Source organism: Micromesistius poutassou (assembly GCF_964030765.1).
Source record: "Micromesistius poutassou genome assembly, chromosome: 1".
In the NCBI taxonomy this organism is placed as follows: Eukaryota; Metazoa; Chordata; class Actinopteri; order Gadiformes; family Gadidae; genus Micromesistius; species Micromesistius poutassou.
This window is the reverse complement of record NC_140271.1, coordinates 7,948,567-8,018,579: the sequence shown is the minus strand read 5'-3', so window position 1 is coordinate 8,018,579 and position 70,013 is coordinate 7,948,567. Positions and strand designations below refer to the sequence as shown.

The 70,013-nt window shown below is 42.3% G+C and overlaps 8 protein-coding genes across 10 annotated transcripts; 4 read left to right on the top strand and 4 right to left on the bottom strand.

Moving 5' to 3' along the window:
* Positions 1-14,416: 14,416 nt before the first annotated feature.
* On the top strand, positions 14,417-27,516 carry LOC311373726 (modulator of smoothened protein). Its single transcript, XM_084488135.1, has 3 exons — positions 14,417-15,345; positions 21,044-21,256; positions 24,273-27,516. The coding sequence occupies exons 1-3, from the start codon at positions 15,240-15,242 to the stop codon at positions 24,455-24,457; spliced, it is 504 nt and encodes a 167-aa protein (XP_084344261.1). The 5' UTR covers positions 14,417-15,239; the 3' UTR covers positions 24,458-27,516.
* A 2,650-nt stretch (positions 27,517-30,166) lies between these two features.
* Positions 30,167-39,178, bottom strand: LOC311383814 (kelch-like protein 24). 3 transcript variants are annotated; one of them, XM_084488613.1, is made up of 12 exons: positions 39,128-39,178; positions 38,407-38,689; positions 37,914-38,048; positions 37,361-37,552; positions 36,916-37,059; positions 34,495-34,681; positions 33,805-33,951; positions 33,125-33,253; positions 32,512-32,688; positions 31,921-32,067; positions 31,415-31,580; positions 30,167-31,130 (listed from the first exon to the last, which is right to left on the bottom strand). In XM_084488613.1, exons 2-12 carry the CDS (start codon positions 38,668-38,670, stop codon positions 30,947-30,949), a joined length of 1,872 nt encoding a protein of 623 aa, XP_084344739.1. In that variant the 5' UTR covers positions 38,671-38,689; positions 39,128-39,178; the 3' UTR covers positions 30,167-30,946. The 3 variants fall into 3 exon arrangements, with proteins under 3 accessions (XP_084344739.1, XP_084344740.1, XP_084344741.1); XM_084488614.1 differs by having other exon boundaries at positions 30,168-31,115; XM_084488615.1 differs by lacking the exon at positions 39,128-39,178 and adding an exon at positions 38,175-38,276 and having other exon boundaries at positions 30,168-31,130; positions 38,407-38,422.
* Positions 39,179-40,947: 1,769 nt separating this feature from the next.
* On the bottom strand, positions 40,948-43,373 carry anks4b (ankyrin repeat and sterile alpha motif domain containing 4B; the record flags this gene model as incomplete). The annotated part of the gene is made up of 2 exons (XM_084488934.1): positions 40,948-42,046; positions 43,213-43,373. 2 exons carry the CDS (start codon positions 43,371-43,373, stop codon positions 40,948-40,950), a joined length of 1,260 nt encoding a protein of 419 aa, XP_084345060.1.
* Positions 43,374-44,063: 690 nt separating this feature from the next.
* Positions 44,064-47,635, top strand: slc25a17l (solute carrier family 25 member 17-like). The gene is made up of 9 exons (XM_084488719.1): positions 44,064-44,212; positions 44,376-44,436; positions 44,629-44,695; positions 45,122-45,276; positions 45,985-46,101; positions 46,366-46,511; positions 46,717-46,812; positions 46,912-46,994; positions 47,481-47,635. Exons 1-9 carry the CDS (start codon positions 44,141-44,143, stop codon positions 47,626-47,628), a joined length of 945 nt encoding a protein of 314 aa, XP_084344845.1. The 5' UTR covers positions 44,064-44,140; the 3' UTR covers positions 47,629-47,635.
* Positions 47,636-48,455: 820 nt separating this feature from the next.
* On the bottom strand, positions 48,456-52,277 carry dxo (decapping exoribonuclease). The gene is made up of 6 exons (XM_084488360.1): positions 51,706-52,277; positions 51,059-51,285; positions 50,671-50,890; positions 49,877-50,012; positions 49,382-49,476; positions 48,456-49,046 (listed from the first exon to the last, which is right to left on the bottom strand). Exons 1-6 carry the CDS (start codon positions 52,164-52,166, stop codon positions 48,929-48,931), a joined length of 1,257 nt encoding a protein of 418 aa, XP_084344486.1. The 5' UTR covers positions 52,167-52,277; the 3' UTR covers positions 48,456-48,928.
* A 125-nt stretch (positions 52,278-52,402) lies between these two features.
* LOC311378872 (inactive serine/threonine-protein kinase 19-like) lies at positions 52,403-56,122 on the top strand. The gene is made up of 6 exons (XM_084488274.1): positions 52,403-52,758; positions 52,834-52,979; positions 53,116-53,351; positions 53,849-53,946; positions 54,510-54,657; positions 54,827-56,122. The coding sequence occupies exons 1-6, from the start codon at positions 52,668-52,670 to the stop codon at positions 54,867-54,869; spliced, it is 762 nt and encodes a 253-aa protein (XP_084344400.1). The 5' UTR covers positions 52,403-52,667; the 3' UTR covers positions 54,870-56,122.
* A 136-nt stretch (positions 56,123-56,258) lies between these two features.
* On the bottom strand, positions 56,259-60,414 carry rac1b (Rac family small GTPase 1b). The gene is made up of 6 exons (XM_084488275.1): positions 60,086-60,414; positions 58,837-58,908; positions 58,018-58,135; positions 57,669-57,731; positions 57,170-57,329; positions 56,259-56,774 (listed from the first exon to the last, which is right to left on the bottom strand). The coding sequence occupies exons 1-6, from the start codon at positions 60,118-60,120 to the stop codon at positions 56,647-56,649; spliced, it is 576 nt and encodes a 191-aa protein (XP_084344401.1). The 5' UTR covers positions 60,121-60,414; the 3' UTR covers positions 56,259-56,646.
* A 544-nt stretch (positions 60,415-60,958) lies between these two features.
* Positions 60,959-62,591, top strand: smim10l3 (small integral membrane protein 10 like 3). Its single transcript, XM_084488672.1, has 2 exons — positions 60,959-61,296; positions 61,650-62,591. The coding sequence occupies exons 1-2, from the start codon at positions 61,117-61,119 to the stop codon at positions 61,668-61,670; spliced, it is 201 nt and encodes a 66-aa protein (XP_084344798.1). The 5' UTR covers positions 60,959-61,116; the 3' UTR covers positions 61,671-62,591.
* Positions 62,592-70,013: the final 7,422 nt, after the last annotated feature.

Genomic DNA, 70,013 nt, shown 5'->3' with positions numbered 1-70,013 from the left:
AAGAGGGGGCGGTGCTGTAGGCGGGGACGGGAAGTGGGGCCGCCCACCTGGAGAGGTTACTAGCACTTCACAGGTGGGGGGAGGGGGCTGGAGGCGGGGATAGGGTCGACGGCGGGGGGGAGCTGTGGGTAGGGGAGGTCGTACCCCTAGCCAAGGGTCGCAGTTCCCAGGTGTCCTTCTTGGCCGACCTGGTCCAGCTGGTCAGGGAAATCCATCAGGGGCATGAGGGGCACCGCTTCGGAGTAGGGAGGGGGTCGGTGTATCTCGATTTGTTTTCGAGGGCCTGTAACCCTGCCAGCGCTCTGGACACCGACCCCTCTGGAGTTTGGTTTCATCCTTCCTCTGGATTCATCCTTGGGCCAGTGGGATCTGCCTCAAATTCTCAAATTCTCGTGCGTACATTTTATCTAGTACATTTCTTTAACCTTCAACTTCTCTACTTGTCTCTGCTCCTTCAAACAACTTTTCCTAATAACTTTCAAACCTTTCAGATATACTTTACGAAACTTCCACACAATCTATACACAGTCCTAGTTACACATTAGATCTCAACTCTTGTGATATGCATGGATTCTGTGTCTAGTGTGATATTTTCCGTAGACTGCTCTTCTCTCTATCCGGGGCTGTGTTATCTGCCAAAACCCATAGAGGATCAGGAGGAGGCTCGCCAGCCTCAGCCTCATCATGTGGCTGTTGTTCCTGTTGGGGACCACAATGGAAATAAGACTGGGACTTTTGTGTTTCAATCCTCAATTGTATTCTTTTGTCTTTTCATGTGTGTGTAAGTGTGTGTGATACAACGAATCAAATCTAAATCAAATCCTGGCTCGGCTGGTCGGCTCCGGGCGTCTCTGCATCTGGCTCCTCCTCACGCTCTGGAACTTGTGTTTCTATTGTTGGAATATAAACTTATGTACAGCAGTTAGTGGTCAAACATATTTTCTTAATTCTATTTCTTATTGCTCTAATGGAGGTCCCTTATGGGGCCTTGAATAACAGGTGAAGGCATGGGTCGACCCGTAAGCATTTCATGCGGGGTTAGATCATTCTATTAGCATGCATGTGATAACTCATTAGTGCTAGTGGTAGTGCATCTACACAAGTCAATTAAGTCAAAAGTTTGATTACAGTATCCACACTTTTCTCTAATTTCTCACTAATTCCCTCCTTGCTTATTACATGATAAGCAAACCCAAAAATGCCATTGGTGCAACCAACTTTGAAGTCCCTAACCTTAACAACCTTTAAATGAAACCAATCTGGTGGGAAGGGAAATCAAAGCCAGTATATCCAAAACCAAAGGTCGATATTAGTGGGGTTTACCATCAGCCGCCCGAAACCAAACTGTTCCCGAAATTAATTAAGTTATGCACTAAACCGAAAACGTAACTTGAGTTAGTATATACCATTTTATAAACGAAAACGTGACATGTCTCATTCTGAGACCACCACTTCCGCTGCCTGAGCCAACATATCTGACTCCTGTTCCTCCTCCACCTTTCACCCCACCCGGCTCTTCCTGTGATGATTGCAGCTCGTCACTTCACGATCAAGTGAGTCAATGCTCACAGTGACTCTGCCAAGTAATCGTGACTGTGCCTGCCTTAGGTTGTCCCTGGTTTCAAGGTGGGATCTTACCCGTCGTTGGCTAACCAGCCTTCCATACTGGCTTACTGCAGGATGCCGTGCCTGGGATACAATCAATTTCCACCCAGTAGGTGGTATAGATTGCAAAGTGGAGGGATGGAGACAGAGTCCTCAGCCCCAGCTACTCATGCAGCCAAGTGTGTGTGTAATGGAGACACATCAGGGTGGTTACCCTGTGTGTGTGTAAGTGGGCGGATGATGGGGTCAATCAGAAAGTAACTTTCTGTTGGAGTGAGAAGTAAAATGTTATCAAATGTTAACATGTTATGAAGGCGTAACAGCAGTAGTAGTGGCATTTGAAAGGTAAACCCATTACTTCCGAATGTAAATTGAGAACCTAGCTTGTACATTAGATCCCTTCCCAGCAGATGTAGCGCTAATCCATCCAATCCATAATCAATCTAATTGTACAGGTTTTTAAGATTAAGTTTTATTTTATGTATTTTTATTCATTCTTATTCTTATAATATCCATATTTTTTCAATTATCCTTTCCAGTGTAAATAATAACATTAACTTTCAAGTTGCATGACACCTATTGTTTATCCGTATTCTTTTAGGTTGGTTAATAACAACACTCTTAACTTCAATTGCAGTAACATTATTATTTTGTATGACTGATATGTGAATATCAGAACATCTTTTACAATTTAGTTGACACAAATGTAATTGTAATTAGTTATAGTGAAGACCATTTCCTTCTAAACTCTATTGTTTCATCTGAAATATGCTTTCAGAACCACCTTGTGTGTTCCAACACTCTGCGCAGGAGAGTAACCTCCCTTATCTCAGTGGCCCTGATGAGGCCTACTACCCGGCCTTTCTCTGTCTACATTATATGATAAATTTTAATATAATGTCTATTATTACCGTAATCCCTCAGGAATTTTTTTAAATTTTTCTATTTGTGCTGTCTTTTTGGTACTTAAACCTTATCAGGTCTTGTTGAACTGTGCATTAACTCCGCCGTCCCCGAGTCCTTTTAGGGCGGGTCCTTCTGCTCAGATTGGTGAGAGAGGATTTTCCCTGAACTCTTGAAAAGAGTCCCCAGCGCTGGTTGACCCCTGCACTTCTGTGGACACGCGGTGTGCATGCTATGGACAACTTTAAATGCTAATTGTTCATGTTATGGAGTATAGATAATAAACTCTGAATCTCTCTGTCTGTCTCCCTGTGACTCCCTCACAGGCTGCATTCCCCTCTTATCTCTACTGTCCTCGCTACCTTCTACAAATGGGGGAACTACAAATATGGCGGACGGGGAATGGCGGGGGAACTACAAATATGGCAGGCGGGGAATGGCGGGGGGACTACAAATATGGCGGGCGGGGAACTACAAATCTATGGCATGGGGGATCTAAGCGAGCAAGCGTTGCGCGCAGAGCAGGGTTATTCGCACAAGAAAGTTTCCTTTGCAAACCATGTAGCACAATATGATTAACAGTGTTGACACGTAGGACTCAAAGCAACGTCTTATCCCGACTGATAGAATCTTTTCTGGTACCGCCATTTCTTATGCACCACCCAGACGATATCAAACGTTCAATTGTGTCTCGGGTCCCTGACCCCCAGTCCGACACACACACACACACACACACACACACACACACACACACACACACACACACACACACACACACACACACACACACACACACACACACACACACACACACACACACTCGCTCTCAGTCTCTCCTATACACGCTCACACATTCTCACGTCTCTCGGTCTCTTTCGCTCTCATGCACAGACACACACTCGCACACTCACACAAACGCACATTCTCGCTCCTACACTGACACGCACGTACACGTTTTTTTAGTTTTTTTTTAAACAAATAAAAATAGACCCATTGTAGATTTAAGATTTAGCAGAAGGCTAAATCAAACCTAAAAGTCTTCAGTTGGTGCTTTATAGTGCAGTAGGCCTACGCCGTGTTTGAAAAATAGGGTCCTGCTGGATTCTCATGCGAAAACCAGTAAAAACTAGCCTGGCTCCGCCCGCCCACCTACTTCAGCCCAAATTTCATTTTCCCTTCAGTAGTCAGTCTGGGGCTGGGGCTTGTTAGTGGGATTTTGCCCGAACAAATTTCTGTGTGACCAATCAGCGAACAGAGGAAGTGGCTGAGAACGATGACGTCGAAGTAGCGACGTATTGTCAATGACAAGACCCAGCCTCGACAGTTGACTGCAAACATTATCTCTGTCCTTACTATCGAATATTAATGTAGAATTTGTAATTGTTCCTTGAACTCTAAAATTAGATGAACAAAACCTGCAGCTATCGTTGACAGACATCTTCACGCTTCATCTTGTTTTGTTTGTGTACACAGCCTGCGCATGTGCGCAACGTAGTTTCCGGCCGGTCCCGGCGCATGACATACGTCACGACCAAACGCTATTGCGATTGGTTATGGCAGATCCAGAGTGGCACTGGGCAGATCCAATAGTTTCCAATAACTTCAACAGACACCCGCCTCCAAGTGAGTGAACGTTTGCCAATTACAGCAGTTCCAGACCTTCTGTACAAATGAAATGAAGTACGATGGTCTGGTAGCACCAGGCTAGGTAAAAACCAACCCCCACAAGAAAATCCAGCAGGACAACACAAGACACCGCACCTTTAAGAGTTGTCAGAGTCGGGGCCCCTCTTAAATCCTCAGGGAGTTTATTCCAGCTATTTGTTGCCTGGCAGCTAAATCCTGCTTTCCCTTGTTTCGTATGGACTCTTGGAATAATTAACCGATTGATTTTAGTAGTGATTTGTCGCATGTGTGCCGGTAAAGCATTTTTTTTTTTTTTTTTTTTTCAATTTGGGGTGATCGTCCCGTGTGTAAAGGTGAGGGACGGTGGGCCTCGGCTATCCCTAATCTGCGTCAGTCCATGTGTTTGTCAGTCAGTCCCCGCATATGCAATGAATATATGGCCCAAATAAAGATTATTTATCGTGCTTTTTCAGGCACCTCAAATCCACTTATTCTCCATGCAGCGAGCCTTATTTACCTTGGCCATCGGGGGTCTTGTATCACCCCGCCCGATCGTTATAGGCCCTGCTGAAGCAATAAATATAGGGACGTTCGTCCGCGTTCGCATGTGTCCCCCCTTCCCGCGTCTAGGGTCCGCTGTGCGCTGCTGTGCGTGAACCCGTTCGGGGGAGTCTTAGGGGCGGTCACGGGCGTCCCAGGTGACGCCCCCCCCCCCCCCTCCCGTTACTAAAGTTTGCTATGCGTTGCGGTGCGTGAACCCGCGACCGCGGAGGTAGGGACACCCCTCCTCGTTCGTCTGTGTCCCCCTTCCCGGGTCTGGGGTTTGCTGTGCGTGAACCCGTTCGGGGGAGTCTTAGGGGCGGTCACGGGCGTCCCAGGTGACGCCCCCCCCTCCCGTTACTAAGGTTTGCTATGCGTTGCTGTGCGTGAACCCGCCCCCGAGAATGGGGACACCCATCATCGTTGTCATATACATCTCCTCCGGGTCCCATATAACGCCCGGGTATTCCCTCTAGGTCTCTCTCATATATAGCCTAGGTATCTTTTCCTCTCATCTTATGGCCATCGAGAGTATTGTATCACTATGCTCGATTCTTATAGGCCCTACTCCGACCATCGAGAGTATTGTATCACTATGCTCGATTTTTATAGGCCCTACTGAGGCATCTTCTCCGGGTCTCATCCAAAGCCCGGGTATTCCTCTAGGTCTCTCATAGCCTAGGTATCTTTTCCTCTGGGTCTCTCTCATAGCCCAGGTATCCTTTTCTTCTCATCTTATGGCCATCGAGAGTATTGTATCACTATGCTCGAGGGTAGGTCTCGAGGGTATTATTTCACCATGCAGCGAGCCAGTATTCGTGCGTCACGCGTTTAGGGTCAATCGGGTTTTTACAGGTTAACTCTACGTTGCACTCAGCTTCATCCCCGCGGGATGCCCCGTAGAAAACCGTCCCTACAGTCTCATCTCCTAATTTGGTTCCTATATAACTATGCAGAATTCGGATTTTATCAACGGGTTCTGCCTACCTTTTGTTTGGGCGCCCGAGGTGAGACTGCCGGAATCGGTGGTGCTCCGGGGTCCTGGGGCGTGCCCCTCTCCGTCCTCAGTCGTTTTCCCAGTAGTAGTCCAATCAGAAAGAAAATCACGTCGGGGTCACCAATTTGTTGGGAAAAACAGTCTGCCTAGTTACTTGACCAGATAAAATGAGACGGAGAGGTAATAAAGTATCAGCACGAGGGCCTCAGATTTATTGAGTAAAGTGGAAAAGGTAATACTGATTCATAAAGCGTGAGAGATCGAATATTCTATGTCCCCTAACAGCGCTGAGGTCGTCCGGAGCTTCGCCTCCGAGGAGGTTCTGCTTCGGAAGAGCACCCGTGATTTGGTGCATGAGAAACTTATACTATATTTCCTAGCCAGGTGTGTGTGTTAGACTTTGTGTGGGTTATCGAGGGTTCTCTTGTCCCTGGCCTGAGCCTCCGGGTTGTGTTGTCTTTCTGTGTAATATGCGTGTCCTCGCCATCTAGCTGTGGCAGAGTGTTCTCCGCAGACTGATAGGGAGGGGGATCGAGGGTCATCTTGACCCTCTTGAATGTGTGGTGTGTTGTGTTTATTAGATTTGGGCCCAGAGTTGACTATATTCATAATGTAATGTCTGTTAGGTTATTTTTGCCCATCAATCTGCCCTCAGTTCACTACAAACAATTTGCATAGCTTTCAGTTTTTTGCGATGGGTAGCTTTTTGTACAGTGTAGGAGATGCTGAGCACATAGGCAAAGCTACCGTCTGCCACTCAGTGCGTAAAGTCTGTCTTGCGCTGAAGCGGTTGTTGCGTAACTTCATCGTTTTTCCAGGCCATAAACCCACGAGACGCATTAAAATGGAGTTTCACCAACTTGCAGGTCAGCATTATCTACTTGAAAATACATTCGGGATATTGAAGTCCAGATTCCAATGCCTACGTGGACTAAGAGTTTGTCCGGAACGGGCATGCAATGTAATTGTTGCATGCGCCGTCCTCCACAATATAGCCACTCTGCGCAAAGAGATGCCTCCCCCCTTTGACCCCGTTCCTCGAGGAGGAACACATTCCGCAAATGGTTGTTAAGGGCTGGACAAAGTATGCAAGACCACATTTGCAGAAATCATTTCAATTAAAAAAAACAAAAAAAAAACAGTTTTCTTCCATCATTTTTATTCTTTAGTTGCTGAGGGAGGAAAAAGAATATGATTAGTACCTTGAATAGCAATATCATGTCCACTTTGAATTTCTGCTCGAGATCGGTAAAATATGCGGCCCTTTTCGCCGTTTTGATCAGGATTTCCATGATCCATACATCACGTCTTTATAGGTTTGCCATGAACGCGCACAACCCTGTGTTAACCAACCCCGTGTTGATTGAACTAGGCCTAATTCATAACCGGTGCTGTGGAACCGACAGCTCTGGGTTAGTCGGCACAGGGTCAATCAACCTAGAGTTCAGCGTTAACTCTGTGTTTGTTAAACCTCCGTTCTTGGAATACCCCACTGGACTGGTTTACTGAAACATGGGACAAACACACAACCAGTGTGCACATATAAATAGCCGTAGTCTGTTCCCGCTTAAACACAGCGTAAGATGATGCTTCTGAGCAATTAACATAGTGCCCAGCATAACGTGATCGTATAGTGGTATTTTAACTAAAACAAAAAAGGACGTAACACAAAACAATATTGCATTTTCAAGAGCACAAAATAAAACATACCTGAAACATGGGACAAACACACAACCAGTGTGCACATAAATAGCCGTAGTCTGTTTCCGCTCAAACTATAAAAGATAGTAGGCCTATTAGTATATATTGTGTATATATATATATATATATATATATATATATATATATATATATATATATATATATATATATACACACACAACACCGAACTCTAGGTTGATTAAGTGCTATATATATATATATATATATATATATATATATATCGTGCTTAAGGACTCCACACATTACGCAATTACTTCTTCACAAACCAATAAAACGAAGGGTTTTACAAGCATTAAGTTTAGCAAGTATGTAACAAATTAAATACTGATCGATTTTAAACATTTTATTATGCGTGGTTTGCATTTATAACTGAATTTATATCCAAGCGGACAGAACGGCAACTTACCACAGCGTAAGATCGATGCTTCTGAGCAATTTACATATTGCCCAATGCCTAGCATTAACTTAATCACAAACTTCCACTGTGGACTTTCAAAATAAAATATAAAAAGTTGGTTGCTCACATGTGAGAAACATGAACACAAAATACAATCACTCCGTCATCTGTTCCAGGTGAGTAGGAAGGACCAAATATGGGCGTCTTCAGGTTACTTCCTCTTGGTCCGCCTGGAAGTGCTCTGTCGCCCTCTGCTGGTCAGAGGGCCTCGTGACACATCCTCACCCAGCTGTTCGTACTGGCCATGGTGCTGGTGGGATATGTTCAGAAGTCATGTGAGGAATACGATCTCTATGCTGTATAACGTTTCTGATGGTGGATTTTTTTATTATTTGTTTGCGTTGTTTATGTGCTCCATTTAATGTATTTACAAATATTTATCTCTCTGTTCAAGTAGGCACTGTGAAGCTAGAGCTCTTGCGGTTCTGTATTTCGTGCTCATAACTAAATACCATATCATCATTTACTACATTACATAATTTCTTCACTGGATATTTGGTTGGTTCGCCAAATAATCAATACTATGTTGAACCCCTCCGTCCAGGTAGCCATCAACTGAAAGTCTACTACAAAGTATTATGTAGTTGGGAAAATGTTTCCTACTGACATGATGCTGCAAAGGTTGTTTGACTCTGAAAACTTTAAGTCCTAACTGTCTGCAATTTACCTGTACTATAGGCTTTCTTGAGCGAGATCCCAAGCCACTACCCCAATGACATGTAACTGAATGGACTGTGTTTCTCTGATATGTGAATTTAAAGCATCTTTCTTTAATTATGTATTGTTAAAGGTATCAAAGCTTCAAAGGGTTTAGTGGTCACCTCAGTAGACGACTGCTTCACCCTGAACAAGGTTTGGAGTAGCTATGAGTAGAGTGGTGAATCACCACCATGGCCCCTGGAGTCCAGAAATAACAATATTTTGGGGGTATTTGTTGAATGTGATTGATAATGTTATATTCCTGATTGGCAATTTCACTGCATATTTCAATACTCTTATAAAATGCAGATGGAACCATATTAATCCTCATTTGATTTGTATCCTTTCTGCAAAATAAGTATTATTGTTAAATATCAGACCTTTGATCAATCAACACTATGCCTTGAACTTCATCGTGTCAAGATTTGATTCTTCATAGTTTAATAAATAATTAATCTCTGGAAATTCATTCATCCAACATTGATCAGAATAGTTAGTTACACTACCACACATGATGAATGGAAATTAGTTATGTTATTTGCCGACCACCAAGGGAGCCTCTGCCTTTTCATATTTGCAGTTCTCTGGCGGCAATGGGTGGCAGTTTAAGGTCTATCAAACCTTCCAAGTTTAAATATCCTTTATTTTAACTGACCATTGCATATTGCCAAATTTTATTTCCACCCTTTATCTTTGCCATTTTTTATATTTGCTCATGTTCATTCCTTTAGCTATTCTTTTATATACCCATTTAACTATTTATCCCTGCAGTGTGATAACAACAAGGGAGAACACAGTGGAATGTTTGAGAGATCAACTGTAAGTACACATCTAGCTTCTTTCCTTCTTGAGAACCATTTTGCCAGTGGCAGAATGGCCCTGTTAGGATAAGGTGAGTTTTTCTTTTCATACATAACGTCCATAACAGGCTCTCGTCGTTTTCCCTGTCGTTGGCATAGCTGCACTCTGTTCTGTTATTTGTTGGTATTGGCTTCGCTGTAAGCTCACTTTTCTCCTGTGTTTTCTAAAAAAGATTAAAGCTATAAAAGACTAAACAATAGAATAAATTGGCTAGAGTGACTCTACTATTTATTTTGTTTTTATTAGCCTTTACGTAAAGTGCTTGCAGTGAATTCATTCACATGCATGTAAATCAGGAGCATGTAGGACGCATCTAGCTTTAGGTGCTCTCGCTCTAGGATGCCTACACGTAGACTGCGGACATTCAGGATTGACATGCAGTTGGACGAAACAGATTAAACTAAAGAAACAAATGGTGTGTGTGTGTGTGTGTGTGTGTGTGTGTGTGTGTGTGTGTGTGTGTGTGTGTGTGTGTGTGTGTGTGTGTGTGTGTGTGTGTGTGTGTGCGCCTGTATCTGTTGTTGTGTCTGTGTGTATGTGTGTGTCCGCTGGTGTGAGTCACTCAAGCTCTGAAGCCTGCAGGAGGCACTGTTTAGTGTCACAATGGAGCTGGTGCAGCAGGCCCAGGCCACATATGTGGTATGCTGTAATTGTTTCAACTTTTTCACATTTGAAAATATTTGGTTATATTACAGGAATTTAAGATCTGGGCCCCGTTTCCCGAAAGCATCGTTAGCCTAAGTAGGTCGTAAAGTTCATCGTACGAGCATTGTAGAGTTTTCAGACCGTTTCCCGAAAGCACCATTGCGTAACGAACGTCGTTAAAACCCTCGTAGCTAACGACGACTCCAGGGGCACTCGTAGAGCGCTAAGAGCATTGTTACTATGGCTTCAGTGGAGTCACCAGCTGGACATTCCGTGGTATTGGATGTGTTTTATTAAAACGCATACCACAATACCACGGAATGTCCAGCTGGTGCAATTTCGCAATATACCCCAAAAACCGCCGGTTACCACTGGTTACCGCCGATATATTACTCATAGACTACTGTTAGATTTAAGTTAGAAGTCAACAACTAGGCTACCGATCAAACGCCACGTCACAAGGCATATAATAAAATCTAATTTCATTGCTGTTGTGTGGGAGGTCGCTTTCGAGCTGCACTCCCTCTGATTTTAATTCAACCATTGTGGTTAAAATGTCCTCGTATTGATCAATGACAGAAGACATACTGTACATGAATCATGCTGAGACCAGCAGGTGTCAGAGAATTTCTGCAGCCGTTTTTTGTTGCGATTGTTTTCCATAAAGCACTGTAGGCACGTCGGTGAGGCTGTGATGACGTTCACTATTTATTGGACCGTGTCTAGTTAAGAACATCCCTGACCTTAGTGGAGTGCACAATCGCCAAGTTGAGAGCGTGGTTTCTGCAGTGAACATAGACTGCTGTGGGAAACTGTGCTGCAATGCATGCCTTTCCCGCTTACATTGCCCGCACCATCATACCCCTGCCCAACAATATGGGCAGGAATCGATCTACACCAGCAACAGCAATAGCCGTGTCAATGCCTCTGCATTTGATTGATAATGAATGAATGGAACATTGCATGTTTAATGTTGACACCAAAGTTCCTAGACTAGAGAATGCGCGGCGCGCCAATCACTGAATGAATGAATGAAACCTTCTGCGGAATCAGAGAAAGTCTGCCCTCTTTGCGGCGCAAAGCATGTTTCACAACTATAGCATTTAGATAAATGCTATAGTTGTCACTATTATTTTTGTAATATGGAATTATTTCAGGGGAGAAAAGGCAGTGAAAAAATGTATGCACGGTGCGTTTAGGATTAGGACTGATATAGCATATGTCCGCCTAGACCTAATCAATTGTGTTTTAATATTTCTAGCATTCATATTTGTCTATTATTTTCGTAGGCTACTCTGGTGTTGGTCTTGATGGGGAGATATTTTTTGCTGCCACAAAATATAGTTTAATCCAACAACATTCCTGCATCTCCCCCTCCTACCGAGCCCATTTCAGCACCGTGTCAGTGGACAGCTACAAGCCTACGACGTCGTAAGAGCAGTGCACGCGCATTCATGTTAAGAGGAGTTTCGGGAAACGCTCATTAAAAAGCATCGAAAGATCCTTCGTAAGAATGATCGTACGAGCATGGATCCATCGTTATCGGGAAACGGGGCCCAGGTCTAAAAGCCATTTCACACATTTTGTGTGTGTGTGTGTGTGTGTGTGTGACTCCCTTTCACCATACTTGTTTTTGTGGGGGGTTTATTTATGAAAAAACAGCTTGCCCTCAATACTATTTCTTGCTGATCATGTGATTGTGTACAAGGGCCGGTGGACACAGTGTACCTGCCCTGGAGAACATTTAGGGCCTGAAGATGGTTGGAGCACAGGCCCCCACCAAAGCCTACCAGGTCCCATATAATGATCTTATTGACCTATAGGTCTCTGTCCTCCACCAGCTATACCTCCATGTTATGGCTTAAGGCAGGGGTTTTCAAACTTTGAGTGTGTGTGGACCACTTTTTATAATCAAGAATTTTCGCAGACCACCTTATAATACACATAATAAAATATGTCTACACACAGTCCTACCTGAATTACCCCCACCTCTTAATAGGCATATATTAGCACTAAAAGTAACATAGCATCAGTACAACAGGCTTGTTAAAAGAACGTTTACTGCACACAACGGCAGCCACATATTTAATGTATTTATTTAAAGCGCCCAAGGGCGTAATCAGGTTCATTTGAACACCAGGCTTATATCCATAGCAATGATAATGGAGTATTAAATATGTACAGTAATCACAAACGAACTGAACTGAACTGAACTGGATAAAGTCAAATATCAAATCTTCTCAAAGTCCTCAACAAACAGGCTGGGAGTTTGTCCAAGTAACATATGCAAAACATTTCAGAAACGGGAGATCAAGAAACTTACTGGGAATTAAAATAATAATAGGCCATATTTCTTCCATTTATAATTTAAAATCGTTTCAGATATACACTGCCTATATATAAAGGCTATGATGTGATCACAACGTTTTTTGTTTTTGTTTTTTTGCTTTTTATTTTTATTTTTTAGTTTGCTTTTCCACGGACCACCTGCAGTACCGTCCAGTAACTGTGGTCCGTGGACCACCAGTGTTCCGCGGACCACAGTTTGAAAATCACTGGCAGATCACCACAGTTTGAAAATCACTGGCTTAAGGTATTATTGTTTCATATTTTCACCAGTGAAATAAAGCAATGCTTTTCTCATGCTCACTATTATCGTGGTAGTATTGAGATGGGTAAATAAAGGCTTACCATGGCATCTTAAATGAAAATGTTCTATGCATTAAAACTAAATAAGTAAGTATCCTCAGAAATAATCAGCAAATCACGCTTTGACGCTTTGAAATAATCAGCAAATCAGCAGTGACACGTGTGTCTTAAAAGACTGATAGTATTGTAGAAACTGCTTGTCTTTTTGGCAGCTTACTTGCTCTGCCTTAACAAACCGGGTTTAAGGGAAAAGTTTGATTAGCCAATAAATCGTGACAAGGATTTTAAGAGCTCAAAGGTAACAGAAGGGTCTGTCAGTCAGGTTAATGTGTTTTTGGACGACGAGGGAAATCTCACTAAAGGTGTCCTAGATCACTGGACGACGAGCAGGACAAAAACATTCATCCTTTCATTGCAATGAAAATGATGGCTAGACATTAACATTTATATTGACATTGAACTGTAACTTTCCTTCACCATAGTGTCCTCAGGCTGCGAGAAATAAGTATAGGCCTATGGCAGCGAATAGGAATCTTAATCATTAACACGTCTTCATAGATGAAGAGAAGAATGAAAACCAAGGAAGTATAGTTAAAAAGTATACTGTGTCTGGGTTTCAACTGTATCTCAAGGCCAGCTCAAATAGGTTACATGGTCTCCCCTTTTGAAAGTCTTACATAATAGTTCCAATACAATCAGGGGATATTCAATCAACTTTATTCAAGACACAGGAAGGTCCAAAAAAGAAAAAAAGAAAATATATATATATAAAACAATACAAAACATTTAAGAAGGATGCAAATGAGGCATCAACAATTATAATACAAACACATTTAAAACACATACAAGCTTCGGGTCCAATGTTTCCAAAAGCAAGATGAGGCATCAACAATTATAATACAAACACATTTAAAACATACAAGCTTCGGGTCCAACATTTCCAGAAGCAAGATGAGTACCTAGTGTCACTCTGAGAAACATCAGTTAGAGACACAATAATCGTGTTCAAAGACACAGTCAATCTGCACATGAATCTATACATAATATACATACAGTACATTTCTCAGAACAGCATTAAAAGTGGGCACATTGTTTGTCACGAACTTGTCACGATTTCACTGGCACTACCCCCCCTGGGAGTTTTAAGCAAAATTCTCAGAGCATCATTATATGCCACTTGAAGTTTTTTCATTTTCGCTTTACTATAATTAAATTGATATTGATATAAATTTAAATTGATATTGTGTTGTGCTTTACAAAGTATCTCGAATGTTCTGTGCAATAAACAAGTCTGGAATGTAACTTCAACTTGTCCTTTGTATTTGGTAGGATCTAATAACTAGTGTGATTTTGAACACACACACACACACACACACACACACACACACACACACACACACACACACACACAGGCCTATATATATATATATATATATATATATATAAAATATATATTATATATATATATATATATATATATATATATATATATATATATATATATATATATATAAACTGTGATATAAACTGTGATTTAAATGTGCAATACATATGACTTGCTTATGTCGCCCCAATTTCTTCCAAATTTTTTAGTGCACAGTCATGCATATTTGCGTTAATGTCCGAGCGACCCACGCAGCTCGTTTAATATCGCGATACGAGACCGAAATCCACCCGAACGTGAAAACACAAGCGCTGTTGTGTCTGTGGAAGGCACTCTGCGTGGGGGTGAACGCTTGATGCTACTGGTGGTCTTGATCATGTCCGATTTTTAATTATCAATGGTTTGACGTACAACGGACATTGAGGGGAACACTTTGCGAACACTGTTCGCACCGTTTGCACTTAAAGCTTCTGGACTTGCGGACCTTGTACAGATGCTGCCCCAGAGGAGAAGGTGGCATGCATAAGAAGGAGGGGAGGATGTGTTCTCGTTTTCCGTACGGATAACGTTTGTCTTGCGGGAAAAACGTGGATACCGTGAGGCGAAACCGTTACTTTTCTTCCCCCCTTTCGCTATGGGACAGTGTGCGTATATTGCTTTGCCGAATGGATTTTTGGGCGTCAAAGTGCCTCTGGGCCGCAGTTCGGCTTACGGAGTCCGAATTCGGGGACTAGATAGCTAGCCGTGCTAGCCGCAGTTACCCGATGCTGCTGCTATCGCGCGGATCCACACGGGAACACAAGCGGCTGGAGTCTTGGGCCCTGGCGTTGCGAGAGCTATTGCTTTATCGGAGGAAGATCCCCAGAGAAATGATTTGTTATGTGATGCTTTGCATGTTGTCTTTCAGACTCTTTTAGACAGATCAAACGTTGCTATATAGTGGGGAAATGGGGTTTGCTGCAATGTGTGGACAAAATAGTGCAAGGGAGACCACCAACAACAGCAGTCCGAAGGGGCGAGTTAAATGAGAACAATCAGCTGGTATCTAAAAGTCGCTCGTTCAACCTTTCTACGTCTATGATACACTGATACCGCCACGCGTTTCCCCCTCATAATATACATAACGTAGAACCAAGAATTGAAGGGGAAATATGGATAAACTGACTATAATATCAGGGTGCCTCTTTTTGGCTGCAGATATCTTTGCAATAGCCAGTATTGCAAATCCGGATTGGATCAACACTGGTGAATCGGCAGGTAATTATGCTGCTAACTGCTCTTTCTGACTAGGTATTGCATTTGTATAATGTGTAACATTACTTGCCGCTGTTTCAATAACTGTTTTTTTTTCAGAATCTTTGTGTGTGGTAATCTAATGAACAAAGCCACATCCTCAAGGTTTCGTCTGCGGCAGCATCTACTGTTTTGCCTGCATAATGATAGAGTAGGACTCATGTTGTGTACCAGGAACCGTTAATCGTGATCAGCCAGAAGTTTAACATGTTTTGCTGTTTTTTGAATGCACAGTCGCTACTTAAGTCGTTTACTTTTAAATGAGAACCAATTATGTATTGTAATCTAGGCATGACCTTGTGTTTGTGTGTCAATTTAAGGGGATAACATGAGAAGGTATTCGCCACCAGAGATGTTGTCGTCGGTTCATGTTCCGAAGCCAACCGGTGATTGGCGATCGGCTATTTTTGTGTCGATCCGCAAAACATCCAGTGTATTTATAGCCTTGGCTCTCTTTGTACTCATCTGCAGGATAACATTTTTGTACGACAGGGTTCCATTTGTAGGTTCACCCGGTTAATCGTTATATACCATTAGTCACTAGATCAAACTATAAGGACAACTACTAGCCTAGTTATCAAAGTGCTGGTTGTGATTAGTCCGGGCCTGCTGAATCTTTTAGTCATTTATTTTTGGCGAAAATGAATAGAGATTCTCTTCCGTATATAGCCTACATAACCAATCGTAACATTATACATATTGCAATTACGAACCACTAGACCTCTACGTTTGGTCCTATTTGGCTATATGGTAGCATCAATCGATTTCAGCACCACATAGCTGAAGGCAAGATTGGTACAGCGACTAATAACATATGATGGCGCTTTTCCACTTCATGAAACCATCATAAGACAACCCCATACACAACAATACATTATGTACCAAACCTATTGAAAATAGTGAGGTAGTGTTACTCTGTTTTCCCCTGGGTGAAACAAAAGTTTAAATCCACAAAACGCCTCGGTCAATGTTTTGCTCAAAATGTGATTTCAAGTTACCTGTGCTGCTAGTGGAACATCAGGCATGATGCCATTGCCGTTACTGACCATTGTTTAAATTCTTCTTCACACTCATGGTCCCATGGTCTTCCCTGGCCAACACAGGTTCAAAAGTAGTAAATGAACATGCTTTGCCTTACTTTCCACAGTGCAAATACCTTTTATGTTTAACACGTCTTTAGTTTGTGAATTACACTTGGCCCTAGTTTGTTTTGACAGTTCTCTGTGTCGTGTTGTTTTCGGTGGGGTAGAGTTTCATTATTCCCTCAATACTTTTCAACATGTCACACCGCAGCCCTGTTTTGCTTTGTCAGCAGAAACTATTGTGGTTGTTTAAAAGATTATTCGTTTAGGAAGCAATACAAATTGGATGTATTCCCCTGACCGAAGCCCACATCACTGTTCTTTGGCTTTTAATGTCCTTTTGGGACAACAGCGATGTGAACTTTGTTGATTTGCTCATACACATGAATAGACTGCAGGAAAAAGATCCCCTCTCTTAACGGCGTGTTGGATTTGATCACTGGCTGAGGGACTCACTTGTCTTTTTCTTGAGAGCTTGCCAATGGCTGCTCAATTGTTAAAAAGTTGTCTTGAGGCATCAAATAATGAATGACGAATGAAGTTAAAGTGGACTGAGGTCACTGTTTACGATTATTTTACAATATATATATTTGTTTCTATTTAGATATGTAGTAGGTAGTTGCCAATTTATACAAAATGAAAACCATGAATGCTCATAGTATAAATGTACTACTGACCCCTTAATTGAGACGAGAAAATAAACAAACAAGGACTTACTGTATATGGGTGTGGGAAACCAGTAAAATAAATCCAGTCAGAGAAAGCATGGCCTTTTTTGTTAGTTTAGATTGATTTTACTGATTAATTTATTTCCTCATTTAGTAATATTAATCAAAGAACATTTTGCATCAACCTATAAATACAAAAATATAATCGGATACAGCTATTGCTGCTTTATTCATCAAGTACAAGCTCAACCATATCACATAACGCTTTCTGTCTCAAGAACAAAAATGTAAATGGCAATATCTGCCTTCTTTGCCAACTACTTTATTACGCTTCTGTGATAATTGGGATTGCCTTTCAGCTTGTGATGTGATGCATTGGTAAGTAACACATGCTATAGTATACATAAATGCCATTGGGAGAAGTAAGAAGGAAATTACATGTTGAGTGAAGCCATCTCCACACGAACAGATGCTGCATTATAAAAGATAGGCCTGTTAAGAAAGAAAAATTTGTCCCTACTCTGGCTCCTTGCTTTTCAGTTAAACCAACACTACAGGAATTACATTGTGTACGCCAGGCCGAAAAAGTTACGTTTGTAAAGTTTGTGTAAAATGTGTTTGTTTAATTTTGCTAACCAGATCGTTGTAGTGCTGACATGACATTGGTGTATTAATTAAACATACCATATGGCTCTTCAGTGCACAGTATGCAGCATAGGGGGAACGACAGTACAATGGTACCCCACTGTTTCCCCTGTGACACACTTCATAGCAGTGACCAGGGCAAGGACAGTGGAGGCTGTCTGTGATTATGTACCCCAGCAGAACATAGGCCTTAGACTAATGCCATATTGTGTGTTGATTTGTTTGTACTTTTGTTTAAATGATTCTTGTTGGAAATAGGTGGTGAGCTGTGTTTGCTCAATTTCTTGGGTTTTAAAGTGGTGATTATCACAGACAGATTGGTCTTCCCATGTGTATTCTTCTCGTAAATTTCCTTGAAGCTTCAGGAAATGGTCTGGTCCGTTTCAATCCTAGAGAGAATGTGTTTGCTCAAGCAGTCAGTCTTAAAGTGTACCATTCTTCTTCTACCCCCTGACACCTTATTGGCCATTTTCCATTTAAAGAAGAATATAAGTCTTGGTGACAAAAAAACTAAGCACATTCTGATAATGTAACTGGAGTTATGTCTTCAGAGTTAAAATGTATTCTGTTGGGAGTTTCCTACCATGATCATCTGTCAATCTATTTATTTTTGTATAAAATGTTACTATAGTCAGATACCTTCAAAGGTAGCCAAAAATGACACATTTTACAGAAATCTAGGGCACACCCACAGGATCCACTATAGTGAATAATAACTACTTTATCACAGCCATTATCTGAATTATTGAATGACACGTGACGACCATGAAAACACTGAAAACTAATTTTGATCTGATGTTGCTGTAGTTCATATCTTCACATTTGAAAACAGTGTTGGTAGACCTTGTTTTTCAGTGGAATTATGTGTTCCATCCATGTAGGCTACGTGAAAAATATACTTCATAAAATTCAGGAACAAGAGTACCACTGCCATTGTCAGTTTGAATATACGTGTGCTTTGCCAAGGGCTGAAGTCTGCCTTGATGGTTCATTTAATGGCTTTATTTATTTATTTATTTCACCACTATAGCTATTATTAACATGGTGACCATGACTACAATTTACAAAACATTTGAAAGGGTAAGTGAGAGTTAAGCAGTGTTAAAATATGGTGTCAATAGCAGACATCTCTTGCTGCTTATTTCTTATTAATAGTGTTACACATGCACAGACTCAATAATTCACAATGGGAAACATTGATCAAAGTGTGGTTGACGTGGATGATAACACTCATGGCATTGGCAACACGTCTAACAAAACAGCTTTTGTGATTAAGATGGGTTAAACAGAATTAAACTACATGGTTTAGTGCTCAACATTCAATCTACAAACCTAGAATGAGTTGCTGTTGCTAAAGCATGTCTTGCATAGCACTGTCATGTCTAACTGTCAGACATTTTTATTAAGTTAACTTTTCTGGTCTTTCATAGTATGTAAATAATTTAGCTATTAGATGGAAACACTTCACTTTGAAGCAGCATGCAATCTTTCTGAAATTCAGACCTCATGTTGCCAAGAGCTTCTTCGTTGTCATCCACTTGGTTGTTATTGATCGAGGACTGCAGGGAACTGAATCATGGCGTATTGTTTTGCTTACTCTGCTAGAAATGCCTTAGAGAAGATGCACACTAATTGACTGGCTTTTCCCATACTCTGACTCCTGCATACACTTTGCTTTGCGGTAATGTGTATATATAGGTAATGTATCTATAGATAAGGAAGTGTCTCTATATCCGAAGTTATATATCTATACACATTGATATTGTGATTTGAGAATCATCATAATCTTGGATTCTGGCCATCAAGTTGATTCAAAACCCTTATTGTCGTGTGTGTGTGTGTGTGTGTGTGTGTGTGTGTGTGTGTGTGTGTGTGTGTGTGTGTGTGTGTGTGTGTGTGTGTGTGTGTGTGTGTGTGTGTGTGTGTGTGTGTGTGTGTGTGTGTGTGTGTGTGTGTGTGTGTGTGTGTGTGTGTGTGTCCATCACCACCATTGAACGAATTATGAAGCAATCTACTGTCCGTCCTGCTTTACCTCCCTGTTCTCCTTCAGACTGGCTTCTCTTACTCACTTTGGTGTCAGCTGGATCTCTCCATCTGAGGCCACCAACACTCTAGAAGGGCGCACCGCACAGACTCTCCTCCATCCTACTGTTGCTTCTAGGCTAAAGGACCCAGGAAAAAGTGGTTGTTGGGACAAAAAATATAATAAATTAGTTATAAAAAAGTAAATGGTTGACATGAGACCTCTTCAAGGTTAATAGTGGCATCATTGTTTTTTATTTATTCAAAATGATTAGTCCTATTTATTTAATAATGCCATATTCCTACTATACTAATAATCTGCCATGGTAAAATTTATATTTCCTAAGGCCCTGACCTACAATCCACCTTTTAATGGGAATGCGTCAATCTAGGCTGATTCTGGACAGCAGTGAGAACGTTGCGTCCTTGAGAGAAAACATGCTGTATATATTAACAAGAATGTCAACACTCACACCCACTATTGCTTTTTGTACATTTGGATCCAACCAGGGTCACATTTTTGAAAACCCAGCTGACCATTCATTAAGTTTTGATTTTATTCAGTTATGTATCTGAAATATGCACATATTTCTCTTTGGTTAATTCACAGAAATCCCATCCTTTATTCAAATCTAGAATATTACTTTCACAAGAGTTCTGGTGTTGTAAAAGGGGCCCTTAGCAGCTGTGCTTGTGGTGACATGAAATACATTTTGTACGGTCCCTGGCCTCCTCGGGTGCTATTTGTGGGTTTTCAATGTCTATTTAAAAAAACAGTACAGTCATTGTTTTTACAAACTGCGAGGGAATGTTGTCCTACCACCTCTGTCCTATCTATGCTGTTGGGGTTTCATAGACGCCATGTGCAGTCATTAGTATACATCCATTAATACACCAAGTAGGTATGGGATGGGTATCCTATTATGATACATGAAACCATAAAGTACACCGGCCATCCCGTTCACATTAATCCCTACTATAACCTGTGCCTTTCTGTAACAATTACCCCATGATCATATAATGCACTAGAAAATACACTTTCTGGTCCTCGTCATGTGTCTGTTATGGGGATTTAAAATAGTTATTTAAAAGATACTTGGATCCAAAGTATGAGTGATATATTCTAGATCCATGATTAATGAGCAGGTTTTGGGGTTAGGTATGTTTAACCCAGAACCTTTCAGCTGGTACTCTGTACCCTGTAAACGGCTATTCCATTTCACGGGCTGCTTGTTATGTCCACAGGTGCGCTGACGGTAGGCCTGGTGCGACAGTGCCAGACCATCCACGGGCGAGACCGGACCTGCATCCCGCCGCGGCTCCCGCCAGAATGGGTCACCACACTGTTCTTCATCATCATGGGCATCATCTCGCTCACCGTCACCTGTGGCCTCCTGGTGGCATCACACTGGCGGCGTGAAGCCACCAAGTACGCCCGCTGGATCGCCTTCACTGGCAGTAAGTAGCACGTGACGAAGCGTGGTTTATGCCTCTGGTGTCGTAATATCGTGACTGGGTATGACTCGGAAGAGTGGTAAAGGTTCAACACATGGTTTGTTCAGCAATACGGCAGGAACAGAAGTGGTTGATGAAGCCTCTGTGTGACAAAGGAAATTCTATAGTGTATATATTGGTAGGGACGGCATGGTGAAGAAGTCCCCCCTATAGGGTCTGTTTTAGCTCACACAGTTTAACGGTCATGGTGTTATTTTGACCAATCTCTGTGAGCAGAAACGAGTCAGAACGGGTGTTTGCTCTCCTACTGCGTCGGGTCCAATCAAGTCATAATGTTGGCTTTGTGGTCTAATGAGGTAATGGATTCAATTCATTTACATCACACTCCTTTACATGAACTCTTTCTTACCCACCGGACTCTACTGGACATGCTGCTACATATGTGCTCCACAGGGATCGGCACCATCCGTTTCTTTGTACTTTGATTCTTTAGATTTTTGATTGTTATGAAGTCGTCATGTTATGAGTGAAGGCCACTAGCGTTCGCCCGTGAGAATTGAAGCCATGGCGACCTTTTGTTTGGACTGAGCCATCTAATTCGAGCACCATCCGTTAACTATCACGGCATTGTTTCTCAGGTTGCAAAAGTAAAAGTTTACGGAGCCCTCACACGATGCTGATGGCTGTGGTGGAGCTCACGAGTTACTCAGTTGAATGATGGTACCCCTGTCTGGTCTGCTTTGGAACCAAAACAATTACACAATGGCGGTTCTTTTTAGGTTGCTTCCATATTGGCTTTTTTGGCTCAATCTTAGCTCAATCGGCTCGCCAATGTCGTTGGAGCATTTTCCAATAAACACCTTTGATGTCGTTTCCTGCAGTCTAGAGACTTCAGTTGCATGGAATAGCCAAATGGAATTGACTGTGCGTATTATTCTCTATTTCTGGAGTGGTTTTTCAATCAATCTCAGGGCTCAAAATGTGTCTTCCTAAGATGAGCAGATTAGGTTTTCTTAATGTTATCTTATTGTGTTTTTCTAATTACCTTACATGACTGAAAGCAATAGAGGTGTGGCTCATTCCAGTTTTAACAAAGTCATAGTTTGCGAGATTGAGGATATACATATCTATTTTTTTGATGGTGGTTCTAATGGTGGTTCTTCATAATGTACAGCCTCACTAAACCATTGTTTAGGGAGCGAGCAATGTGCTTGTGTGTTACTCAGTTACAATTAATCCTGATTCTTGTGAGATCTAGAGGGTTATAAACGATGTGGAGATTTAGCTTGGCTTGTCTAATTGATGAACCAGTGTTGGTCTTTAGGGAAGGTCACCGTAGGGGCAAAGACACCAAGCTGGGTCCAATCCCCAATGTCTGCAGCCTATCTGTATTCAAGATGCCCTTACCAGTACCTGCTCATTAAGGATGTTGACAATGTATTTGAAATCACTCTTATGTCGCTGTGGGTAAATGTGTCTACTAGATGATGTCACATTGAGATCCTGCACCCTTTCATGTCCACCTCTCTTGATAGCCAGGTGAAAACTTCTGGTGGTACACCTGCTGTCTTAATTCACGTGGTGGGAGTGTGTGGTTAGGTATGCTAGGTTAACTTGGTTGGCTTGTCAAGGTACATAATGCTTGAGGCCTTTAGCACCAGACAATTGACAATTGACCGCAATCATTTTCCAAAGCCTGTGAAGTCACCACATACAGTAAATGCCTCGTGGAATATTCTCTAGTTTATTTTCTCAAGGGGTCCGTTTTGTTGATGGAGCTTCAGATCTGGAGTTGTGCAGGCAAGACCCTAAATGTCGCTACAAACTCAAGAGCAACCATTGAATACACCGTAAGGGAAATATGTGTACAAATTGGTATCACAAGGAAGAAGGGTTGCTGTAGCTACTGGGTTGTTTTTCTTCCCCATTGTCTGCGGAGTCTGTTTCATTTCGACGGCAGCAGACAACATGATGGAGGTTTTCCAGGCACATGGCGACATTTAAAGGTTAGCTTTTGCTGGGAGCACAGTGGAAGAAAAGAGTTACTTGTGTCCGATATGTGTTTCGTATACAATTGATTACAGTGGGACAATGCCACCAAGGGTCAGACTGTGTGACTGCGTGAGGGTGCGTATTTAACATAAGTAGCACTCCAAGCTGGTGAATAGATGTTTCAGTGGAACAATGATCAAAAGACTAAAGTGAGGAGAAAACGGGACGGCCTAGACAATTGACTGAAACAGCTGAGGTGAAACCGACCAGTCTTTTTTACCCGCTGCACCTAAACACACTCACACTCTCTCCGAATGCTTATGATTAATGAACGCTGTCAGCTCACTGACAGCATTCACATGGGTGCCAGGATGGATTTGGTAGGGATTCAGCATACCTGGGCCAGCCCTCCTGGAGTAGATAGTTGGATCACCAAGGAAGGGGGTATCTGGTGATAAGCATGTATCACAATCACAGCTTTACCTCTGTTCTCTAGCAGTCCCTCCTCCTGTTTCCAGCGCCCTGTACCACTCCTCCTCCACCCGTCCTACACCGTGAAGATTAATTACAGACGCAGCCTCGCCTCACTCTCCTCACGCTGCTCACGAAACGTTCTTGCTAAAGGGAATGGCAGAGGTCGAGGGGCTCAGTGTTTAGAGAGTTATGCTTCTAAAAATAACCATAAATGACGTGACCAGCTTGGATTTGTTAGCTTATGGGTTAACCAGTATGTACAAAAAAAGTAGTTGTGTGCACATCCCACCTTCTGGCCAGGTGCAGGACAAATAAAGTAGTATAGAGTGAAAGAAATGTAATGTCCGCAGCACTGCTTAAGCGCCCAAATTAATTTAATGAAAAATTCACAGCAACGTTTCGACCCTATTGGGTCTTCTTCAGGCAAAAACTGTCACATACTTAACCAGTATGTGACACACAGCGCAATCAGACACTAACCAAACTGTTTTGTTTTCATCTGTCTCCACCCCCTCCTCCCCCCTCCTCACCCCCACCACCCCACCACCGACAGTGATCCTGTTCTGCATGGCTGCGCTCATCTTCCCCATCGGCTTCTACATCAACGAGGTGGGGGGCCAGCCGTACAAGCTGCCCAACAACACAGTGGTGGGCTCCTCCTACGTGCTGTTTGTGCTCTCCATCTTCTTCACCATCGTGGGACTACTGTTTGCCGGGAAGGTCTGTCTCCCGGGCTGACGGCCGTGCGAACGCCCGCCCTCCTGGAACTACCAATTGGGGTGGTGGGGGGGGGAGGGCGTTTGGAGGAGCGTTTGGTTTTTGTCCGTTATTTTTTACAGAACAGACAAAAAAATAATAATATCAACAAACAAACGAGGAGAACAAACGAGTCGGGCCTGTCCCCCGTTTTGTGGCGGGCTCCGCGGGGGGAGAAAAATGTCTTAAGCGCCGCGGGACGTCGGCCATGTCGCCCCGAAGGCTGGCTCGCCCGTTATCGGACGTGAAAAAGGAATAAATGAACCAAGCTTGGGGAGAGAGAGAGAGAGAGAGAGAGAGAGAGAGAGAGAGAGAGAGAGAGAGAGAGAGAGAGAGAGAGAGAGAGAGAGAGAGAGAGAGAGAGAGAGAGAGAGAGAGAGAGAGAGAGAGAGAGAGAGAGAGAGAGAGAGAGAGAGAGAGAGAGAGAGAGAGAGAGAGAGAGAGAGAGAGAGAGAGAGAGAGAACACACTCTGGACTCAAGACCGCTGGAGGGCTGCAGGTGCAGCCTAGGCCTTCCCTGCCCCGGTTTATTTAAAACATACTTTGGTCCTCTCGTTATATGTTTGTATTTTTTGCGTTGTTTTCTTTAGTTGCACTTTTTTTGGAGCGCGATCACGGAGACAGCTGGCATTCCTGCGAGACGGGGTTGGAGGCGAGGGGGCAAAAACAGTTGGAGCAAGGACATGCGGCGGGGGCGGGGGGCAAAGGGAGGGGTGGGTCGGGGGATCTGGCGGACCGCTATGCGCATTAATTCTGCTGTCATGGTAACCGTGGCCATTATGTCATTGCCCATTTTATGAGCTCCGCCACTCCCCGACTCAACTTCCTGTGTGCTTACTCAGCCTGGAACACACAAACACACACACACACACTCTCACATACACAGACAACATCCCTCCCCCCCATTGCCGTTACCACCGTTGCTATTTCTGGTTCCTCAAAGCATTTTTTCAGTTGTATGTGTTGAAGTTCTTAGTAGACTGTATGTTTGTTTTTGGTACTTTCCCTTCACTTCCCCTCCCCCCCCCCCCCTCTACTTCCCCTGCATTTCCACTGAAGCAGTTTTACTGTAGATGGTATTTTTTTCATGTTATGTTCTATCCCAAACAAGACAGGAAGGAAAACGCTGGATGTGGGAGGTCAGGGCGGGTGAGACAGGGGCCTCTTACAAAACAAAAAAAGCAAGGCATTAACACAGGGTGTGGTACCCCCGGCCCCTCGCTCCTCTCGTGTCACGGCTCGGCCCCACCAAAAAGCGTCACCCTTTTTGACCGCACGTGGCAACGGCCCGCACACTCTCGAGTCCGTCTGGTCCGCCAGTACTCTGTGAACGTCGATTCCAAACGCTGCAAGATGCGCTCATTTGCATAAAGTGAACTGAAGTTCAACTTCTGCCCAGCCCCTTCAACCCACCACACCCCACGCGGGCACGTGTCCATAACGCAGTGAATGGGAGGTGAGAGCCACACTCGAGGCCACGCGTTTGGTGGGGCCGTGCCGTCAGGGAGACCCTGGTGTGTGGCCCTCTGGTGGCAAGTTGCCGCTTTACCCGTACCGGGTAAAGTTGAATCCCACTCAATTTAAGAATCCACATGTTATTTTAAGTGTCAAAATGGGGCAGCAACCAATAATGATGCGTTAGTGAACATAAACAACAACAATAAATGCAGATGAACAATGCATAGATGACTGTGAACTAAACTCATGTTACTCCAATTAGTTGTAGAGCAGTAGCATTAGTTAACCAAGGTCCAAACATGGGGACCTTTTGACACGTTTTTTTTCTCTCTCTCTGCAGCTGTATATAAGTCTGTTATGGTGGTATTAAGTGACACAGCAAACTCTTAGGATCCTAGGTAGTGTGTAGAGTTGTGAGTTGTGAAAACAAGTGGGAGAGCTGGGGTATGAGAATAACATAGGAACACTCAAATTAAGTGGTATTCTCCTGAGAAGTCTGTGCACGCAGGGCGGGAAATATGGGAACCAAGAGCATTTCGGTTTGAGTTTGCTTTCTTTCGTTTGTATTTTGTTTTTTAAGAATAATAGAGCCGGGGCTGCTGGGCAGTTCCATGCGAAGGGCTGGACCTTGACATGCTGTTCCTGATGCCTGTGAACACACACACACACACACACACACACACACACACACACACACACACACACACACACACACACACACACACACACACACACACACTCTTTCTTGGATCCACTAAGTATTTCTTGCACACATGCATGGACACGCATTATATCCATCTATAATTATAGATACACAAGTTTTTTCTTGTGCACTAACACTAATGCATGTACACGTTTTATCAGCCTAAACTCTTCAATCCACAAAGTGTGGTACACAAATGCATGCATGCACACCCATCTGTCCGGCTATTCTTTTAGATTCACTCTCCTACACATGAGCGCATAAACGCACGCACGTACCTTAACTGACTCTTGGTCCAAAAAATCGTTTACACGTACACATACAAACGCAAACACACACACAAAGCCCATGCAAACATATCAGTCCTACCTTTTAGATCCCACACACAGCGGGATCTTCCTCTAGGTGTGTGGTGGCGGTCACAGGCTCTGGCGTCTAGTCTTTACATAGGCTCTCATCACTAACAGACTTTTGTTTTGTTGTTTTTGTTTTGCTCCCTCTTGGCGCGTGGACGTTTACTGCTAACTGTAGCTCACAGTTCCCTTCCCTGGGTTGAGTCAGTATTATGCCATGACCTTATGATGTATTTTTTTTTTTCTTTTGTAATGTATAGAAACATAAGACAGGATTTCTGTATTTGGAAGCACTGTGCGTTCGTAATAGACCATGGCAAAAAGAAGCACCACAATTGTATAAAAGCAAAATAACTTCTTACCTCATTGTTTTTGTTTATTTTTGTTTTGTTTTATTTGTTATTTGTTTCTGACATACTTTTGAGATGGCGGTGAATGAGTGCCCCCTAATTTGTCTTTTGCCTTGATCGGATGTCTACACATAAAGCCTATGATCGTAGGGGATTATTTATCACTGAATAAAAGAGAAAAAACAACATCCGTGTCCGTGTGAGACTTTAACACAACCCATCGATAGATTAAAAAATTAAAGTTACAGAACCATTTCCCTAATCCAGTTAACTTCATATTCATTCAGAGACAAGAAATATTAACTTGGTGATTTGAGCGCTAGGATTATAAAACAGCTCCTATTTAACCATCAGGTGTGTGATGTGGATTAGCTGTTAGTCAGCCTACCCAGTGGACTGTACCAACTGGTTGAATGATCAATCCATCCTATATTTGGAAAGACACTCCCACGTGTGATTTCACGCGGTAGATTTCAAATTTGCTTCTAATGGCTAATCAGAATCACACTTGGTGGGAGAAAAAGAGACCCTTTTAAGGTGAAACTGCCCCACCCCCAACACAGTAGCCATCTTGGCAAATGCATTGTTTAAGAACGTCCCTTGATAATCTCTTATGTCAAACATCATACATTGTAAGCATTTATAGTCTTGCTGTAAGTGATTTCAAAGCAGGCATCGATGCAATGCATAATGCAAAGGGTAGTTGTGTTATAAATACAAACAAATGGTCAGTTAAAAACCAACCAATAAATATGGTTATGTTTGTCGTTATGGGATATCAAAATATGGTTGATAACCTCCCCATTTATGAATTCAACCATTTGAAATAATATAAAACACTTCACATTACATGCTCTTATGAACAGTGTACCTGTTCTGTCATGTAACTTCAATGATAATACTACAATACCTTGAAATATAGGCCTACTAGGAGAAGCTGGAATACTTGTACTTGGTCGTTCTGTCATCTGTTTCCAATTTTCAATGTTATAGGAACACAAATACTGAAACACATACTGACACACAGACAAACCCACACCGGCACAAACACACACACACATACAGTAATATATCATTGATTTAATGGTAAACTTGAATAGTAAGCCTATAAGTAAATCAAGAATATTAATAAATGAATGTTGCCCTGAGACGTGAAGACTATGGAATATGAAGGTGAGACTTGGATCTATGGATATCAAACTATGGAGCATGGGATAATCCGGCTTCTTCTGGCCGCCAGAATGTTAAAAATTGCATGATATGTGTGGGTGCTTAACGGCAGGAGAACATTTCCCCTTACACTACCACTCTCTATAGACCTCCACTGAGCCGATCGTAAACACAGTATTGATGACAGTGTGGTGTAGCCCTGCTGCTCGTACAATTTCCGCCAATCAATCGATCAGTCGGTCAGATTGTTGGTTGGTCATTCAGTCTGCTTTCCCTCCTTCATAATTCAGTTTAATTCCCAACACACACACACAATTACAGGCAGTGTTTCACTGAATGCCCTTTAACCGAATGGCATACGCTGTTAGCTCTCCCAAGTGTTTTTGTTAACAGGATTGGTAATAGTTGTTTATGGTCTTCATCAATTGTTTATGCAGCACATAAGCATGCACTCACCTATGCCCCAGAGAACCCAACACATCTCTTACTATACCCGTGTGTGTGTGTGTGTGTGTGTGTGAGAGATTCACGCAGTGGTTTTGTTAAGAGGTTGCCCAGTCAACAAAGCTTGGGTTTCTTGTTTCCTGCTGCTTCTCCCAACAGCGGGGCGTTGGAGGGGGGTGAGAAGGGGAGGCTGCAAACACAGCACTCTGTGCCAACCGCAGACCAGGAAGCATAGACTTGGGCTTCTTGCCTCTGGGCCCCTGCATGTAGTGTTGTCTTTGTGGTATTAATGTCTGTTTGGATATCCCAATTGTGTTGATGTAAGATAAGGGGTCTGGGCTCTCTGAGAATGATTTACTGTAAAAACACCTGTTTTGTTGTAATACTGGTCTGGTACTTGCCTTGCAGTGAAGTAGTTTCTGTCTGCATCTTCATATGTTGGAACCAAACCTGTCAGACTGACATGTCGAGACCCCTATGAGAAGGGTGCTTTAATCATTTTTGGGAAATGAGGGTGTCCTAACATCAGAAAGTATAGGACAGGTATTGCAATTTGAAATAGAGTATTCTTGCATGGGGTAAAAATTTCCCTCTCAAAGACATGCAAGGGAGTTACAAACTACCGTGACCAAGCCTCATAGCCAGAATCTTTGCTCGAGACAAAACTGGAAATGAGCTTGCAAGATTTAGGCTGGCTTCGCAAGGCTTATCGAGCCCACATTCATGAGTCGGTCCCTTGGTGCTATGAGCTGTGCATGTTGCCAGCATAATTCTTCCATGGATCGTTACCCATTGTCCACAAGGGACCAAGAATAACTTCTTGGTCCCTTCTTGGTAATAGTCTTCTGACTCGATCAGCCTGGTTGTAGTTGGTAATTAATAGACCTTTTGCTGCCCTGTGTTGTTCCTCACTGAAAACAAGTCCATGTACAATGATTGACTGATAATCCCAACCAGTGATGCTCAACTGTTTCGGTATGGTGTTGTGACCCAAATATCATCAGAACAAGGTGTAACATTTCTTATAGAAATACACTTAAAACGAGTCAGTTGTCACATTGTTTTACAGACCTGTGGATTGAAATCATGCCTCATCTTCAAGCATAACAAATGTATCAGTATGATGACCAACATGCATTTCTACCAGCCCCATACTGAACAAAAGATGAAGGTGAAGAAAAGATTTACTGTCTGTACTGCTGCAGCCCATCCAATGCAAACAGGACCTTTTCCTTCCCTGCTTTGTTCTGCTCAGCCCATTTTCAGCATTCAACCATAACATTTTTAAATTGAAAAACATTAAACATCTTTATTAAAATTACATAAATTCAAATACATTAAAAAAATATGACGCGCAACATTCAGAACATACAAATGTTAACCTTTTTTTCAGTTGAGCAATCTTCAAAAATTCACATTTCGCTAATTTGGCCCATAGAGCAACTTCTGCTATAGCAAAGACTTCACTTTTTTCACCCCAAAATGAAAGATTCTCTTGGCTGAATAAGCCCAAAAATAAACATTTCGATTTTCAAGTTGGATACAAATATACACTGTGTTGTCTGAATGTCAGATCTAAGGTGCATGGACATGCATAATACAATATCCAGACCCCGTTCACCCTGCACAGACAATAGCTGATCACCTACACTGGTTTTGGTGTGTCCTGTCACAACGGTAACCATGGTTTCATGTGGCGAGAGTTCTGTCTGTTGTCAAATGCGAGTCCCAGTTCTTGTTTTGCCACTGAAGGAGCAAAACTGGAAATTATAAATGAAAAATATATAACAAAAAAAAAGGAAAATACCTAGGCACACGCAGCCCGGTGGCACACAGATTCCTGGAAGCTTATCTTCAGTGTCCCACGGTTAGGGTTCTGGCAGCGCTGCACGCCTACGTCACACGTCCAACAGACGCATGAAACATAGCACTCATTCCTAAAATGGCAGCTTTGAGGAGTCTCTCTCTTCGCCCCTCCTCCTCAGCCTCAGCTTCAGCTTACAACCACTGTAGTCTCGTTCAGTCTCATGTTGTCTTTGCTTTGCAAGTCCTTCCGCAATGGCAGGGTGACGCAGCTAATCCAGCTGCGGCTGGACGGCATCTCGCCCACGATCTCCCACGCGTCAGTCTCGTCACAGTACCGCTCAATGGTGTCGTGGTACCTGATGGTGAGGCACCTGTTTTTATGATGCATGTTGAAGAAAAAGTGGAAGAAACACATCACCGCGTCTCTCATAGTTTTAGCATGGGGTTGGTAAAAAAAACAAAAAAAAAAACGCATTGGAATCAAGTCCATTCTTGCCACCCACCGCATCATTTGGATAATATACCGAAAAGATGTTACATTGTAAATGTAAATAAACAAGTCACATTTTTCTCATTTATATCACGATGGTCAGTTCTCTCTCGACCCGCCAAAGACCGCCTTTGCTGTGAATTTTGGGCACCAGCAGCACCTCACCTGTCCCAGCCCTCCTCTCCTCCCAACACGTAGATCTTGGCGTTCACCACGGCGACGCCGGGCCTGTAGCGACGCTCCTTCATGGGGGCGCACTTTGTCCACTGGTTGGTCTCGGGGTTGTAGCACTCGACCTTGTCCGTGTTTTCTGTGGACGCGTGCCAGCCGCCTGCCAAACACAAACAATCAAGACAACCAAAACAACATCATCGAGATTAATTATTAGATTAGAGTCTTTTCGCTGTGAAGTTCAGTCCCTGGCATCTCATCACAATAAATTAATAAAAATTACGGTATTGGACTAAAATTAGTTTGTGCAAGAATACTCCCGATATTAAACATAGAACATTCTTATTTTCTTATTATAGTATATTATTTTACATCAGACATTATAGTCTGAATGACCCCTTCAATACAATACATGTTGGTATCATGATATCTGGTTAAACCCCAGTTCAAGTTTGAAGTTTAAACGGCAACAACAGTGGAAACGTCCACCGGCCTCCTACCTATGACGTAGATCTTGCCCTTCAGAGTGCATGCAGCCGAACCGGAGCGAGCGATCTGCATGGGCGCCACCTCTGTCCACACAGCTGTTTTGGGGTTGTACACCTGGGTCAAGTCTGTTCCGTCACCATCTTCCAGAACAGCGCCACCTGGGCACAGGAGGATAAACCAGCAGTACACATTATAGATCTCCAGACGTCCCTTGCCTAGGTGTGGCAGATATGGATCACCCATTTAGCAAGAAAGCTGTCTATTTAAATGTTTACAATTACATCCTCAAATAAATAAAAAAGTATCACATTTCATAGAAAAACAATAAAGTCAAACATCGGTGAAGTGTGATTTTCCAAGGGTGCTTTCAGCTTTGGATAATAGGGTCTGCTAAATAACAAAATGCGACACTAAGTTCATTTCAATCCCAATTCAACCAATCCCTTAATGGGTTTGAAACCAGCAGATGCAGGCTGGGATTGTGAGACATCATCAACTACAGTACATGAGCCAAAACATGACCCGGTCCATTGCATACAAACCCCTGACCAGGTAATGTTCACGGCAAATGGCTACAATTGTGTGTACTAGCCCTGTCCTACCAGTGACATAAAGAAATCCATCCAGAGCCACCACAGCAGGACTTGTGACTGCCAACTTGACAGACTCCATGAACTGCCAGGTGTTGTTGTGGGGGTTGTAACACTCCATCGAGTCCAGACGCGAATGCCCCTCCCAGCCGCCCATCGCAAACAAGAAGCCGTCCAGCATCACCAGGCCTGGAGGCAAGAGAAGGGAAAGCCGTCAGACCATTGTAAAAATGTTGCCATTACACATTCACAACAGCAGGTGTCGCTGTTTATCTTTCAACACCACAGCCCTGTTTCGATTGTTATAATGTTAGTGGTGGGAGATAGTGCCAGTAGATGACTGTTAAATGGACTGCAATTGTCATGGCAATTGGATTTGAGGAGAAAAGTGAGTCTCTGTAGTTTAACAAAAAAAAAAAAGTTTAGTGTATTTATTCAACAATGAATAATTTGGATTTCAGCTGAGTTTGCTAGTAGCATTAGGACGTGTTATGATAAATTACATCTGTGTCATTCTGCTGTGAAGGGTGAACTATCCAAGGTTAAATATCCTTCACCACAGATGAGTACTTGTATGACTTGATGATGCTGATGTCTTGCACCTGGGTGGTGGCAGTGGCCTCACCTAGTTCAGAGCGAGCTACGTTCATGGGCGCCATCTCCACCCACCAATTGAAGCAAGGGTCGTACCGCCACAACTGCCGGCTGGCTGAGCCATCGGGGAACTCCCCGCCTGCGAGGTACAGCGTGGAGCCTGCACCGCCACACGAAACGCACAGGTACATGGGGTAAGACTGAGCATGGACGGGGAGGGAAACACTTGGCAACAAAATTAACACCTGCCACCAATGGTGGATAGATTTGATCATTTGGCATGCGATACAATTCAGGGTTAACCCAACTGCTTGTCCGGTAGTTTTGTCCGCTCTGGCAGGTAAAACAATTAAAGTTAATTTGGGAGCATCATGGTTTTATCTTTGGTTGTTTTTAAGTAGGCGGTCATGTTAGTTTGTCTATGCTAAATATAGTTCTGCCTCACCAAGGCCCAACATTTATGTCTCGAGCCAAAAATTATGCTAAAGGATGGATTTGTAGATGTATGCAATTGGACAACTAGGTTGTTTTAATTAGATTGTGGACGACAATGGATGTCCCTCGAACCGTTTGTTAAAGAAAATACACTACATTCTTTGTTTATTTAATTGAGGACAAGGTCGTTAAGAAACAAACAACATAGAATCACAGCCACCTCTTCTGTTATCCTTGTTTAAAAGACTATCGGATGAATAGTGTGCACGTTCTCACCTGACACGACAAGGCCGTGCTTGCTGATGGCAAATGGCAGGAAGGCCAGGTTCTTCCACTGGTTCAAGACGGGATCGTAGGTCTCCACGCTGCGCAGCACCACCTTGTCGTCCTCCCCACCCGCCGTCACGATCACCTCCACCATCCCTGTTGCCATGGGGACAGCACAGCGCCATGAGCAGTAGGCGAGCAGTGCTCCACCGGTGGGCTTGGTTCGTCATGCAGTGGATTTTATTCAAAGTATAAAAGGTTGGCTAGTCACATTCATTTCATTTGTATTTTTAGATGGTTAAATGATAAGGTACCATTTCATGGGATCTTCTTAAAAGATGGTGGGTGAGGTGTATACTTTAATTGTTTACAGTATAAAAGCATAAAATACTATACAAAGAAATACGCACTTGGAATTGAATTAAAATCTTGAGGAGTATTTGTATACAACACTCATAATGGGTCTGCTACCGTTATGTACCAGGGCACAGCGAGAAGACTTATCTTCCCCAGTCATCTACCTGTGCCCTGGGACATACAAGTAGCAGGCCCATAGTTAAGAGTTATGAGTGACACCCGTGTTTGTCCTACATATGCGTCTCTGTGGGTCATCGTAGGGGTCTCTTGGTAGAGCATAACCACCCATCTACCGACCCACCCACCCACCCACCCACCCACTCTCCCTCCCTCCCGGCATACCTGTGGAGCTGCGGGGCCGGGTCCGAGGGCAGTGCAGCTCCCCGCGGCGGTCCTGGAGCAGAAGGTAGTCCTTGGCCTCAGAGATGAGCCTCTGGCAGCCCTGGTCCTCCCTCACCACGTCCAGGGACTCAATGACGTCGTGCAGGTAGTAGGGGCTGATGAGGGGAAGGCGAATGTGCTCCAGCACCTTCACCACCAAGACAGAGGCAGGGATGGGTTAGGTCCCACACTAGGGGTGGGAATTGATAAGTTTTTATCAATATCGATGCCATTGTCGATTCTGCCTATCGATCCAATTCCTTATCAATTCTCTTACCGATTCCTGAGTAGTTCATTGAGTGGCAAAAAAGGAGTTCTACTGTCTTCTGCACCAAAAGCAACCATTACATTTTCTACATACTGAACAACACCATAACAGGATATAAAGTAGGAAAGAAACTCTAGGGGTAACTTGAGCCGATGTCGAGGGGCCAGCTGTCTGAGAGCTATCGGTGTCATCATCAGCATGAAACCGGAAGATATTTGTATGCAGATCGCTCTGCCTTATCTACTACTACTACTACTACTACTACTACTACTACTACTACTACTACTACTACTACTACTACTACTACTACTACTACTACTACTACTACTACTACTACTACTACTACTACTACTACTACTACTACTACTACTACTACTACTACTACTACTACTACTACGGGCTGTCACCTTTAAGAAAAATCGTTCGAACGGATATCAAGCAATGTATTTGAATATCTACGAGGCCCTCCCCCCCCCCCACAAAAAACAAACAAACACTAACAGAGATTCAATCACAAATGTAGGCTATAATGTGACAAGAGGAGACATAAACAGGACTAAGGCATATCCTCTTTGTTTGAAACAGTATATCAACTTAATCAATATAAAGTGCCACTATGCATATCACAAAATTAGGCTATGCAATGAAAAACTAAAACGGAACTGCACAGCGCAAACAATGACATGACAACTTAAACAGGAGACATAACTTGATCTGGATCAAGTGCGGCTCTCTTTTTATTCACGGTGTTACGTGCGGCGGAGAACACATGTTGGGAGCGCACAGACGTGCCTGGCACACACAGGGATTTGTGCGTCAATGTTGAGAGAAGCGGGTTTATTGCAGCCCGTCTCTCCACCAATGCAGCGTGTTGCTGTCAGCGGGGATGACTTGGGGTCGCAGTTTACCGCTCAGGCTGGCTGCTCTGTCCATTTTCGAATCAGGATATATTATTTGCTTGATTAGCGCGCTTGACTCGTACGCAGGCTTTTGAACACATGGCACTCGACGAGAAAACCAGAAAACGTCACGCAGGGATCGATAAGAATCGATAACGTTGGAGGCGTACAATTCCGATGGAATTGGTTAGTTGGAACCGGTTCTGAGTAGGAACCGGTTCTCGATTCCCACCCCCAGCACTAGTAGGCATCTTACCCCAACTCCACCCCCTATCATTAGGGGGAGGAGCATCACTCGTTGAACTTTGCATCACTCTCCCCGCCCTAACGATGTGCAATAGTTTCAATGACACACACACACACACACACACACACACACACACACACACACACACACACACACACACACACACACACACACACACACACACACACACACACACACACACACACACACACACACACACACACACACACACACACACACACTTTCGCCTACATTTGTATGTTAGAAATTGCCTTTTGTATTTCATATTTTACATAAATGTAAATCGGCTTTTTGCCCAAGTATGCTCACATGTACAAGGAATTTGGTCTCTGCATTTATCCCATCTGTGAATTAGTGAAACACAGCACACAGTGAACACACAGTGAGGTGAAGCACACACTAACCCAGAGCAGTGAGCCGCTACAGTGGCGCTCGGGGAGCAGTGAGGGGTTAGGTGCCTTGCTCAAGGGCACTTCAGCCGTGGATGTGGGCATGGGAGAGCAGTCCACCGCCGACATTTTTCCTACTGGGTCGGGGATCGAACGAGCAACCCTTCAGTTTCAAGGCCAAAGCCCTAACCAGTAGGCCACGGCTTGAGCACACACACTCTTTTTGTTCACTACTGTTAACGGTAGCCACTTTAGTACAGGTAAGAGTTAAAGGGTGTGAAAACGAGTGAGCCAGGATGGATCATGTGCTTGCAGACTTTACGATTACACACCAAGGCCATTGTCAAAGGTTTATGGCGCTGCTAATGACTGCTGCTGAAGGCCCATGGCATATGGCCCAGATTAGCCACGCTCACCAACAGATGAGTCAAAGACGATAATCATTTGTGTGCATAGATAACAATATTGACCTGGAAAGAGATCCCATCTCAAGAGTAGGCTAGGCAGCCATTTACCCCTCGTTTCAGGGAACAAATAAACACTATTTCAAATACTGACCTTTTCGAAGCTCTGTTTACGACTGCTACATTTGTTGAGCCACAACATGGCCGCCTCAAACACCATCTCCTCTTGAGGAACGTTGAGCTGATCGCTGGCTATGATCTGCGTCAGTTTGTCCAGACATAGAGACAGGAACTCTTCCTGTGTTAGGGCAGAAACACATCAAGGACTGCAACTTAATGTTAATCAACAGCCCCAGGTTGATGTTCTGCTCAGATGACAAATATAGTTTGAAAAGTTAAAAACAACATTTAATTTTGTCCAAAGGACTATTACATTGAAGAGGAATTGGGCGGGGGGAGGGGAGGGGGCAGCCACCTTGCTCAAGGATGTTGAAATGAGGAATAAGAAACACTCAACAACCTCTAGAAGATGTAACCGTCTCGGTGTTCACAGCGGGCACACCCCCACATGACAGCACACACATCCAGTACAAATGTACCTGCTGGTAGACAGGTTTGAAGTTTGCCAAGATGTATTCCATGCTTTGTTTCTCCAGCATTTTACAGGAGTGGGCCTCAGCAAAGCAGTGGATGCCCACACAGTTGGTCTCGTCCATCTGGCGCTCCATGAAACGACAGCAGGCCTCCCGGACAGGCATGATGTCCAGCAGGTTGGCGGCTGCTAGCAGTGCCTATAGCATATGATTTGTTTGATATGAAATGCTTTCTTGTTTGTTAGCGTCAAAGCTATTTCAGAGACAATGACAAAAGAGACAAAGTTTAAGTACAAGAACCTGATCGGGGGAAGATAATGGTTGAAATTGTTTGTTGTGTAACTATCAAAGTTTGATTACTGGATTTGATATGGTTTAAACCGTGACTCATCAGTCTATGCACTTTTGTCATGTAAATACAATTTTCCAAACAAATATCGATGACATAACTTTATGACCATGCAAGTGTGGTATGCAAATATATGAATATCTTAGTCTGCGCATGATTATTCAGCCTTAAAGAAGCCAAGGTGTGCATGTAAACCGTGGTAAACGCTACCTGAACGTTTGCTTTGGAGATGAAGACCTCTGATGTGTAGGCGTAGCTCACCAACATGCCAATCATCTGGGGCTCCAACCCATTGAGGGCTACCCTTTCCTGTCGGGACTCTATCAAATCGACAGAGAACATTGCCTAAAGACAAAAAGGTGAAACTTATGTTGTTTCAAATCAATTGTTGCCATAACAGTAGGTTGTCCAGAATAATTGAGACGGGTTGTCGCACTCTTGGCAGAGCTGTCAAAAAGCACACAAACTCACTTTAATTTATAGGCCAGTTTTAGTTAGCCTGGCACCGCCCGCCTACGTACTTGCGCTCAATTTTCATTTCCCTCCAGCACAAATGAAATGAAGTTCGAGAGTCTGGTAGGACCAGGCTAAGTTTTAGTATGGGTGGCGAGACTTTTGACGACATCAGTTGCATGTCGTTTTTTGGACGACTTGCCCATGGATGACAGGCAGAGACCTAACACAGTTTGGGAGTTGCGTTTACCTGAAAATAGGTGCTTATTGCCGCCAATACAATGCGATGGCATGGGAACTCTTGTCCACCACAACACAGCGTGACATCACAGAAGGCGTTATTAAGACGGATGCTGTTGAGGCCCTGCAGGACCTTGTCGGGATGTGTCGCTTCAACAAACATATAGTCTTCACTGCCCGCATTGGCTTGATGAATGTCGTTTTCCTCTTCAAATGTTACGTCTGCAACCGTTGACGACGCAGCGTTGGCATTGAATGGAACAATTGCTGCCATGTCTACTTTCTAGACGAACCTGTAATGTAGAGTAAGGAAGGTATATAAATTACGTAATAAGGACACGTAATTCGTGTCCTTATGAATTACAATGAGCAATCATTTGTTGCATGCATGCAACAAATGATTAACATTAAACATATTTAATGTTTAACATTAACATTAAACCTAACAAGATAAGTCTACCATACACCAGCATCTCATTTAGCAAACAAGATAAGGCAGAAACGATAAGACCAGGTTACACGTAGCCTGCATATAAACTACCAACTGTGGATTTGAAAAGAGATAGCCATGAAAACCATCGTTTATTCCTTAACGACATATCGTGGCTGTTAGTCGATCACAACACGTAATCCTTAAAAATCTTTCTTACGAATACCGCGTGATACAATTGCAGGGAACAATGCTAGGGAGAGTTTGAATAGCATTAAACACAACCAAAGACATGATCTACCTGTAATGCATAACCGTCTTCACACCACTGTCAAAATCAAAACACTCTACAAAGTCGCACAGCAGAGCCGTAGATGCGAGGGCACCTTAAATATACGTCTCTCACTTATAACTCCGCCCACCTGTACCCAATTTCGTACTCGGACAAACGTTTATGCAAACTTTCATATTACTTTTGAACGGTTGTTTTATTTGCTATGACATAGATAACATGAAATGATCACCATTTAATGTAAAATGTATTTAATAATTGTTTTTATTTTCATTTAGATCTAGATTTCAAACCGGTCTATCTTTATATTAGATTTGCTAGAACTTGCGCATTGCCGGAGGCGACTGTGTTTTCGTAGGCGGAATCCGGAAGAAGCCCCGCCTCAAGCGCTAGGATTGGACAGGCAAACTCGCACGCTGACTCCTACCCCTAACCCTAACCCTAACCCTAACCATAACCCTATCAGAGAAATGCGTTTGACTATCCCCTCATTAATGGTCATGATTCTTCCGGATTCCGCCTACGAAAAACACATTACTGGAGTCTTCCATAAGGCTTCCGGTTACTTTACCATTGCGTAATGCCCCCGCCCCTTTTGGGGTGTAAGGGGGCGGTACCTCGCGCCCTCCCTTCATTTCCTTAGCTAATTGGACTGCTAAATCCAAATTTCGACCTATTTTTTTTTAACGATTAAGAGCCCGGTCAGAATCGTTAAACATAATTTTTTAAGAAATAGGGGTTGAAATAGGAGTTTCCTTTCAGTCTGCCTCTTTGTCATAGGCTATCTTGGCCCGCCTTGCCAATAGCTGAGGCCACAGATCTCTTATTATCCTGTCCTTTGCTCTTTAGGGAAGTAAAGAATATGTTTGTTTGTTTTTCAGGCATGGTGCTGGCAGTTTTACAGCACTTGTGTTCACCAGAAAGTATGCTTGGTCTTCTGATGACAGGGATATGACGTGTGGACTATTTTATGCTATTAAATTGGCAAAGACCTTGGAATTTTAATTGCCACCAAGGGTGAAATACCTTGTCGTGCTGCCTTCATGTATTGCTATAGCTTGCAAGCTAGTCATGTGTTTTGAGCGTGTGTTTTGAAGCGAGGCCTGAAGGGATGGTGGGATTTTCTTGTTGGATACTTTCAAAATCTGTCTTACTCCAAATTTCCTACCCTACTTTTCATTGCCATTAAAGTAGTCATTAAAGTAGTCATTGCCTACTTTAAACCAGTGCGCACCAATTGTTAAATCCTCAAGAAGTCCCCTGAATGATAAATCAACACTCCTAGTTGTAAATGTTCTTTGCTATCAATTAATAACTTTATTCATTTGTAGCCATGACAAGATAGTAGATTTTGTAGTATTTCCTGTAGCTTTTCACTGGGTCCGTCTGTTATGCTTAACATTAATTCCAGGTATAATGATGTATGACATTCATGTCATGGTCTAACCTCTGGGGTTCCTGAGTTTTATTAAATAATAAATCAACATTCCTAGTTGTAAATCTTCTTTGTTATCATTAAAAAATTAAATGGTAGTCATAGCAATTCGTTTTTCTTGTATGTGGCTTTTTGCCGTCTGTTATGCTTAACATTAGTGCCAGGTATTGGCCATTGATATTATCGTTTCTCTACTGGGTTTCTGACCATGTCAACATCCTCACACATTTTACAAATCATCTGTTATATGTTTTATTAAATGAATAGTGTCAACAACCGTGACTGTTTTATTCAAATACCGATACATGTGTCATGCCAAAAAACGCAGCAGTTGATTCTTTTTTGTATATTTAAAACACCATTGCTAATCAACAGTTGAATAGTTCCGATCCTATCACAGGACGGTGACTCTCATTTTGCCGGGATTTGAAAGTGCACTTGTTCTGCGAGCAGCCGCCTCCAGAATCTTCTTCCTCGGGCCCAGCTGGATGCGAATGCCTTTGAGGTCATCGTCGGAGCAGAGCATGAGTGCCTCCAGGTCCAGCTTCTCCCGGTTAAATGCCATGGTGAATTCCTGCAGGGAGAGGGTCGACAAGAAGGTGTCCAAAGGGGACGTCTCCTCGTCAAGCTCGTCGTCCAGCCCCAGCTCATCCTGCTCCCAGGGAACGTCGGCGTCGAAGCCGCCGGCTCCTCCGTCGTCGTCTCCCGCCCCGAAGATCTCGTTTTGGACGAGGAAGCCCAGGTTCTCGTTACTCTCGTTGGGCATGTCATCGGCATCCAAACCCAACTTTTTCATGAAGGTCAGACCCCCGAGGCCAGGTCGGTTGAAGATGGAGAGTTTGTTTTGGGCGACGTCTCCATCATCCTCGCCCCTGTTGGAGTCCTCCGTTTCCTCCTCGTTCTCGTCCTGCTCGCTGAAGACGCCCAGAAACTCTGGCTTCTCCTGGGTCCCGAAGACGACATTCCCATCTCCTCCTCCTTTCGTTAAGGTGCCCCCCTTATCTTTTTTCCCAAATCTCTGCAGGGTTCCCATGACGCTTGCAGAGAGCGAACCAGAGGGCTTGGAATTTATGAGCTTGGAGAACTGCTCATTGGACAGGGAGCCCGTGGTGGACGTCTGCGCCCCGGCGCCTTGTTTGGATATGGACCCGCCGTTGCTCTGGTACATCTTGTCCATCTTGGTCTGGTGGCGTTTCTTGACCTTCTCGCAGAGCTTCACTCGTTTCTCTGCCTCTTTGGTGGCCTCCTTCTTCAGGCTCACCACTCGCTTGGGGTCCCTGGTGGTACGCTGGGAGGCGGAGGCGTCCAGGAAGCGCACGCAGTCCATGCGGTCACGCGACGCAGCCACATCCATGGCCGTGTGGAACTCGTTGTCCAGGGAGAAGAGGTTGGCATTGAAGTTGACCAGAAAGCTGAGGATGTGCATGTGGCCATTGTTGGCAGCGTGGTGCAACGGTGTGTTTCCCCAGATGTCACACCTGTCTGGATCTCCACTGCAAACGAAGAAGAAGAGGAAGATCAAGAAGAAGAAGAAGAAAAAGAGGAAGAAGAAGAAGACGAAGAATTATCAGTTTGGGTTTGATAGCTGTACTGTAGCACCAGGTATACCATCCCTGTGATGGTTGAATGGTTTATTTTATTCCCTTTCTCTTTCAACCTACTGTACTATGAATGAAGGCTAAGATGTCCATCAAAATATATTATATTATATATATTATATAAAAATATATATTATTTTTTCTGTTTATACATTTGCACTAACATTCAATTGAGCTGATGTAGTAGATGTAGTGAGTTTTGTACTATTTCACCTAATAATAAGCATAATAAACAAATAATAATAAACAAAATAACTCTGACACTGGGATTTCAACATGATAAAGGTTAATCAGTGAGCTATTAAGTATGAAAGTCCTGCTATACCTCTTGCAATAAAGCTCATTTAGTGGTATCATAGCAACAGTCACTCAACAAACAGAAGGTATTTATGACCACAGGCTGTAACTGACATGTGGTACACAGAATTATGCACCCTGGTCATCAACATTGTAATATATAAGATTTAATTGATTTATTAATTTGTGCCTCATAGCAGTAAGACTTTGAAGAACATATTTGTTATATTGAGAGAGACACGGAGGGGGGTTGGGGGAGGTTATGGATGAAGGGATCTTTTGTTTAACAGGCTTTGGATGATTTAACATTTGGCTCAGTGCATGAGAGAGTCCATACAGTGGAGGATTAGTTTACTTTTTTTCAAAGTAAACATCAGAGACTAACTTAGACTAAGTTAAGCATAGGACCAAACAAACAGGTTTATAGTACGGTGATGACAACAGCTCAATCACATACATGTTGACCAAATCCTCAACTTAACATGAATAACAAAGGTAAAATGTAGGATTTAAAAGATTTAAAGTTCAGTTTCAATTTCTAACTCTAAGGCCTAATTACAAAAAAAGCTCTGTCTGTGAAGGCTAAATATTAGGCCTATGTAAAATCAATAGGTGCACATATATTAAAATCAATAGGTCATATATGTTAAAATTGACATATATTAAGAGGAAGAGGAAAATGATGGTTCTGTGTGAAAACAGAACTATCATCATTCTGTTGTTCATATATATTTTTTATTTCTCAAAGGGGGGCTTTAACTCACCCCCGACTGCATATCAGCTGAAGGGCATCGCCGTGCCCGTGAAAGGCAGCCCATAGGGTGGGTGTCATGCCATCCTCGTCCGGTGTGTTCAAGTCCTTTTTTGTGGCCTCCTTCAGTAGATCCAAATACCCGTCAATCGCAGCTTTATGGTACCTAGACATTGTTAATCTCCCCTTCTAAATCTATTTATATAAATATATCTCACAACGGCCTTTAATAAAATAAAACAATATTTTAAAAGTTCTGGAAAGAGCCTGTCATTTTGGTTAATTGTTGTGACTTGAAGCACACAAGAGAATGGCAAGCTATGTAGGACTGGGCGTGAACGTAATTGCTGCACTCCCTGCCCGCTATAAAAAAAGAGGCAAAGTCCAGTCTCTGCGTGGCATCCAAGGAGCAAGGCACACGCCATGGCCCTTTGATTCCAAACGTCATTTTGTGCTTGAAAAGTTTTTTTATAAAATACCTTGTTGGTAAAAAAATAAAAAAATAAAAAATAAAAAATAAAATATATATAGGCCTATATATGTTTTTCACAAGTTTAATATCATTGAAAGATCAAGTTCACGTTCAGGGCATCGGAAAAAGATCGATATTGAACTATACTTTAAGTTCCGCAAAAAAAAGTAAAACAAAACCAAAATGTTTGGAGCGATGAGAACTACTGCTTACATTGAATGACACAACAGACTCCTCCTCAATAGATGGCGATGTCACCGCCTATCGCCAAGCACTCTCAGATATTGGAGGACTTACCACAGAAGGACTCGCATCAGTAAGGATACTTCAGATGATTCCGTTGTTTAGGTTTTGCTTAACTCAACGCAAAGAGGGACCGTATCATATATCTACCTAGTTTTCATAAATTGCTCTGTACCAAGCAATTTATATTTGATTGGCTATCCATCCTCGTCTAGCAAGTGCAGAAATGTCAAACACCGGTTCTTCTATAAGTATCTTGTCCTACGAGACGCTCGTTCATGCGGTAGCGGGGGCAGTGGTGAGAAAACACATTCACGTACACGAACCATTTCAACCATTGTACTTTAAGGCATTTGTTCAAATGTTTCGTCAACGGAATTGTCGCCCTGATGTCACCAAGATTGGTTGACTTAATATCTTGTCCGTCAGTTAAACATTACACTTCATTGTCCCCAATGTAGGGAAGCGTGACAGCAATGAGCGTCTTCTTTCCTCTGGACACAGCCAGGCTTCGACTACAGGGTGAGTTAGGGGTCTTTTAGGAGAGACCAAAAGATAGCAGCCCTGCTGAGCTCAAAACCTGTGCTCGCAGATTCTATTGTTTCTATTATATACTGAATTATTATCTATTATAAAACACCTTATTTAATGGTGCTCTACTATAGGATTGTTGTATATAAAGTTTCACTTTAAATGTACTAAATGTGTTCTCAGTTGATGAAAATCGAATGTCTAAATCCACCCCAGTCATCCTGGCTGAGATTGCAAAGGAGGAAGGCGTGTGAGTAGTGTTTCATAACACATAATCTCACAGCAAACATATTTTCCTTCGGGGTCAAGGCTTTAGTTTTTGTGCTGCAGTGTCATAGTCCAAATGCTTAGATTGTTTTGAAAAATCAACTGCAGTAGAAATTGCAGTAACACACACTACACTGCAATAAACACACAGCACACTTGACCAAAAACACAAGCATTCATTTGAATGCCCTTTTTATTATTTCTAATACACTACACACAGTATATTTAAAACACCATTTTACAATCTTAAAAAAGGTAAACATATGGTAAAACAAAAGTATGATACCGAAATCCTCTTTTGAACATAATTCCAGTTGTTTAGACACATTGGAAAAAGTCTATAAAGTAAAAGTTCAACATATGTCATGCTCAAGGGATGCGCCATGTATGTCCACTGCTTGTTTTCCAGACTGTCTCTATACAGAGGATGGTTCCCAGTCATCTCCAGTCTCTGCTGCTCCAACTTTGTCTACTTCTACACCTTCAATGCTCTGAAGAAGCTGGCCAGCGCAGGCCCGGGGAGGCCAAGGCCGGCTAGAGACCTGCTCATGGGCGTTGTGTCAGGTGAGAAGAATCTCCAATGTCTGCCGCCGAGCTGTAGGCATCTTTGAGCCAAACGCCCAATCCTCTTCCTGCTCCTTATGGACATGTATCTAAAAACAAATTTCACTGTTTGCGAGCAAGTTCATTTTCTTTACAAGGTGTCTACTAATTAGTACATTTTTAGATGCATCTTGGGGCCTTGATTCAGTCATATGGAGAGCATGTGGTGGTAGGAGTACAGCAGAAAGTGGGGAATCAAAAGGGGCTTGCAGTATCAGTGTTTCCCACAGACCAGGTAGCAATGTGTGGTGCCCCCCTGCAGGGTTGGCAACTTTTGGATTTTGGCCGGAGTGAGACTGTAGAATTTTATAATGCTTACATTATAACAGGGTGGGGGAGTTGGATTGCGGGCGGATGGGATTATCGTGTTGGATTGCGGGCGGACGGGATTGTTGTGTTGGATTGCGGGCGGACGGGATTGTTGGGGGGGGGGAAGAGCAATTTAGCGCTCGTCCGAAGCAACGAGAGATCTAACGGGTATTTTTCTTTTTTTGGCGTGACATTTGCTGTGAGAGCGTGAGATATTTATACTTAAAAATCGCGTTAAAATAAAAAAAGCGGAATCAATTTGTGGCACTCGTTGTTGAATCTGTGGCGCTGCGCCACACATTGGTCTATGTATGGGAAACACTGAGTATGATGGCTGACATCTGTATGTTCTTCATCCAGGGGCAGTTAATGTGATCCTGACCACACCAATGTGGGTGGTCAATACGCGGCTGAAGCTACAGGGGGCCAAATTCAGAAACGAGGCCCTCCGGCAGACACACTACACAGGCATCTTCGGTGGGTAGCTTGCTCACATTGTTTCATCTTAGCATTATGACTTTAATGTTATTTTCAATTATGTAGCGACTCAATGCCCCTGTCTATTACAGCTGTCAATGATCTCTATCATGTGTATATATTGTTAAAGAATATTTTTAAAAGTATATATATATTTTTTTTTCTCTGTGTTGTACTTTCTGCTATGACACGAGTTTCCCATCTGGGATGGATGAAGCATATCCACTCTATCTTATATTTGACCCCTCCTCCCTTGCCTCCCAGATGCCTTCTACCGAATCATATCAGAAGAGGGCGTGGCCACCCTGTGGAACAGCATGCTGCCTTCCCTCATCCTGGTCTTCAACCCAGCTGTGCAGTTCATGTTCTATGAGGCCATGAAGAGGAAGGCGGGCAAAGGAGGCCGGGCGGTGAGGAGAAAGAGAGACAATTTCCCCCTGGGATCCTTGTTTACTTTTCTTATTTATTTTTTAACGGTTTGAAGGTCAACAAGTCCCCAAGATATTTTTTGTTAGCTATTGTTCTGGTTGTAGGTTTATTTGATTTTAGTTGAAGGCTATAACAAGAAGATGCGTTCATTTATGTATTGAAAAAGTGTTTGTGTGTGTGTTACAGATAACATCGGCAGAAATCTTTGTGATTGGGGCCGTTGCCAAGGCTGTTGCTACCACGGGAACCTATCCTCTGCAGACAGTGCAGGCCATTCTCAGGGTAAAACTAAGACTGCATCTAAATTAAACAATATCTATATCACTAACTTTATAAAATCTGTAACCATAGAATCCTGAAATGGACCTGTTTGTTCACCAGTTTGGCCAGTACAAGGGCGATGGTAAGGGAGGAGCATTTGCAAGTTTGCGAAGTGTAGTGGCCCTGCTGATGGATAGAATCAAGTAAGTCAAGGTTTTTTGTTACTTAGCCCAGGGATCAGGGATCTTTGAACCGTCATCGTCATTGTTTTAAATATGTATCCTACTTTTGCTTTATTTATCAAATTGATAATTAAATAATAATAAACATTAGGTTTGAGATCAAAACTGCAAATGTATGGGACTTTAGCTATGGTTACAAGGTGCTGGCTTGCTCAAGCCTGATCATAACCATTAGCTCAGCTAGAGAATCAATAATTATTTTCTGAAATTTTAGTATGGCTTCAACTTTTTTTAATATGGCTCAGGTTTGTGAAGAAAGAAGGAGATGTAATCCCACGTGACCATAGTTTTTCAGACCCACGGATCCATAATTAACCTATGAGCTACACCTTTTTTCACCTCCTACTATTATTTTTCTATTGTGATAAAGGTCTATTAGTACCATAACCCACACATATTACATGATAGCTTTTTGAAGTTGCCTGAAATCTGTCATCTTGAACACAGGAAACATGGTTTCCTTGGCCTGTACAAAGGACTGGAGGCCAAGCTGTTGCAGACGGTACTGACGGCTGCCCTCATGTTTGTGGTGTACGAGAAGATCACCACAGCCACATTTAAAGTGATGCGCATCAACAAGGCCATGAAGCACTGATGACGATTACCCCTCTGTCCAGTTGAATTGCTTACCTGAGATGTGCTGACCTCAACCAGAGAATGAATCCCTGGCTCGCCAATGAATGACGGGGGGTTGTGGTACCCTAGCACTGACAAAGCACTATTAGCCATGCTTTTTTACTAATGGAATCAGTCGTGGTGATGAGTTTGGGATTGGAGAGCTGATAAAGTCTAAGATTGTCATCCTTTATCCATAGCCAATGAGAAATGAGCTCTGGGGGTTGGCTTTTAATCAAATAATCCCTTTTGTCTTGTTGGGCATAGTAGTCCTAATGGTCCTTTATTTTTTTTTACTGATGTAAATTGAAAGGAATGCACTCCATGTGGTTTCTTAATACTAAGAAACATCAAACAGGAGTATTTCTCCTAGTTCAACTAAAAATGACTTAAACTTAATTTATTATTTCTGTGTGTTGTCTTAACTATTTTGAAACAATTGGAGTCATAGGTAGCACAAAGTTAATGATTCCTCACCTTGAAGGTATTGCCGGTAGTTTGCTGCTTCATGAGTTGTCACTCCAACGTTAACTGTTATGTTGGGTGCAAGTCAGCCAATGGCTTTACCCAAGTTCATAACTATACACTGGGTATAGGAAAAAGACCAAAGGGGCATGTATATATGTTCTGATCTTCTGTAAGTTCACTCTGCTCAAATGATGTCTTAAGTTTGGAAAGAAAATATTGAATAGATATTTTTGTTGTTTGCTAAAGCTGTTTATCTAACTTGTCTTTACAAAAGGTATTTCTCATTACATCTCAGGCAAACTGAACAGTAACTGAACAGTATGCAAATAGTTTGAAAAATCCACATAATTTATTATAAAATTCTGTACACAGTCGCATTATGTTATTGTAATATTCCATAAACATTTTTTATGTCACATTTACTGATATGTAATCATGTTAACGCAATAATTACATGAAGAGTTGCCTTTGCCTTTTTTACATTTACTAATGTCTGGATGATTGAACAATAATTGTTTTGGAACAGTCACATATTGCTTGTGAGCCTGGGAATAAAAAGGGAGAACCAAGCATACAGTGGCATTGTTCTGTTATTACGGTGCTGTTACCTTAATAAAATTCTTTCAGTCTGGTGGAACCCCACAACATCCCATATGACAAGTGATGCCTCATCTAGCCACCTCTGCTAAACAGACCAACAAATATTTGTGATCAAAGTCTCTGGGTAATAGTAGGCTTGCATTGACAGACAGTCTCTTGGAGGTTAACCAGTTGGGCCCCTCCCCAAGGGGAGGGGCCTGGTTCGGCTGGGGTCAGTGTGGTGACCCCATCCCCTCCACATACCAGGGAGGGAGGAAGCAGTAGATGGAGTCTCGGTGAACGGTGTAGGTCACGTCTTGGTGGGGGTCCCAGGAGAACAGATGAACCACCCTGCAGGGGAAATGAATCACTCGCTTAAAGGACTGATAGAGCATTGCCCTCTCAAAGGAAGATCAATGCAGTGAACATTTCAAATGTTCCCTCTAAAATGGTTAAACATTTTTTATAATTTATGTATGCTTTAATAAGGTTATGTCTTCAAGCAAATATAACCCCATCTACAGTCTACCATATACAACCACATCAATTTTCTTTCTTTGCCAATTTTACCTGATTATTCTTATCCACTGACATTTGACATTGAGCTAAGATTTGGGTGATTATTTTAGTATCATGGTTCCAGGCATTCAGCACACGAAATATCTCTCCACACCACTGTGGCTCACCTGGGGCTGTCCTCTCTGACCACCATCCGGACGAAGGACAAAAACTCACAGCAGAAGTTCATACACACGGTGGGTTTCCAGCAGTTGTATTCATTCTGAAAAAAAAAATCATAAAACAGAATAGAGGGCCATGAAGTTTCCATTTTGTCGAGCAATCGACAGGGAAGGGAACTTCCTAATGAGACCAGGTTAAAAAACAAACAGCCATCAATGGCTATGGCAGGCTGGCCCAGTGTGCAAGCATCTCTAAATAAAACCTTAATTATGTTATGTTTATCTTTATATACTTATATATATATATATATATATATATATCTATCCAAAGCAAATTACAGTGAACTGCTTTGAATAATACACAGGGTTAGGAATCTTGTGCAAGGAGGCCAACAGGTAGTCTGCGGACACACGTGATCAAACCAAAAACCTTTAAGCTTGGATTCAAACGCCCTAGTTGTCACTACAATATGATCACGCCCTGGCTTGATCATCCAGTACCTTGATAAGATGTGAAATCTGGGAGATGTGAATGGTCTCGGTCCCGACGACCAGGCCGTCGGGATCCCGGAAGCCTGCGACGATACGAGGAACTCCCGGGAGGAAGGACTGGGCCCACCACTTGAGCAGCTTGAACCTGAAGACAAAAGCAACCACCAAGGAGAAGGACAACTGGAAATTAAAAAATAATTATTGTGTTGGCCTATGTGTGTCATGATTCAGACCATGGGTTGCCAGATATTAAAAAATTGGCACACAAACAGAACGCTGGCTTGGCTCATCTGGCGCTCGTGTTCGTTAAGTGTCTCAACCTGGCAACCCATGTGGCTTTTCAGTCTTGGGAGGAGGGGGCGGCGGGAGAAAACTCTCTCCAGTAACGTGAATTTGGACTGCCAAGCCTTTTCTATTGCCAACAACAATATATAGTAAAATACTTAATTAATCCACAAAGCATGCACAGATATTACCCTTGCATAACTTTCTACCATTGTAATGTGAATCAATGATCTAGGTGCAATCTATGAGTTCAAATTACCTATGGGGGTCTGAATAAATTGCCCAAATGCTTAAAGAATTGGACTTCTAGCCGAAATGTTCCTGGTTCAAACCCTGACATCCACACTCCACTTGTAGAGCAGATAGAGCAAGATGCCCAACCGCTACCTGCTCATAAATGTATCGAAGATCATTGATGACTATGGATGCTTCTTGGAAATCTGCTTCTACTAAATGACTGAATAGCATCAATAGAGTGCAGTCTCCTGCAGACAGGAAGGACAGCAGAACCCGCCTACCTGTGGAAGTTACTCCGTTGTTTGGGTGTGCAGATCTCCGCCGAGGTCTTCAGCTCAATGTAGCAGGCAGGGGCCGCAGGGGACTTGGGCCCTCCGTCCCGGCAGTCCACCTCGCCTGAAAAGAGCAGCTTGTGGTCGGCCAGCTTGGTCTGGACCACAGTGCAGAATGCCTCGTTGGTATTGACCACGCCGCCTGGGTCTGGGGAGCCCTTGATATCATCTACGGAGAGAAGATTCCGCATCACAATGTACTCGTCATCATCTATTTTTGCATAACCCTTTATCCAAAGGGAAAACAATTCCTACTTTGTGTGGTCAAGCCATGGCAGGTTTGTAATATAGATTATGCACAACCTTGCCCTAAACCTACAGGTGTACGTCGGCCTACCTGCACATAGGTACTGCTCAAACTTGTAGCCCCAGTACATCATTTCTTCGTGCCGCTCTGTGCGGTTTTCTGTGTCGCGGCGCGAGGCTTCCGTCTCCACCTCGCTGAGGTAAAGGGTGCCTCTGAACAGGGTGGCTGCTAGCAGCCAGCCCTCCCGCGTCTCGTATGGCGTGGTCAAAAGCTTGGTGAGATGTCCGCGCCATGTGACAACGTCCACCCCCAACGCCCTAACAGCATTAGAACACAGACCGATATCACATGAGTCAAGCTCCCAACAACCATTAACATGAACATTTAAAGGTGACATGTTATACAAAAAGTGTGAGTGTGATTTGCCGTTACAAGCCGTTTTGAAAATCTGCCTCTTCTGACACCACAAGTTTGCTACAGTCGACTGGCCGGGTAGGCTGGTAGACTGATCAATCCAGCACACATCTAGGTGGAAACGCCCACTTGGGATGTCAACAGAGGCCGATTTTCATGACGGCTTGTAAACTCACACCTGGTGTGAGTGTGTCACTTTTAACACTGAAATCGTAATCGGATACTAATGATTATAGTTTTGACCACTTTAGTGTGTTTTTGACATTATAGTGTGTAAGACAATTGGACGATACCCAAGTCTTATGAGTAGTCAGAGCACTTACGGTGATGATGAGGCTGCAGCCACACTGGACTCGAGCTTTGATTTGTTGGCTAGAATCCACCGCAGGATGTGATCCAGTTTCTCCTTTACACCGTCGTCTCTCTTTACAAACCGGTCCTTGTAGCCATCCCGTAGGTTAAAGTCAGGCTTAGGAGGCGGCTGCACAAAATATCTAATTTGCCTGGCGTCATTGAAGAACCTACGTTCAGAGTCCAGTGAAAAAGAGCCCACTTCCACAGGCTGTTTGTAAACTGGAAAGGGTTTTTCGTATAACTGCCGCCTGGTACTCAAAGCCCGGCATGAAGATGCTGAGGAGGAGAGAGGAGCTGGATCACCTCGGTGCGGCGAACGGCTTGGCCTAAAGAGTTTAGGGTTTACACTCAAAGTGTCATTATCCATGTTTCTTCTGTGTTTTTTGTAACCGGAGGGTGGAGGGTTCACTTTGCGTCCATGTTGGTCCATTGCAGCGTACAGTCAACCCACAGTATTGCATGAGTTCCAACCCGAAAAGGCTACTTAATACGAATTGCGATCGTATTTTTCGTCCAATGTTTTTAGCTCATGCTACCTGGACCTGGTTCTAAAAAGCACTTCCGGTTGTGTACGGCATGCATAATTCATGTTGACCAGTAGGGGGAGAAGTGTGTGTGTAACTCAACTTCAATTTAACACCACAGAAGAAGAGTTTCATTCTGTTTTGTAACTGTTTGTTTTGAACACGTTGTTTGCTTTTATTTATGATAACTAAGTTATCTAGAAACGAATCCACTCAAATTATATAATGAATTAACGTATGGTCGATGTCAATACATGGCTTTACATTAGATAAGCTACGATCTGATGAAAAGTAGAAGATTTGTGTTTTGGCGTTAGCAAGCACTTAAGGTGGACCAGCTGATGCTCGGGTGCTTGATATTGTAGTCTTGAGGCCACATCAACGGCATTGTACGCCACATTATAAATATGAATCGAAAACGAGCCCTCATTTCAGATACGTTTAAAGTGAAGAAAAGAAGAATATTTACAGAGAAGTTTGGGGCTACCAATAATAACGGTAAGAAAGAAATTGGCTCGTTGAAGTTACATTTCCACTTCTCATTGTTGCTATGCTGACTTATATTCGTTTTAGATGGACCGATGGACATTAAATCCACCCTGCTGGACCTTATGACGCTGTTCCCCAGAAAGATATTCAATGACACGTTGCCTCAAATTGTGCTGAAGCATCAACTTTACAGCATACATGACGACAAGACTAGAGTGGACAGGCAACTGGTAATATTAAGATCTCTCTCTCTCTCTCTCTCTCTCTCTCTCTCTCTCTCTCTCTCTCTCTCTCTCTCTCTCTCTCTCTCTCTCTTCCCCCCTCCCCCCATAACTTTATTTTCATTGCATTTATCTTCTTTTACAGAGCGAACTTCGGGAAAAGGGAGAGATTTTGATGTTTCAGCTGGGCTTTGACTCTGATGCATTTGGACTTGTATTCACTTCGGACTATAAAGCCAAAGTGTTGGCATCACAAGAGGGCGAAGACACACAAGGAACGGTTGAGAGGTTCCTCGAGAGAGTGTTGCCTGCCTGTACGGATCTGAGCTTCAACAAAGACCAGATGCTGAAAGAGTTCCTCTTCACAGACTCTGCGATAACGTATGGCTGGAACTGCTCTCATTCTTTTTTTTTTATGTATCCATTTGTAGGTGTACATATTGTAGTGACAACTAGGATGTTTGATTCCTATCTGAAAGGTTTTTGGTTTGATCACCTGTGTCCGGGAACTACCTGTAGGCCTCCTTGCACATGATTCCTAACAATGTGTATCCATTATTCAAAGCAGTTTGCTGTAAATCACTTTGGATATAGTTATAGGGATATCGTAAGATAAAGATAATTTAACTAAGAGGTTTGATTGAGAGATGCTTCCTTGTTTTTGAACCTGTGCAATCAGCATTGGCCAACATTCTATAGTTTGTTAGTGTTTGTTGGATTAGTGTGCAAGCACTTAATTCTATTCTAAAGGGTTTTGTCCAAAATAAAGGAATACACCCATTGCTAATGCAGCTATGACCAGTATTGAAACTGCTTGGTGGGTTATGAATGTTTTTCTTTCGGCCTCACAAATGTTCTGTATGCTTTTCTCTCCCCAGGCAACTTGTGAAGTCGGGGGTCCTTACTGTGAGGGATGCAGGCAGCTGGTGGCTCGCCATCCCCAACTCTGGGAAATTCACAAAGTATTTGATACAGGGTGGGTGTTGTAACCTAAGGGACAACCATCTGGTTTTTCCTGTCATTCCAGTGCCTGCCTGGCTGACTGCTTTCAGTGCATCTGTCTTCCATATGACCATGAATGTAGTGATAAATGGATGTAGGAACAATGCGATTGTTCAGGAATTGATGGGATTGTGCCAAAGTGGCAACACCCTCAAATGGGTTAACTCCCAGCATGTTATCACTCCATGGAGCAATGTCTAATGGTTGTTGGCCAGCCAGCTTTATGAAACTGGGAGCTGTGCATACCAGCATGGACATGTTGGCCATCATTTCATAAAGTAGCACCAAACAGCTCAGCATTTCAGTTACAATTTAGTGGTGTGTAACTAAATCACCAGGTAAGCCTATCATCCATTAAGGGGTTATGCATGCAATAGCCTGTCAACCTAGAGGAGGATTCATATAATAACAATAGTGCAAGATGTACTGTTGTATAAGACTTGGCTGCAAAATGCCATACTTTGTTGAAAAGGTATGAGTTCCTCCATTGTGTGCTAGGTTCCATTAACCTTGCTCTTAATTTTTTTTTTTCATTAGGCCGTAAAGCAGTGCTCACCATGATAAAGAAGTCAAAGTATAGCGAAGTATTAAAAGAACAGCTGGAAGGAAGGCGTACCAATGCTCAAGTTAAGTTCCAGATGAAATATCACATCCATGATATTGTAGGTGCAGAGTTGGTTCAAAGGTAAGTCTACTTCAAAACAAATATATATATATAAAACAAATGTATATCTTGTAAACAAGAACTGAAGATGAGCAATATGTTCAAATAAATATGTAGAAAGTAATATAACTTTATACAATTACAGTACAGAAAATATATATTTTATATTGGATGTGATTTTATTTTTTAGGATTCCAACAACTTCAGGGACATTGTTGCGCTTTGTTGACTGAATAACTGGGACAAAACATGTGGGTGGTCTCCTTTTGCTGAAAGTGAATGCATGTCAACAAGAAGGCATATGAATATGTATGATTTTCTTTTTTTTTTAATTATTATTTTCATGAAACCTTGTGGGTTGATACATTTTAAAATGGACCTTATTATTAGGTTGACAGAACAGATATTATGTATTAAAGTTGACATGTTAAGCATTTATTTGTGTAGTTTGCATTGTGTTATTCTAGTCTGCCAGACAAACATGATCCTGATCTGGAGATATCTTGATCACTCAACGCCTTCAAATGTTTCACATTCATTCTGAATTTACATGACCAAAACAACATAAATAAAGATAAAGAAAATAAAGCATGACAATCAATATATGGGCTTTAAGTTACTGCAGCCATAAAACTTAAGGTCACAACATGGGCATAAACTGGAGTGTGATGCCTCATTACCATACAGTGGGGCATGTACCCTGATCGAGTAGTTAATACATTTGTAAATATGCAACATGAACAAAGGCATTCTAATCGTAATTTTCAGTGTCGCACATACACAATATTAGAATTACAAAAAGCTAAGCTCTTAGGGAGATTAAGGTAGTGTTAATTGTAGGAGGTAAACAAAATTAATTCATAGTTAATTTCACGGTACAGTGAGTGAACTTAGTGAAGGAAAAAATAAACCAAACAATGAAAAAGATCTGTATATTACACCATGTCTGACAGGAGCTTGGATGCTGTCAATAAATGCCATCAAGAGTGACATCACCAGTAGTGGTACTGCTAAAATCAAATGTGCTACAAAATCAAGTAAAAAAAAAAATGCCCATGTTTAAACCAAAGGCTACTCTGGTTTTGTTGCCCTTCACCCAAATATAGTTAAATACCCTAATACAACATTCAGAATTAAGAATACAGTATGCTGTAGTGTAGAGGGCCCAAGAGGCATAGTCAGACAATACTGGGAACCCCCTGTTCCCAGGTCAAATTAATCAAACAATTGTGTTCTAGATCGTATAACATTAGATCTGAGACACCTCACAATATGCACTTGATGTTATTGATGTGCTTGGAATGGGACATAAGAAGCACTCATGGTTTTAAGTTTATGGTAGATTGAGAATATTATGAGCACATTCATTTCATATACATTTACTACAAGTTAGCCCGTTTATTACTTCGGTGACTGCACTCATAAAATCTTAATGGGACCAATAAAATCCCTTCAATCTCAAAGCTGATCCACCATCAGCAGAAAATTGTGCAACAAAAAATAATTCACTACACATGGAGGTGTACATTTGAGACAACAAAGCATTGTCTACTTAAAAACAGCATTTCATATCTGCAGAATGTATTTGGCAACATCTGTTTCCAATCAAAAGAAACCACTACGACTGTAAACAAACAAAATGGAATCCCAGTGGGCGAACAAATTCAAACATTCCATGGTCCATTAGTGCACTACCTACTAAAGGCCACAGGAATTGTATCACATTGTCATCACCATTTTATGGCCCCTACTAAATGCGCGTGCGTGGTAGCAAGCTATAGATGGAGAATACAGGGTCATGTCCTGGAAACTAACTACACTACATCAAAATCTGATTGGAATTGTTGGCACTGCTGAGTCATGAAAGAGGGTTGTAAAAGGCAGAAGAACATCGTAGCAGTAAAGTCTGTTAGATGAGTAGGGTTTTCCGGTGTAATTTCCTAACCTGACGACTTGCAAACCACTCACTCCGCCCCCATAACACTGGGTGGGGTTGCTGAGGGCGGTGGATTAGAGGAGTGAACACTTCTTCTTCTGCTTTTTCGGTGGGGGGCACAGAACCGCCCGGATGGCTTCGTCAAACACCGTCTTAAGGCCACGCTGGGTCAGGGCGGAGCACTCTAGGTACTTCACCAACCCTGGGAAGGGAAGGGAAACACGGGGCAGATGTACATTGGGGATTAACCACTGTCACGTGAGTATGCTACAGACAGAATTATCATCTCTTGGCAGACATACAAGATGCAATTAAATAAATAAAAGCAAGGCCTTGATTTTTTGGAATCTCAAAATAAATGATCCACCTTGACTCATTTAGCCCTGGTGTTGTTTACTATAGAGTCATTTACTATAGAGTCATCCTGCTTCAGTAAATTTAGATACACTTCATTAAGTATACACTTCAGGTAGGGGAGTGGACGTCTTGTTCAGGAACCCCAGCACTTTTTGGCTCTGAGTCAAACAGTGCACTGTCCTGCCCTGGAACTGGAATACAATGCCCAGTGAGAACTCATCAGCAGGGATGTGTGCTTACCGATCTCTTTGGCCATGGCCAGGCCATGGGGATAGGTTATGGGGCTGAGCTTCTTATCCCTCAGCTTATCACAGGTCTCCTTGTCTTCCCTCAGGTCCAGCTTGGTTCCCACCAGGATGATGGGAGTGTTGGGACAATGGTGATTCACTTCAGGGAACCACTGCATAGATAAAGATTACGTCTAAGTCCTTTTTTTTTTAGATAACCTGGTGGACATCGTCAAAAGTGTACAAATTAAGTGACAAATTGTCGACACATGCGTTGGACTCTAGCAGGACTCTAAAACATATGCATATCAACAAGAATATAATGTCCCATTTGGAGAAAATATTGTTTTCTGTCACTGCTACCTAGTGGACTTCACCAACTGGTAGGCTGCTCTTTTGTACATCTGGATGTCACTAGAGGGTTGTTTTTGAAGTGTCATATAATGGTTAATCAACCTCCCCCCTGGTGGTAAAATGGGTACCCTTTGCCAAGGATTCCCACGTCAACTCACCTTGACGCGAACGTTCTCAAACGACGCTGGACTCACGAGCGAGAAACAAATGAGGAACACATCCTGGTGGGTACAGACAAGAAGTAATCAGAGCTGATAAATAAATAAAAAACAGGAACATTACAAAACAACAAAAATATCCACAGGTTAGTTTGTTGTCCCTTTAGTGCAACTTCTTCATTATATATATAAATAAATGTATACAGCCCTCGGTCTCTACATGCTGAGCAGTGCTTGTCGTGTGATAAAAGCCACTCCAAATCTCTCACGCGTGGCATTTCTCTTGTGAGAAACACCACCTGTGTGTGCAATAATAGGTGCAATGGTAGGTAATTAGCCAGTGTTGTACCGTCTGTGGGTAGGACAGTGGGCGGAGTCGGTCGTAGTCCTCTTGTCCCGCTGTGTCCCAAAGGCCCAGGTTGACCGGCTTCCCATCTACCATCACGTTGGCCGAGTAGTTATCGAACCTTTAGGGTGAGATGGTGTTTGGGTTAGTTTTGGGTACACACACACACACACACACACACACACACACACACACACACACACACACACACACACACACACACACACACACACACACACACACACACACACACACACACACACACACTTAAGGATACAACCCAAAAACTGAAAGAATCATGCAAGTAATAAAAATTATCAAAGCAGTTTACTGATTTGATTATTTTTATTACTTGCATGAGTTATGTGATACATTATAAAAATCGGATACTTTTTTTTTTCTTAAGGAGAATATTTACTCCAAGTGGTTTACTTTGATGTAAGAATCCATTCATCTTGTTTGATCAATGTATAGAATGAACAAAATTTCACAAATTGGCAAATGAATGCGATGTGTGTCATGAACACATACTTACTTCCATATTTTCTATTTTTTTTTTCCATTACAATGGAAAAAGTGACCTTGGTTTAAATGTACCTGTTTGACAATAAGATAATGTGAGGACTTTATGGAATGACATGTCTATTCATTATCTTATATGTATGCAAACTTATATAAAAAAAATAAATAAAAATAAAAATACATGATCAGGCAACATTGATGGACAGCCTATGTGGCATCAGTAAAAATAAAATTTTCAGGTTTTCTTTACTGTTTTTTTTTTACATAAATAAACAGTGACGTCGCCCAACAGATACTCACACAGTGGGGATGTACTCTCCAGGGAAGGCGTTGGTGGTGTAGCTGATGAGTAGACATGTTTTCCCCACAGCTCTGAGGTTGGGAGGAAGAAAGACAAGTTTCAGCATTCCAGGACTTACTCCCCCAAAACACAGAAACAGTAACGCATTACATTATTCTAAAGTCTAAAGTCTTGTCCCTTAGGACTGCATCGTTCACTCCCTGAAGGGATCCAGTCATCCAGTAACTTTCGTCAGTGGGCAGACTTTTGTCTTTTTAATTATGAAAAAATAAAAGTACCGTTTTCCCACCACCACCCCAGGACGGGTTGAGATTACCATCACTGGTTTGACAACGATAATCATGGTGTGTTTTGAATGTCTGAAGAGCTTTAATTGCATGGTAATTAAAGCATTTTTGCACCTACATTTCTTTCATGGCCATTGGCCAGCAAGGTTGCTAGTGTGGTTGAAGTATTCCCGTAGTGACTCTCCAACTTTGGTATTTACCACACCCACAAGACCAAGTTGAATATTACGAGTCAGTCAACAGAGTACTGACTAAACAGCTGTAGCTCGTTCTAACCTCGCCACCGTTCGCTGCTCTGGCGAGACGCCGTTCTGTACAGAGCGACAACAAGAGTTTCCCCAGATGTTTCTTCACACACACACACACACACACACACACACACACACACACACACACACACACACACACACACACACACACACACACACACACACACACACACACACACACACACACACACACACACACACACACACACACACACACACACACACACACGACCTGTTTGGGAACTGATTTCCATTCAAAATATCTGGAGAACAAAAGTTACACGCACGAATACAATTATTTGGATTAACTGGATTCTTTCAGTGCACTACAAAGGATTTCATAAATAGTTTTGTTCATAGCTAAACCAGAATATGCATTATGGTGTAAAGTAAAAATATATATAAAATCGATTGGTAAATGAACATCTATTGGTACTGGTCTGGTGTGCAATAAAGTCAAAACGATTCTTAAAAGGTCTCTCTGATGTGGTTATACAAAGAAAGCAGGTAACTGTCTGTTACAGGTGGAGACAGGTAACCTACATAACACTTAATTGTTGGCTCAAATTGTCTTAAATTATTCATAAATACCATGAACGACCTGCACTTGATCAAGACATGTTCTAGCTGTGCTTGATACATCATAGTCCTTCATGTAGGGGGATACAACAACATAACTGGCTTGTTCTTACCCGTCCCCTACAACGACACACTTTATGGCCTGCATCGCGCTGGCTGCAGGAATGTCTTCTGGAGCTGCTCGGCACCCGGCTAACGATAGCGCACGACTCTTTTGTCCGAACTTGGTTGCTGTTAAAACTCCCAGAACAGCCTCGCGGATCACAGTGTAACTCCACAGAATAATACCATCGGGTGCAGTGTACTTCTTTGAGATAATACAATAAGTTATGAATTAACTTTCGAATCACTTTGCGGAAAATTCACCTCCCAACATTCCCATGCTTTAGAGAGCTTGTCATGCAGAGTGGAGGCTATGTAGCAAAACATCAACGGCCACCACCCCTGACAGGAAAAAAAAACCTGAGGCAGCCACACACACTATGCTGTATCCGGTACACCTATACAACCAGCTAGCCGACCAGGCTAGGCTACGCCCACACAGACCTTTCACAGGGGCAATTTAGAGTAACTTTCCATCACACCACCTTGTTCGCATGTTGACATTATAGCCGTCATTCTAAATGAATAATGTAGGACCATCAGAGGAAAGAAAGCAATTACCAATACTCGTTAAAACATTTTAATTTATTATAATACATTTATTGCGGACCGCTTTGGTTGTGACACACACACACACACACACACACACACACACACACACACACACACACACACACACACACACACACACACACACACACACACACACACACACACACACACACACACACACACACACACACACACACACACGCACACACACGCACGCACACACACGCGCACACACAGTGGAGGAAGTGACGTCTCTTAAACAAACTGAACTCAACATCCTTGTGTCCCTGTAAAAGTCCTCGGAATGACCAAAACGAGAGCAGCCGTCGGTTTTGGGTGGAGTAGCCACTTCAAATGTACCAGCAATAACGAAAATTGATAGCGTGTCAATGACATAAATATGAACTCGAATGTACCGTATTTCTGTTAGTTAAGTGGGTACACCTTAACAATACGGTAGCATTTGCCATTGTGTTGTTGACTTCGTTTTATGGCGGGTCTGTCGTATTTAGTTTTAAGATTTTCGGGATCCGCCGGTCGGTCCTATGGAGTGTTTTCCAAAGGGTTGACGAGGACTTTGTTGATATTTTTTGATCTCGCATGGCGTCTGAGAATCAGGTTCCCCTATATTTACCTCATCGCGTCGATGATGTTCAATGTGAGATTACAGGTAATCCTGATTTTTGAAATGGAAATCAAATGGAAATACTGACCAGGCGCATCCTATGCCCATACGCTAACCATTACTAACCAACCGGTCTAGACATTGAGTCAAGATCGTCAAGTTTATTGTGCTGTTCCAATCGACTAGACTAATGTCGTTTAGTCACATGTTGTGGTTTTTTTCCTAACGTACAACAATTGCATTATCCTAAACACAATAGCATATCTCCTTGGCGGTGAATAGTTGTGTGGGGAGTGACATGTATTATTCATTGATGCATTGCCTAGTCATCTGCTTCTTGCTTTAAAATACAAGAAAATGTTTTCTAAAGATTCACATCGAATATGTTCTATCCATAGGTCCACATCGAAATCCACTGATCCACCCTCATTCGGAGTGGAGGACCTCTGCTTGGCGTGGTTGGTACCTTGAGGACAATTATGTGGACTAGGATGACACTACTATCAAAAATGAGTATGTCAGTGCATAAAATGTCAGGAATGGTGTCCAATTCAGCTTATGTCACTGAGGCACGGTGCCTTAGTTCGGAAAGGACACATCCCAAAAGTGACCTGGGGCGGGTGTTGATCTGTGAGTGTTGCGAGACACACCCGTCATAGTCCTACCTTGGCTGCAGATGCTGGGCTACCTGTTCGGTCTATGGAAAAAGCAGCAGATGGAGGGTGGGATGTGACACACTGCCCTATGTTTTTATTCAAATGGCGAGGATCTACTGACATTTGCTATGAAGTTTCCTGTCGAGAAAGAAAGCTGTGTTTCTCTGGGACTTTCTACTCTTTATTGTCAACGGTTGACATTTTTGTTCATTTGGATTATCATGTTAACCTGTAATATAATGACAAAAAAACTGGAACAATTGTTAAGGATGTGTAGAATTATATAATTATTTACACTGCATGACACAGTCTGGCACATTTATTTTTTTCTGTTTACTGGACACTTGAAATAAGAAGATTGGCAAAATGATTGTTTGATAACCAGGTTATCTGACAGGTTTATCATATAGTATATCAACAGCCAAGTTGAGCATTCAATGAGCTCGGCCAAAATCTCAATGGCCATATATGGTACGTTAAAAACTGATATTGCATCTAACTCAATATTTCCAAATAAAAATATTTCCAACCAAATGTGATACATTTTGGGAAATATCTTTTCATCGTAATCTGTGTTTCTTTCATCTCATGATTATTTATTATTACATTATTATTTTCAAGTTCAATTTGTTTGTTCTGATGATTGTTGATTATCTTTTTGCACACAAAAAAAAGTTTGGTTCCCTAAAGACAACTTTAGGACTACTTTAGGACTCCAACTAATGGATATTTGTCGTGTCGATATTTGTCGTGACATTAATAAATACAATTTCTTTATAAGATCATAAAGCTATTATTCCATCCTTAAAAAAATAAAACATTAAATTGGATGACATTAGGTAAACAACTTGAGTTCCAAGTGTAAGATTTAAATAAAAAAATATGCTACATACTCATGCTCAAATTAATCTTAAATTTCTCTTTGTTATTGATGTAAGGAAGCAGAGAGGGACTCCCTAGATAAAGGGTTCCTGGAATTCTTGCCAGGAGTTCTACCTCCTGGCACCACCTCTGGCTGGAGTCACAGACAGCAACACATTTTCAAATATTTTGCCTATTTGCTCATTCTATTGTCCAATCATTGGCCATATAGGGACGGCTTAAATCCATTGGATGACCCATTGAAAAGTTGTTTTCAGAAGGACAAATATTTAAAAAATGGCCCTTGTAATTACAGGGCTATCACTTTTTAAAACACACTATCATGATGTTTATCTATACAGAGGCAACTGCAGAACAAGCAGCACTCAGGTAGGAGGTAATCACAATGGGTAGGCCTACTATAAATGAAGTAGGATTGTACCAAAACTATTATAGAGCAATAGCCTCTATAATAAATTTCCTTGACATTTCTAAATAAGTCTAAATACATTTCCTCGAAATTTAAGCCTGTTGTCTCCTACATGAAATTGCCATAACATGATTATAAATATGTGCAGGACCTTTCATCGATGTCCAATCAAAGTGCCAGTCTTTATTTTCCCGGGGTTAGCTTTTGCAGCCGCAGTTCTTTAGTTATCCACACGAGGGATGCACAGTATCAGATTGTAGGAAACGCCGTTGGCTGCGAATGTGCGAACCATCACCAAAAGACAAATACAAAGTTGATACTTTTGCGCCGTTTTTTTATTTATCTTTGTTGGCCCCATTGTTTTGATGGTCAATTAACACACCAGTTCTTCTTCATCTGTGTTTGATCATTTGATGCAGTTCATAAAAAGACAGCATAGCAATAATACAAAGTGACATCAAATATATATATATATATATACATACACCTAAATACGTATAGAAGAAACCGAGCAGAAAAACATTGTTCAATCAATTACCAACTCCTCTTTTATGTATTTTGGAAAAAACAACAACAAAATAATTATGATGTGCATTCTCAATTACTTACCAACTTATGTAAAAAAAACGTAAATATACATGCTATATTAAGATTTGTTTGTATTTTTAAGGAGGTAATAACACCTACATGTAAAATATAATGTGCCTCCTAGATGTTTGAAGCATCGTCTTCAAAACAAGAACTGCTGATTATCTTAACTTAAGAATTATGTAGTGTATCTCAGCACAAAATGTCCCCCACTAAACTAACCAGTCACTACAATTCCCTGCTGCTATGTAAAAAAAACTAAACGAGTTGCCAAGGCAACAGCATTAGATGATTCTCCATGTGAGCCCCCAACCCCCCCTCCCCTTTCTACAAAAAAGGGGATTCATCTCTGTGGGATTTTGCCAGAGGAAAATGTTTTAATAGGGTTATGAGAGACATGGCTAGAAACAGATAGATATAGATAAGTCAGGTCACTGTCTTAAAACCAACTGTCATGTGTGTCGGCCTCCCATCAGAGAGAGGGGAGAGAGCTGTGAATGAAAAGATTAGGCCTACGCAAAATTGGCTTAGCCTTTGGCATTTGTGGTAGCAGTTTGCATGGATTTTCATTTTAAGTGTCAAAGACTGAATCTTAATGCAAGCAAATATGACCAGGGTTCATCAACCCTGTATTTTCTGCACCCCATTTCTTTAGAGGCCCATAGTATCTTTAGCACACGTATATGAACGTGTATGAGGCAATGAAATGAATGCTTCCCTTCACCTCCTCCTTCAAAATCCATTTCAATTAATAACTTTTTATTATGGATGTAAATAATAATGTGCTAGATTTTATACAAAGTTTCTATCTTGTTCAGAAGATATTGTATAGACTGAGACAAAGGCACCAGAACTGATAAAATTTGGTAAAATATTATTCCGTCTGACAGTATTCTTGTCCTTTTATGCACTTTTTTTTTTTTTTTTTTACATATATGTGTTCATTATTTGTCTGCTACCTGTTTGCGGACAGTTCAAGAGGGTTAAATAAATGTATTAATTAATGAGATAGACAGCATACGATTTCCAGCAGGTGCACTATTATACACTTTTATAAAATAATGAGTAAAAGCTAACTGAACTGCATTTCAGAAATTACACATAGAAACACAATCAAATAAATTCATCCACAGAATGGATAACTGTTTCAAAATGTAATCAAATGGTAATCCATGCTATATTTGTTGTACTTCAGCCTAGGATGCATTAGTCTCCAAACGGTGATGTCAATGATTATCCCTTTGGATTGGGAAAGACGCCTGAGCACGGGCTTAGTACGAGCTGCAACACTATTCAAAACTGATTTGACAGCACGTCAGGTTTCTGTATGCTATGGTAGGCACCTATTTGGGTAAACTCCTTAAAACAGATAGCATCAGGAGAAGCTATACGGGCCGTATGCAAAGTGTTAGACACCGATTCGATTGTGTGATGTTGACGGATAGCTTTGGCTGACCTAAAAAAAAATGAAAATCAAAAGGAAGGGGGAGGAGGAGTAGGAGGAGAAGGCTGGGGGGATGGATGAAGAGCGAGGAGACTGCCTGCCTGTTTCTCTTCCCCAGTCTACAGATACTACTGGAAATAGGTCACATTTGATTCATTCAACACATTCAAATCCTAATTTAGTTATTATGATGACCCTCATATTCCTACAACTTTGTATGTAATGTGTAGAGTAAAGGCGTATGAATGTCTAAGAAATGGCTATTGTATTGATTTGATAATTATATTTGATCATTAAAAAATAAATACTTAATGTATATATAGCACCATATAAGCATATACACCACTTAGATAGTGTAGAGAGAAATGCTTTAGGCTACTGCCTAAGACTAGTCAAAGTAAGATAAAAACAAACACAAGATATGTTACTTTAAATAAAAACATACCCATAATCCCTATGAAGTCAACCATGGTCAGGTTATCAACACAATAACCTAAATTGAAAATACTGAAAAAAACAACATGTGGCTTTGATCACTTGTTTTGCAGTCATAGAAAATCGCTCGATTGCTTCATGTTTTTCAGGCCAGGAAGCATCGAGATCTGAAACAATATATATATTTTTTGTTTATTGGCAGCAGTTCTCTGTGGGAATTTGCAGAGTGCATGGAGGCCAGAAAACACTTGAGAGAGCTCTGTCCGCCCAGGTCGACACGATGATATTCAATCTCAGTATGTTGAGCAGGAAACAGACAGAAAGAGAATGCATTGCACCACCCACACACATGGCTTCACTTAGCAATATATTTTTACACACACATGCACACGTATGTATACTCACACACACAGGCTCATATACACATGCGCCCATGCAAATGCACACACACACACACGCATGCGTACATACGTACCGCAGCACACATGTACCGCAGAACACACACACAAACACAACCACACACAAACACAAACACGCACACATGTCACACACACATACTGCATCCTTTGTGTGCAGCAAACACCAGTCCAAATAAAGAGTGAACTTGCTGTAGGACTTTTAATCAACCCCTCCCACCCCTTCAACCATGTTCACTCGTCCAATAAGATGTGAGGAGGAGGGTGAAAGAAGTGGTGAGGACCTACTGTTTGAACAGCATACTGAAGCTGTTATTTGACCCCAAACCAATCATGCCCCCAACCCCATCATATCCCCCTCCCCCTCCAACCTTCCCCATCTGAAAAGACGAAGAATTTGTGACACTGTTTTCCCTGAACTTTGATTCTCTATCCCATCATTCTGTCTAGCGAGGATGTGATGCTAGGTGACGTCACCTGTCGACCTTCCAGAAAAACTGAAATAATGATCTCTGTCAGAGATTTAGCTTTGTGAAACGGGCTCATAGTACAAACAGATGTATTTTGGTCAAAAAACTATTCATTATCTGTGTTTGTTCTCAATACATCTCAATTAATTCATTATTCTAACTATAGTGAACGTGGCATATACTGGATGAAAAGCAGCCTTCTGGTAAAAATCTAACCTTTTAATAAATGTTCACTATGAAGTCATTATTGTGGGTACCTAGCTCAATAACCTGTCCAACATGTGCCACTATGAAGTTGTAGCTTTTTTGAGTACCAGTACTTCTCAGTGGATCCCCTAAGAATGCAAAAGGTGCAAGAATGCAAGAGGAGGAGGAGTGGGCGTCATGAGGAGACTTAATATTAGGGGATGTGCTTTCACCTCAATGCACTGACATGGTTTTGAATTCAGGGGGGACAGGGAGGGGGCTTCTCCTGCTCATTGAATGTAATATTGCTGTGTGTGTATGTGTACATGTATTTGTGTGTGTGCTATTACTTGCAGAGACCATATGACCCCCCCCCCCCCCCCCCATTTCAGTGAGTGCTCAATCAGGTCACGTGAAGTCGGATTGCCCCAGACGTCCCCTCAGATGGTTACAGTAATCCTCTCGATGTTTGAGGGCCTCAGGGGCTCCTCCACAGTGTCATGGAGCAGAGGTTGCACGGGGGGGGGGGGGGGGGGGTACATGGTACGCACCATGTTTTAATACGGTGCGTACATTTGTGATTACTGAATTGCTTGAGAAGGAAAGTCCTATTTAGTCTGGAGCTCAATATACTGCAGTCACAAATGTGAATGCCATCCAATCACAATGTATATCTTTGCAATAGCTTGCAATGTAGTGTCTATGCACTTGTTTGCACATGTTTGTATATGCATTTGTATGTGTGTTTAAACTGTCAAACTCTTTGCTTGAACAGTTCCCTTTCACCATTTATTGAGAGGAGTACATGGGCTTCACATAACCATAAATCTGGGAATTTATGCTCCAAAGTTCATGGTTAGGCCAATCCTCATTTGTATAAAATATGAAAATGATGCCAGCTAGGTTGAGTAAGGAGGCACCTCAAGTATAAAAACAGGGTTTAATGGCTACAACTGAAAACTAATGAACTCCAAAAGAAAACTAAAAACAACAGGAAGCATCCTGCACACACACACACACACACACACACACACACACACACAGGTGCATACACACACACACACACAGGTGCACACACACACACACACACACACACACACACACACACACACACACACACACACATAGACACGCACGCACACACACACACACACACACACACACACACACACACACACACACACACACACACACACACACACAGGTACACACACACACACACACACACACACACACACACACACACACACACACACACACATCCCTCAATTTAACTCCAAACTGCCTGTTTTATGTTGCTTCTAGTGTTGGTTATTGAGAAACATTCAGCACCTGGAACACATTGACAAAACACAAGTTGTGTTATCTAATATCTTATGAAATACATTATATGTGAATTCCCAAAATGTTATAAAGGTGTTACATGCAATGCTTTTCCAGTGGCACTGGTGTTTGTGGCTGGCTCTCGATTTTTCCCTCTGGGACATGCCCCTTGGTACCTTCTCTGGTTCTGATTGGATAATCTGACATCAATCCCAATCAGCCAGTCTAAATAACGAGCCGCCCAAGAAGGCTCTCTCTAAAGTTGTTGTGAGAGCTGCAGCGTGCGCTATGCTATACCTCATGCTTTGCGATATTCCTGCCCTTTGCTGTGTTCTCCTGTTCATCACAGGGAGGAGGGCCAGGTAAGCTGGGGGTAACCAGTACATCTCACACATGTAGTAGACTTCCTGTAGGGAAACATCAGGTTGGAGGTGGAGGTCACCCATGTATGTTTTATGTTGCTGGCCAGGCTGGTGGATTTTGGGATCTTTTCTCTTTGGGAAGCCTTTTTCTTTGGCTTCATGGGTAGTAGACCACAAAGGGGCTACTACCCTTTGTGTCAAATGTTCTCAATAAATGTACTTTTTTACTTTCTTAAGTTGTGTCTTCAGCCTCTGGTGTATGTCTCATCAACCCTTATTAATTTCCGCTATTAGGTTATAACCATATCAGCCAATTAGAGGTTATGCATGCAATAGCATGTGTTCAACCTAGAGAGGGAGTCCTTTAATGCAAACCAATATGTAAGTAGATTTGGCCTAGTCTACTACATCAACAGCTGTTAGGAGACCCCAGCCACCAAACCCAAAGCAGCTGGACAGAACCAACCAATCAGAGCAGCTGCAGTGCCTCTGGGCTTGATGGTAAAGAGCGCTCCAGTGGTGTGTAGTCCTCATGCAGACATCAATCAGATGCTGGCCTGTGCTGTTAGCTGGTTTGTGTTGTTGTCTGCTGGTTTACACACACACACACACACACACACACACACACACACACACACACACACACACACACAGGAAAAGCGAGATATTTTGAGATACATTTGTCAGAGGAAACCCAATATTTATGTTATTATGCACAGTAAAGTGGTTAATAGTGTATTTCAACCGTCAACCTTTGGAGTTGGTAGTGACCCATATAAACTATATATATATATATATATATATATATATATATATATATATATAATATCTTTACTAAAAATCCAACAAGGCAGGTGTGACTAATGATTTGATTACAGATTACATGTTGTTGCCTATTCTCAGTAGGCAAAGTATTTATGATATGTCTACAGAATCTCTTCCTCTGTATACGGAAGTGAATGTAAATGAAAACATTTGTCTACCAGATCCATGTGAATAGAAGCGTTTCTTAACATCTGTTCATTCTTGACCAATGGAGTAATGTGCATGCAGCGTTGGACACAGCTTCTTTTGGGACCGGAATGCTATAATTGAAACCTTGTGTGTGTGTGTGTGTGTGTGTGTTGTGTTGTGGTGTGGTTCGGTGTGGTGTGTGTGTGTGTGTGTGTGTGTGTGTGTGTGTGTGTGTGTGGTGGTGGTGGTGGTGTGTGTGTGTGTGTGTGTGTGTGTGTTTGTTTGGGGCCACTTGCTGATTGTGCAAGAATGTTATTTTTCGCACTATATGTAAAACAATGTGCATGTCCATCCTACATAATCAAGCAGACATTCTTACGTCTCTGTGAATCGTATCTTAACATTATGTTAGAAATTGTTAGAGCCATGCATCTCTGAAACACCCCACCCCCTTCCCCCTTTCTGTTTATCCTCCTCATTCACTGAATGTGTGAAGCGTGTTTACAAAAAACGGGCTCACACTCCCCCCAGTCGTTTTCGTCTTCCCTACGAAGTCGACTGACTGCACCTGGTGTAATGGTCTCAAGTTACAGCGATACTCTTGTAAACGTTGATGTGACCTATTTCATACAGGCTA

What these genes read in the sequence shown, in the direction of transcription:
- LOC311373726 (XM_084488135.1), top strand. Translation starts at nt 15,240, where the DNA reads ATGGATAAACTGACTATAATATCAGGGTGCCTCTTTTTGGCTGCAGAT. An exon ending in CAACACTGGTGAATCGGCAG is followed by an intron (nt 15,346 to 21,043) that starts GTAATTATGCTG and finishes TTATGTCCACAG; the next exon opens with GTGCGCTGACGGTAGGCCTG. An exon ending in CTGGATCGCCTTCACTGGCA is followed by an intron (nt 21,257 to 24,272) that starts GTAAGTAGCACG and finishes CACCACCGACAG; the next exon opens with TGATCCTGTTCTGCATGGCT.
- LOC311383814 (XM_084488613.1), bottom strand. Translation starts at nt 38,670, where the DNA reads ATGGCAGCAATTGTTCCATTCAATGCCAACGCTGCGTCGTCAACGGTT. An exon ending in CAATAAGCACCTATTTTCAG is followed by an intron (nt 38,049 to 38,406) that starts GTAAACGCAACT and finishes TTTTGTCTTTAG; the next exon opens with GCAATGTTCTCTGTCGATTT. An exon ending in CGTAGCTCGCTCTGAACTAG is followed by an intron (nt 32,689 to 33,124) that starts GTGAGGCCACTG and finishes TCTTGCCTCCAG; the next exon opens with GCCTGGTGATGCTGGACGGC.
- slc25a17l (XM_084488719.1), top strand. Translation starts at nt 44,141, where the DNA reads ATGTCAAACACCGGTTCTTCTATAAGTATCTTGTCCTACGAGACGCTC. An exon ending in GCTCATGGGCGTTGTGTCAG is followed by an intron (nt 45,277 to 45,984) that starts GTGAGAAGAATC and finishes TTCTTCATCCAG; the next exon opens with GGGCAGTTAATGTGATCCTG. An exon ending in ACACTACACAGGCATCTTCG is followed by an intron (nt 46,102 to 46,365) that starts GTGGGTAGCTTG and finishes CTTGCCTCCCAG; the next exon opens with ATGCCTTCTACCGAATCATA.
- dxo (XM_084488360.1), bottom strand. Translation starts at nt 52,166, where the DNA reads ATGGACCAACATGGACGCAAAGTGAACCCTCCACCCTCCGGTTACAAA. An exon ending in TGAGCAGTACCTATGTGCAG is followed by an intron (nt 50,891 to 51,058) that starts GTAGGCCGACGT and finishes TTCTCTCCGTAG; the next exon opens with ATGATATCAAGGGCTCCCCA. An exon ending in CAACGGAGTAACTTCCACAG is followed by an intron (nt 50,013 to 50,670) that starts GTAGGCGGGTTC and finishes TTTTGTCTTCAG; the next exon opens with GTTCAAGCTGCTCAAGTGGT.
- LOC311378872 (XM_084488274.1), top strand. Translation starts at nt 52,668, where the DNA reads ATGAATCGAAAACGAGCCCTCATTTCAGATACGTTTAAAGTGAAGAAA. An exon ending in CTAGAGTGGACAGGCAACTG is followed by an intron (nt 52,980 to 53,115) that starts GTAATATTAAGA and finishes CTTCTTTTACAG; the next exon opens with AGCGAACTTCGGGAAAAGGG. An exon ending in CACAAAGTATTTGATACAGG is followed by an intron (nt 53,947 to 54,509) that starts GTGGGTGTTGTA and finishes TTTTTTCATTAG; the next exon opens with GCCGTAAAGCAGTGCTCACC.
- rac1b (XM_084488275.1), bottom strand. Translation starts at nt 60,120, where the DNA reads ATGCAGGCCATAAAGTGTGTCGTTGTAGGGGACGG. An exon ending in TGTGTCGTTGTAGGGGACGG is followed by an intron (nt 58,909 to 60,085) that starts GTAAGAACAAGC and finishes TCCCAACCTCAG; the next exon opens with AGCTGTGGGGAAAACATGTC. An exon ending in CACTGTCCTACCCACAGACG is followed by an intron (nt 57,732 to 58,017) that starts GTACAACACTGG and finishes TGTACCCACCAG; the next exon opens with GATGTGTTCCTCATTTGTTT.
- smim10l3 (XM_084488672.1), top strand. Translation starts at nt 61,117, where the DNA reads ATGGCGGGTCTGTCGTATTTAGTTTTAAGATTTTCGGGATCCGCCGGT. An exon ending in TGTTCAATGTGAGATTACAG is followed by an intron (nt 61,297 to 61,649) that starts GTAATCCTGATT and finishes TTCTATCCATAG; the next exon opens with GTCCACATCGAAATCCACTG.